Source organism: Euleptes europaea, chromosome 4, assembly GCF_029931775.1.
Source record: "Euleptes europaea isolate rEulEur1 chromosome 4, rEulEur1.hap1, whole genome shotgun sequence".
Classification (NCBI taxonomy): Eukaryota; Metazoa; Chordata; class Lepidosauria; order Squamata; family Sphaerodactylidae; genus Euleptes; species Euleptes europaea.
The window spans coordinates 3915547-3984404 of NC_079315.1; the positions used below are offsets into that span (position 1 = coordinate 3915547).

General features: G+C 49.2%; 1 protein-coding gene across 1 annotated transcript; it reads left to right on the forward strand.

The window, feature by feature from the left end:
- Positions 1-31911: 31911 nt before the first annotated feature.
- RIMKLB (ribosomal modification protein rimK like family member B) lies at positions 31912-60635 on the forward strand. The gene is made up of 5 exons (XM_056847886.1): positions 31912-32113; positions 56626-56856; positions 57269-57355; positions 58875-59078; positions 60110-60635. Exons 1-5 carry the CDS (start codon positions 31939-31941, stop codon positions 60571-60573), a joined length of 1161 nt encoding a protein of 386 aa, XP_056703864.1. The 5' UTR covers positions 31912-31938; the 3' UTR covers positions 60574-60635.
- The last annotated feature ends 8223 nt before the right edge of the window (positions 60636-68858 follow it).

Below are 68858 nucleotides of genomic sequence, written 5' to 3' on the forward strand. Positions count from 1 at the left end.
ATGAAGGGCCAGACCAAATGAGTTTGCGGGCCTTAAACGGCCCCCAGGCCTGACGTTCCCCACCCCTGCTGTAGAGCTTGAGGAGAGTTTAGCACAGGCAACATCCTGAATTAAGCCAAGCACAGTTGGGGCCAGATGCTTGTAAGGCATTTTTTGCCTTATCAGCATTGATAAATCAATTCTACAAGTCAGGGGAATGCTGCTCCCGCTATGATACTCCAGCCAATGTAGCAGACAAGATTTTGGGGGAGATGCCACCTACCTACTGTGGACAACAATAATCTTGCCATGGCATTGTAATATGTCTGAAATCACCCGTCTGCTTCAAGGCACTACCACTGCCCTCTGGAATGCCCCGAATCTCTTTGGAGATGGGCCACGGATAGGGTTGCCAACCTCCCAGTGGTACCTGCTGTTATAACTGATCTCCAGATGACCAAGATCAGTTCCATGAACACATGAAGCTGCCTTATACTGAATCAGATCCTCGGGCCATCAAAGTCAGTATTGTCTACTCAGACCAGCAGCAGTTCTCCAGGGTCTCAGGCAGGGGTCTTTCACATCACCTACTTGCCTGGTCCTAACTGGAGATGACAGGATTTGAACCTGGGACTTTCTGCCTGCCAAACAGATGCTCTGTTCTTTGGCTTTTTAAACATTTTAGACAAGGGCTGCAACTTTCTTTGATGCTTTGATGCATATTCTTAAGAACATAAGAACACAAGAAAAATCATGCTGGATCAGACCAAGGCCCATCCAGTCCAGCAGTCTGTTCACACAGTGGCCAACCAGGTGCCTCTAGGAAGCCCACAAACAAGACAGCTGCAGCAGCATCGACCTGCCTGTGTTCCTCAGCACCCAATACAATAGGCATGCTCCTCTGATACTACTGGAGAGAACAGGTATGCATCATGACTTGTATCCATTTTTACTAGTAGCCATGGATAGCCCTCTCTTCCATGAACATGTCCACGCCCCTCTTAAAGCCTTCCAAGTTGGCAGTCATCATAAGAACATAAGAAAGGCCCTGCAGGATCAGACCCAGGCCCATCAAGCTGAGCAGTCTGTTCACAACCAGGTGCCTCTAGGAAGCCCACAAACAAGACGACTGCAGCAGCACCAGCCTGCCTGTCTTCCACAGCACCTGATAGAATAGGCATGCTCCTCTGATCCTGAAGAGAATAGGTGTGTATCATAAGAACATAACAAAGGCCATGCTGGATCAAACCAAGGTCCATAATGTCCAGCAGTCTGTTCACACGGTGGCCAACCAGGGGCCTCTAGGAAGCCCACAAGCAAGACGATTGCAGCAGCAGCATCCTGCCTGTGTACAGCACCTCATAGAATAGAAGGAGAAGAGTTGGTTTTTATATGCTGACTTTCTCTACCACTTAAGGCAGAGTCAAACCGGCTTACAATTGCCTTCCCTTCCCCTCCCCACAACTGACACCCTGTGACATAGGTGAGGCTGAGAGAGCTGTGACTAGCCCAAGGTCACTCAGCTGGATTCGTGTGTAGGAGTGGGGGAAACAAATCCAGTTCACCAGATTAGCCTCTGTCACTCATGTGGAGGAGTGGGGAATCAAACCCCGTTCTCCAGATCAGACTCCACCGCTCCAAACCACTGCTCTTAACCACTACACCACGCTGGCTGGTGTAGGCATGCTCCTCTGGTACTGGAGAGAATAGGTGGGCATCATAAGAACATCAGAAAAGCCCTGCTGGATCAGGCCAAGGTCCATCTAGTCCAGCAGTCTGTTCACACGGCGGCCAACCAGGTGCCTCTAGGAAGCCCACAAGCAAGATGACTACAGCAGCATTTTCCTGACTGTGTTCCACAGCACCTAATACAATAGGCATGCTCCTCTGATCCTGGAGAGAATAGGTATGCATCATGACTAGTATCCATTTTGACTAGTAGCCATGGATAGCCCTCTCTTCCATGAACATGTCCACTCCCCTCTTCAAGCCTTCCAATGATTTGCCAACTTGGCCAGGTTCCCCCCGCCCCCAATTCTCCGTCTGCTTCTGCTCTCCAGTTTTGTCTTTCTTGACTCCCTGCCAGCTCCCCCCCCCCGGCCCCCGTTACTTTCAGCCGCTGGCCCCGGTGCATCTTTCTCACAGTTTCCATCTGTGTCCCTCCATGGCCCCCTTCCCTGTCTCCTTGGTTTCCTTTCAGCCACCTTCGCTGGAATGCAGGCAGCGGCAGCCCCCACCCCACCCACCCCCTGACACAAAGACACTAAATAAATCCAGGATCCAGCAAAGCCCCCTTGCGGCTGGCGGGCCCGTTCTGACCCCCGGAGGCTGGGCTATGCCCGGGAAGCCTTTCTTCTCCTCCCCACCCAGCCCACCCCGCCAGGCCTTCGGAGTGATGAATGGCACTGCAGAGGAAGCGCACAGCAGTGCCGAGAGAAGCCGGGAGGAGGGGAGGGACCGCTGACAGCATCCTTCTGTCCTGGGCGGTGCAGATGGCCAAGGGGGGGTGGGCCGAGGGAGGGCTGCTCTGGGGCTCTGGAAGGGGGGGGGAAAGGAGCCACATCACAGAGAAGGCGGAGAAGAAGGAGGAGGAGGAGGACTTGGTTTTTATGTAAGGTTGCCAGGTCCCTCTTCGCCACCGGCGGGAGGTTTTTGGGGTGGAGCCTGAGAAGAGCGGGGTTTGGGGAGGGGAGGGATTTCAACGCCATAGAGTCCAATGGCGGAAGCGGCCATTTTCTCCAGGTGAACTGATCTCTATCCGCTGGAGATCAGTTGTAATAGCAGGAGATCTCCAGCTACTACCTGGAGGGTAGCAACCCTACTACTTTTATATGCCGACTTCCTCTACCATTTAAGAGATAATCAAACCGGCTGACAATCACTTTCCCTTCCCCACAAGCGACACCTTGTGAGGTAGGTGGGGCTGAGAGAGCTGTGACTAGCCCAAGGTCACTCAGCTGGCTTCGTGCGTAGGAGCGGGGAAACAAATCCAGTTCACCCGATTAGCCTCCGCCGCTCATGTGGAGGAGCGGGGAATCAAACCCGGTTCTCCAGATCAGACTCCACCCCTCCAAGCCACCGCTCTTAACCACTACGCCACGCTGGCTCATGAGACTGCGCATGCCAGGATAGGGGTGTGTGCGTGCATGCAAAAAAAGCGTGCATGCAAAATCACAAAGGGAGCGCATTTTTCATGCATTCCGAGCCAGTGGCTCGGAATGCAAGAAAAATGCGCTCCCTTTGTGATAGGATCCCCACACACACACACAGCCGTGCGTTGCTCATGCGCCAGTCCTCCAAAGATGGAGCCAGGGCCGCCTCTAACCGTCCCGAGGCAGGGGGTGGGGTGGGGTGGGGGGTTCCTGTGCCTTGAGACTGCAGTCGCCAGCAGGTGCATGCAAGCCCCCCCCCCCGCTCCAAGGATCTGCCAGGACGACGCATCCGATTGGCTGGCCGGCTTCCACACCGGGATGTACTAAAACGAATGACAAGTCAGCCCATTGGAAGCAATGGGAGAGGCTGCCCAGCCCATTGAAGGCAACGGGAGCCGGGAACGTCGGTTGACTTGCATTGACTCCATTGAAACGCATCGCAGCCCGAAAAGAGTTGCCAAGAAAATGTGGCATGGATTTCCCAGTAAGGTCTCTAAACCGTTCTGAGGTGGGGATGACAGCCCCCCCCCAAGGGGATTGAAAGCCCCTGGGCCCCCCAGAAGTGTCCTGGATCTTCAACGGGCTGGGCATCCTCTCCCATTGCTTCCGATGGGCTGACTTGTCATTCGTTTGAGTACGTCCCTTCCACGCCTGCAAGGGTGGCTGTGAGCATGGCTGAGGTGTGTGTGTGCGCGTGTGTGTCCAGGCAACACATGCCCAGCCTTGCTGGTGACGTCGCCCCAACAATAGGGCGACAGCTGGCACCCTGCTGAAGGCTGGCCCAGCTCCCCTGCAAGCTGCATCCCCCCCTCCCTGGCAGCCCTCCCCTCGCCTCTTCTTCTCTCCCCCCCTCTCCTTTCCTTTGCCTCCCCCCCTCCGCTGCATTTTTTCCTGGTTTCCAATTCCATGCTCGTCTTCCTCCGTCTCTCTCCCCGCTCCTGCCCTACATCCATCCCTCTTCTACCCAGGCGGATCCTCCAGTGTGCCATGTTCCAGGGTTGCGCTCCTCATGCTCCATTTTAACCCGGGCAGCCGCAGCGTTGCCTCCTCTCGCTGTTGAGGCATGCAGCAGACGGAGGGGGGAAGGGGCCACCTTCAGAAAGGACCCCCCCCCAGCGGCTCCCATGCTATCCCTGCTCCCCTACACCGTGGCTTCCACAACAACCCCCCAGCCCTTCCCTCCAGGGCAGTCTTAACAGCCTTATAGGCCCCTGGGCAAAGCAGTGCCCTATACAACCACACACAGGAGGAATGAAAACGGCAGTGGTCGATCAAATCAAAGATTTATTTATTGGTGCTTCCAACGAAACCAGCGTTTAAACATTAAAAAAAACCATGCTGTACAGCAAAGACTAATCAACACAAACCTTTGAACAATATAACATGATCTTTATAGTTTGCAGTATTTATAGTTTAGAAGGAGGAGGAGGAAGAAGAAGAGTTGGTTTTCATATGCCTTCCTCTACCACTTAAGGGAGAATCAAACCGGCTTACAATCTCCTTCCCTTCCCCTCCCCACAACAGACACCCTGTGAGCTAGATGGAGCTGAGAGATTGTGACTAGCCCAAGGTCACCCAGCTGGCTTCCTGTGTAGGAGTGGGGAAGCCAACCCGGTTCTCCAGATCAGCCTCCGCCGATCACATGGAGGAGCGGGGGATCAAACCCAGTTCTCTAGATTAGAGTCCACCGCTCTTAACCACTGCACCACACTTAGTGTAGTACTTATTTATTCACTGACAGCGACATATGTTGATTGGCAAGGCGCCCCTATGCTTGTGGGGCCCCTGGGCAACTGCCTAGCGTGCCCATGCATTAAGACGGCCCTGCTCCCCCCCCCATGCTTCCCCCTCCCCCTCCATTGGCGGCAGCTGCCATGCACAGCGCACTGACCTATTTCTGCAGCTTCTCCTGTGCTGCTTCCGAGATCTCTTCACTGTGGAGGAGGGGCCGTGGCTCAGTGGCAGAGCATCTGCTTGGCATGCAGAAGATCCCAGGTTCCATCCCCAGCATCTCCAGTGAAAGGGACCAGGCAGGAAAGACCCCCCTGCCTGAGACCTTGGAGAGCGGCTGCTGTTCTGAGTAGACAATACTGACTTTGATGGACCCAGGGTCTGATTCAGTATAAGGCAGCTTCATGTGTTATAGGGGAAGGGCCGTGGCTCAGTGGTAGAGCCTCTGCTTGGCATGCAGAAGGTCCCAGGTTCCATCCCCGGCATTTCCAGTTAAAGGGACCAGGCAGGAAAGTCCCCCCCTGCCTGAGACCTTGGAGAGCAGCTGCCGGTGCACGTGAATCACTCTCCCCGGGGTTGCTCTTGAGGAGTCCCTCTTCCTCCACCCACCCCACGAAAACATTCGGGTGCTGGCAAGCTCTCGCCAGACACACAGCTGGCTAGAAAGGCAGGCCGGGCATCTCCCTTGCCAGAAGCAATGTGGCAGGGGAGGCAGGGAGACAGTCACCGGAGGAGGGGCCGTGGCTCAGTGGCAGAGCCTCTGCTTGGCATGCAGAAAGCCCAGGTTCAATCCCTGGCATCTCCAGTTAAAGGGAGGAGACAGGTAGGTGATGGGAAAGACCTCTGCCTGAGACCCTGGAGAGCCACTGCCGGTCTGAGTAGACCAGTGATGGCGAATCTTTTAGAGACCGAGTGCCCAAACTGCAACCAAAAACCCACTTATTTATCGCCGAGTGCCAGTGCGGCAATTTAACCTGAATACCACCCCCAGAGGGGGCCCAGAGGGAGAGGCTAGGGTTGCCAAGTTCCTCTTCGCCATGAGTGGGAGGTTTTTGGGGTGGCGCCTGAGAAGGGCGGGGTTTGGGGAAGGACTTCAGTGCCATAGAATCCAATTGCCAAAGTGGCAATTTTTTCCAGGGGAACTGATCTCTATTGGTTGGAGATCACCTGTAATAGCAGATCTCCAGCTAGTACCTGGAGATTGGCAACTGGTTCCTTAGTGTTTTCTCTCTACATATCAAGACAAATGGAAAGGTGTTTGGAGGATAGCTTGTGGGCACTTCAAAGGTGGAATAGGACTGCACGCCCCTCCGCCCGCACAGACCCAGAGGGTGCTGGAGAAGCCGCTGGAGGGAAAGAAGGAAGGAAAGAAGGGAAGGGAGGGGGAAAGGGAAGGAAGGGAGGGAGAGAAAGAAAGAAAAAGAGAGAGAAAGGGAGAAAGAAATGAAGCAAGGGAGAGAAAGAAAAGGACAGAGGGAGACAGAAAAAGAAAGAGGCCATTTATGCATGGGAGGTTTTGCCTTGGATTTGCCACTCGGTGGGGCGCGGCGGCAGGCTTGTGAGAGGCGAGCAGGGTGGGGCAGAGGGTGCCTCCTTCGCACCCACCGACCAGCCATGCCCCTCCGCCCGCACAGGCCCAGAGGGCGCTGGAGAAGCCGCCGGCCATGCCGAGTGTGAGCGCTCGGCTTCTGTTCCCCGCTCTCCCACCCGCCTGGCTGGCCACGCACGCTCCAGCGGCGGCAATGGCGGCAGCTTCTGTGGGAGAGTCCGGGGGCCAGCGCTAATGATGTCGGAGGTTCCCCACCCCTGGGCTACAGCCTCCCCCATCCGGGGTGGGGCAGAGCCGGAAAGGCCAGCGGCTTGGAGGAACCGTGCGTGCCGGCAGAAAGGGCTACGCGTGCCGGAAGTGGCACCCGTGCCATAGGTTCGCCAACACGGGAGTAGACAATACTGATTTTGATGGACTGAGGATCTGATTCAGTATAAGGCAGCTTCATGTGTTCGTGCGTCCATTCTTTGGGCTGTAGCTTAAAGCATCTGCTTGGCATGCAGAAGGTCCCAGGTTCAATCCCCGGCATCTCCAGTTAAAGGGACCAGGCGAGTAGGTGATATTTGGAAGAATTTTCTAACAGAGCAGTTCCTCAGTGGAACAGGCTTCCTTAGAAGGTGGTGAGTTCTCCTTCCCTGGAGGTTTTTAAGCAGAGGCTGGATGGCCATCTGTCAGCAATGCTGATTCTGTGAATTTAGGAAGATCATGAGAGGGAGGACATCTTGGCCATCTTCTGGGCATGGAGTAGGGGTCACTGGGGGTATAGAGGGGTAGGTAGTTGTGAATTTCCTGCATTGTGCAGGGTGCTGGACTAGACATTAGGAAGAATTTTCTAACAGAGCAATTCCTCAGTGGAACAGGCTTCCTCGGGAAGGTAGTAAGCTCTCCTTCCCTGGAGGTTTTTAAGCAGAGGCTAGATGGCCACCTGTCAGCAATGCTGATTCTGTGACCTGAGGCAGATCATGAGGGCACCTTGGCCATCTTCTGGGCATGGAGTAGGGGGTCACTGGGGGGGGGGAGGTACACATGAACTCATGAAGCTGCCTTCTACTGAATCAGACCCTGGGTCCATCAAAGTCAGTACTGTCTGCTCACTGGTAGCGGCTCTCCAGGGTCTCAGGTAGAGGTCTTTCACATCACCTGCTTGCCCAGCCCCTCCAACTAGAGATGCCGGGGATCGAACCTGGGACCTTCTGCATGCCAGGCAGAGCCTCTGCCTCTGACCCACCGCCCCACCCCTCCGCAGCCCGCCCGCCTCGGCGCCTCCCCTTCCTGCTCTTCCCCGACCAGAGAGGAGCCGAGGCGGCCCGAGCTGGGGAGGGGAGGGTCTCTCCGCCTCCACCCGGCCCCTCCGCGTAGCAGCCGGTCCGGACCGGCTGGCGCCTCCGGGGGCCGAAGGGCTGCGCCGATCTGCAGCGCCGCCGATCTGCAGCGCCGGGTTCGATTCCCCACTCCTCCACATGAGCGGCGGACTCCGATCTGGAGAACCGTGGGCTGTTTATGCGTGGGAGGTTTTCCCTTGGATTTGCTGCTCTGCTAATGCACACTTTCCCCATCTGAATTCTCAGAACTCAAAAATAAACCCTCGTGCAGAGGTTGAAGAATTTAGATGGGGAAAATGTGCGACTAGAAAGTGGCAAATCCAAGGCAAAACCTCCAGGGCGTAAATGGCCATAGAGTTGGAAGGGACCACCAGGGTCATGTAGTCCAACCCCCTGCACAATGCAGGAAATTCACAACTACCTCCCCACCACACACACCCAGTGACCCCTGCTCCATGCCCACATTCAGGGGACTGTGCTCTTCGAGATGGTGCATGCTGGATCCTGGTCCAAAGTCTGCTTCTTGTGCCAGAGGCTCCCAAGTGGGGTGACCCAGGACAGATGCACATACAGACACTGCACCCCAAAATAATCTTTGGACCACCCCAAATGACACATCCCCACACTCCAGGCACTGTCCCCTCCAAGAAGACATACAGCAGTGCCCAGTCCAAACACCGGTTCTGGCACCAGTGGCTTCTTTGTGGGTCCCCCCCCCCAGAAACGTGTATTGCAAAGACGTTTTGAATAAGGAACTGGAGCCCTGCACCCCAAAATATGGATTGGACCACCACATATCATACACCCCCACATTCGGAGGACTGTGCTCTTCGAGAGGGAGCATTCTGGGTCCTGGTCCAAAGTCCGGTTCTTGTGCCAGCGGCTCCCAAGTGGGGTGACCCAGGACAGATGCACATACAGACACTGCACCCCAAAATAATCCTTGGACCACCCCAAATGACGCATCCCCACACTCCAGAGACTGTCCCCTCCAAGAAGACATACAGCGGTGCCCGGTCCAAACACTGGTTCTGGCATCCAAGAGGGCATCTGCTGTGTCCTGGTCCAAAGCCATGGAAAATTTGAATAAGAAACTAGCTTTTCTTGGGAGCTAACTTTGAAAGCCCCAGGGAGGCTACACCCTTATGTTTAAGGAACAAGAAAATATATTTACATGCCCTTGGCCACTGGTGGCCATGATGCCCAGGAAGTTGACAATACAGATAACTGTGAGCCTAGTGTATATGGACCATGAAATAATAAATCATACAAAATTGGAACTGCATACTTGTTTCAGATACTTTTTATTGACTGTCCCTGGAAATGTGAGTCTGTTCTCCAGGTGAGGCAAGGAACATTAGGTGCATGACTGACGTACAGCAACAATGTGGTTGGGAAATGGATGTTGTTTGAGAATATTGCTGAAGACAGCTTCTGTAGCCTCTATGTTGCCATGTCCTGAGCTCGGTAGTTCCTTTGGTCCATCATATAGATGCCAGTGGCCCTTCATTCCAAATTTATGGAAGCAAACAAAATGTTGCCCTGTGTTATAAGTTATGCCAACAGCTTTGTATCTGGAGAGGAGAAGACATAATTGTTTATTATATGTAGTTGTTCATGTGTTGCACTGTTGGGGTGGGGAGAATCAGCAATATCTTGTGGTATATAGCCTTTACTGAGGGAACTACATTTTAGGGTAGGAAAGCTGAGAGACAGAGCTTTGCACACTAGACATTGCAACTGTTCTAACACAACCTTCACTGGCAACGAAACATTGCCAGGGACAATGAACTGATTGCTTTTATATTACCTTTGAACATTTAGTTAGAAAGGACAGGTGATAGAAACAGGGGGGCACAATACCCAGATTATTCGGAAAAAGTACTGTTAAGTATTAGCTACACATTTCCAGATGAGTGAAATGGTTTTTGGGAGAGTTTTCCCAGAAAGAAGGAATGATTCCAAGATCCCTGAATAGAATAGTAATTACTTAGGTAACAGCTGTCAGTTACTAAGTGACCTGCAAGTAGACCTTTAACACATATGCTAAGGGAGCTGATAACTTCTCATTTGTCCTGGAGCCACCACACTTAGGAGCAGCTGGCAGAAGAATTGGACTTTGAACCAGGACCCAGCACGTACCCCCTTGAAGTGCACAGTACCCTGAATGTATGATATGTGGTGTATGATATGTGGTGCTCAAAACTTAATTTTGGGGTGCAGAAGGCTCACAAATGTCCCAAACATTTCTTCACAATACAGGATTTTCAGGGGCCACCACAAATAGATACAGGGAATACCAGAACCAGTGTGTGGACCGAGCACCACTGTATGTCCTCTTGCAGGGGACAGTAGTTCCCTATTCAAAACTTCTTTGCAATACAGGTTTCTGGGGGGGGGGGACGACCCAAAAAGAAGGCAGTGGTGCCAGAACCGGTGTTTGCACCAGGCACCGCTGTATGTCTTCTTGGAGGGGACAGTCTCTGGAGTGTGGGGATGTGTCATTTGGGGTGGTCCAAGGATTATTTTGGGGTGCAGTGTATGTGCATCTGTCCTGGGTCATCCCACTTGGGAGCCGCTGGCACAAGAACCGGACTTTGGACCAGGACCCAGAATGCGCCCTCTCGAAGAGCACAGTCCCCTGAATGTGGGGGTGTATGATATGTGGTGGTCCAATCCATATTTTGGGGTGCAGAGCTCCAGTTCCTTATTCAAAATGTCTTTGTGATACAGGTTTCGGGGGGGGGGACCCACAAAGAAGCCACTGGTGCCAGAACCGGTGTTTGGACCGGGCACCGCTGTATGTCTTCTTGGAGGGGACAGTGTCTGGAGTGTGGGGATGTGTCATTTGGGGTGGTCCAAAGATTATTTTGGGGTTCAGTGTCTGTATGTGCATCTGTCCTGGGTCACCCCACTTGGGAGCCACTGGCACAAGAAGCGGACTTTGGACCAGGACCCAGCATGCACCATCTCGAAGAGCACAGTCCCCTGAATGTGGGGGTATATGATATGGGGTGGTCCAATCCATATTTTGGAGTGCAGAGCTTGTGAATTGTCCTGAAAATCATTCAGGAACTAGGAAATGTGAATAAGGAACTGGGAATAAGGAACCAACTTCAGCCTCCTGCCTAAAAACCTCCAGGGAAGGAGAGCTTACCACCTCCCAAGGAAGCCTGTTCCACTGAGGAACCAACTGTTAGAAAATTCTTCCTGATGTCTAGTCCACATGAGCGGTGGACTCTAATCTGGAGAACCGGGTTCGATTCCCCACTCCTCCACAGGAGCGGTGGAGGCTAAGCTGGTGAACCGGGTTGGTTTCCTCCTCCACATGAAGCCAGCTGGGTGACCTTGGGCTAGTCACAGCTCTCAGACCCACCTACCTCGCAGGGTGTCTGTTGTGGGGAGGGGAAGGGAAGGTGATTGTAAGCTGGTTTGAGTCTCCCTTAAGTGGTAGAGAAAGCCAGCATATAAAAACCAACTCTTCTTCTTCCTCCTCCTCCTCCTCTTCTTCGAAACTGCATAAAAAAAGGCAAAACTTTCCTTCTAATTGCATCCCCGGGGGCCTGCTCTGAGTCAGAAGTTGGAAAAAATGTCCTTCACTCTATCCCAGTTGGAAGGCTGCCTGCAGAAAGCCAAGCAGGGCAGGGGCAGCGATCGCAAAGGAGATCGGTCTTTCAGCCCGTGGGCTCCATAGTCACAAGGAGCACGTGAAGGATCACGGCAGCAAAAATGCTCGCCCTGGCAGCCAAGCCTCGTCTCCTGCCCGCCCCCCAGAAGCATGTGATGGAGAAAACAAGAAATCGCGGACAAGACCGTGCCAGGGGTTTGCAGCGGGACTCTCGACTGCAGCATGATTGTTCTGCTCCATGCGGTCAGGCTCTGACACTGCAGGCGGGGAGTAGCAATGACCGAAGAACACATGAACACATGAAGCTGCCTTCTACTGAACCAGACCCTGGGTCCATCAAAGTCAGTATGGTCAGCTCAGACTGGCTGGGGCTCTGCAGGGTGTCAGGCAGAGAGGTCTTTCACACTTAAGGAAGACTCAAGCCGGCTTACAGTCACCTTCCCCTCCCCACCATAGACACCCAGTGTGGTAGGTGGGGCTGGGAGAGCTCTGAGAGAACTGTGACTGGCCCAAGGTCACCCAGCTGGCTTCATGTGTGGAGGAGCGGGGAAACAAATCCAGTTCACCAGATTCGCCTCCGCCGCTCATGTGGAGGAGTGGGGAATCGAACCCGGTTCTTCAGATCAGAGTCCACTGCTCCAAATCGCCGCTCTTAACCACTGCACCACGCTGGCTGTCCAGGGCATCTTGCTCTAACGGCACAGTTGCCTACTTTTGGGATTCCATTTATTTCGCTTAATTCATGGTATATCACGTCTGGTGCTTTTTTGCATTGCTTTCTGACGTCGTCATCCTCCTACTCCTGCTGCAGGGTGTATCGGATACCTCATGCTCTCCGATTGCATCATCTTAGATTGTGCAACCTGCCTGAAGCCTCTGCTAGAAAGGCAAGCCATACATCAAAGTAAATAAATGCGCGAAATAAATAAATAAAGGTGTATCCCAAAGTCGAGATGCACAGCTTCTGGGGCCCCTCTCCGTGGAACGGTTTGCCCGTGGCACCATTCAGTCGGCCTGGCACAGACAGTTCGCGCCAGAGTCTCTCCTCCCCAAGAAGCAGGCTCAGCAGAAAGTGCTGGGGAAGCAGTTCCCACACCGTACTGACAACTGCTGTTCAGGAGCTCAGTTTTCAGCCAGGGGATCTTTTTAATTCCTTTCCTTTCAGAATCGGCCCTATTATTCGCGTTTCTTATGTAATTATAGACAGGGGATGTGAAGATGCAGGAGCGAAGAAGAAGAAGAATGGGTTTTTATACCCCGCTTTTGTCTACCTTTAAGGAGTCTCAGAGCGGCTTACAATCACCTTCCTCTCCCCACAAATCTCCAGGAATTTCACAACTGGGAGCTGGGAAGCCTAATGCCTCGCTGAGTAATCTCAGCCAGTTGTGTACTTTCACCCAAACTCATTTTGCGGGGGTGGGGGTGGGGTGATTGTGAGGATAAAGTGGGGGGGGATGTTGTAAGCTTAGGGTTGCCAGCCTCTAGGTGGTGGCTGGAGATCTCCCACTGTTGCAACTGATCTCCAGGTGACAAGAGATCAGTTCCCCTGGAGAAAATGGCTGCTTTGGCAATTGGACTCTATGGCAGTGTACCCCACTGAAGTCCCTCCCCTCCCCAAACCACGCCCTCCTCAGGTTCCACCCCTCCCCCCCAAAAAAATCTCCAGGTATTTCCCAACCTGGAGCTGGCAACCCTATGTAAGCTGCTTTGGGTACCCCCACCCACTGGAGCCAAAAGTGGGATATAGGTGTCTTTAAAAAAAATAGAACAAAGAGGGAGAGAGAATAAAATGGCGGTAAAGCAAATACGGGAGAGCCAGCCTGCTAAAACGCTGTTGCTGCCGCTGGAAATCTCTCCGGGGTGATTTTCCCTGGCAGTCTTTGTGCGAGGCCCAATTCTTGGCCTATCCTCCTGTTATGTATGCCTGGGCGTGTGTGTGATTGAATCAAGGGAATGAAGCTCCTTGTAATTGTATCAGGGGAAACCCTGGGCAGCTTGGAGTTCCCCAAGGCTCCTGAACTGTATGTTCCCATAGGCTAGTGGGGTTTCCCCCCCCATCGCGCGGTTGTGGGGGGAGTGGCTGCAGGCGGCCAAGAGGGCATATTAACAGGGGTCTGGTCACTGTAGTTAGTTCTGTTCTTGTTCGCACAATAAAGCGGTTGCTGTTGGAACTCCGTCTCCGACCTCGCGTGTTCCTCCAGGCGGACTTAACAGTGGCAACGAAGGCTGGTAGGCAGTCTGGCTGTCCTGCTGAAATCACTGCTGAATCCTGCTGAAATTACGGTGGCCGGTAGGCAGCCCGGCTTGCCTTGCTGAATCTCTGCGACACGCGAGGAGACACAACACGCCGCACAATGGCCACCAAGGGCTCCATGGAGGTGTTTGATCCGGCTCACCCCAGCGACTGGGAGAGCTACGCTGCCCGTCACGACGTCTTTTTGGACGAGAACAACATCTCCGATGCCAGCAAGAAACGCTCGGTCTTCTTCAGCGTTTGCGGGCCACGGACCTTCCAGCTGGCACAATCCCTGTTGGCCCCCGCGAAGTTGAACGAGACTTCGTTCGCTGCCATCATGGAGGCGCTGGGGAACCACTTTGCCCCCCAGCCCATGCTGCTCTCCCAGCGTTTGGATTTCCACTGAGGGACCAGGAGCCCGGAGAGGCCGTGTTTGATTACGTTGCGGCGCTCGAGCAGGCTGCGAGGTTCTGCAATTTCCCAGACCTTGACGGCACCCTTTGGGACCGGCTCGTTTTTGGCCTCCGGAATAAGAAGGTGCGCCGCCACCTCGTAGCGAAGAAGGTCTCGCTTGCAGAGGCTGTTGAGGAGGCCACGGCAGTGGAATCTTTGGCCAAAGTGGACCGCATCGGGGACAGGGGGCACGCACCTGAGGGGCCAAGCAGGGGCTAAGCAGTGGGGTACCCGAGGGGCCAAGCAGTGGGGTACGGCGACCAGACCGTGCGCAAGCTGTGGAGACTTGCACGACCGGCGCACATGCCAGTTCCGTGATGCTGAGTGCAGGGCTTGCGGCCGGGTCGGCCACATCGCCAGGGCCTGCCGCACCGCAAAGAAAGGGGGCTCCCAGTCGGTTCCTGGAAAGGATGGCGCCACCCAGTTGGGAAATACCTGGAGATTTTAGGGGTGGAGCCTAAGGAGGGCAGGGTTTGGGGAGGGACTTCAATGGGGTATAATGTCGTAGAATCTGCTCTCCAAACCAGCCATTTTCTCCAGGGGAACCAATCTCTGTCGCCTGGAGATCAGTTGTAGCAGAAGGACATCTCCAGCCACCACCTGGAGGGTGGCAACTCTACTAGGAAGGGTGGCCACCGAGGAAAACTCTGCAGAGGAAGGCTGTATATTCAGTTCATAAATCTGTATACTGCCGTCTGTAATATCAGCTTTATTAGTTACTATTGCATCGCAAAATCTGGAATTGTGGCTGTAACTTGTATATACAGAACCCTCCATTTGGGGATTCTTTTGTTTGTTCTCATACAGATTCTGTTTGTTTAGAAATTGACATGCAATTGGCATATAAACACAGTTTTGCTTAGAAGCGCGATAGAGTTGGTCTATGATATAGTTCCTTAAGTGGATTTTTTTTAGCCACAGTGCTACGGTTTGTTTACTGCCTGGAGGGTGGCCACTGAGGAAGACTCTGCAGAGGAAAGCAACGGCCAACCACCTCTGCTTCTCGCTTGCCTTGAAAGCTCCTGGCTGGGGTTGCTGTAACTTGACAGCACTTCACACACATCCACACACGTGAAGAAAGTACTATATAAATATTAACTCCAATTGTACCTTCCAAGTTATGCCAGTCAGATAAAGACAGGATTAGGACTAAATCCCATACAAAGTCCTACATCAAAGTCAGAGGAAGTGGGCAGGTTATAAACAATGATGCTTAATGGTTTGATTTAAACATGACTCACACATTTCTGCTGAAGTAACCAGGAAGAAACAGCGGGGGAGGGCACATGAGAGGAAGAGCGCGCCCTTTGTCCTGATCCAGTCAGCCAAATCTCACCCTCCATCAGAGGAAAGATAAGATAGTCGGCTGAAGTCAATGGAGCAACAAGGACGGCCTGGTTCCCTCTGGCAGTGCGACTCCGAGGAAGCACCGGATCCCAGCTCGTTCTGCAGCCAGCCAGCCAGAGCACGCCAGCAGCAGGAGATGACCCCGAGGCAAGATCCCTTGAGCCAAGAGAAAAGGTTGGGGAGAAATGTCTTAATGACGACAAATAACTCAGGGAGGGGCTGTGGCTCAGTGTTAGAGCCTCTGCTTGGCATGCAGAAGGTCCCAGGTTCAGTCCCCGCCATCTCCACTTAAAGGGACCAGGCAAGTAGGTGATGTGAAAGACTTCTCTGCCCGAGACCCTGGAGAGTTGCTGCCGGTCTGAGTAGATAATACGGACTTTGATGGACGGAGGGTCTGATTCAGTATAAGGCAGCTTCACGGGGAGGTGCCGGGGCTCAGACCCTATGCTTGGCACGCAGAAGGTCCCGGGTTCAATCCCCAGCAGCATCTCCAGTTAAAAAGGACCTGACAGTAGGTGCTGTGAAAGACCCCTGCCTGAGACCCTGGAGAGCCGCTGCCAGTCTGAGTAGACAATACTGACTTTAATGGACCAAGGGTCTGATTCAGTATAAGGCAGCTTCATGTGTTCATATACGGCATGTAGAAGGTCCCAAGTCTTCCCCATGAACGTGTCCACTCCCCTCTTCAAGCCTTCCAAGTTGGCAGCCGTCACCACATCCTAGGGCAGGGAGTTCCACAGTTCAACAATGTGTTGTGTAAAGAAATACTTCCTTTTCTGTTTTGAATCTTTCGCACATACTGAATAATGCCCTTTCACAATCGCTTGCAAGTAGACCTTGCCATTTCACACAGTAAAATCCAGCTGCAAAGGGCGCCATTGAGCATGTGGGACCCCCACTGCCGCTTGTCTGGCAAAGGGAGGTAGGGTTGCCAGCTCCAGGTTGGGAAATTCCTGGAGATTTGGGGGTGTAGCCTGGGGAAGGGTAGGGACCTCAATGTCACAGAGCCCGCACCCGAAAGCATCCATTTTCTCCATTTCTGTTGCCTGGAGACCAGTTGTAATAGCGGGAGATCTTCAGGCATCACCTGGAGGCTGGCAACCCTAGACAAGAACCAGGAGGAGGAAGCAGGGCTAGGGTTGCCAGCTCCAGGCTGGGAAATTCCTGGAGATTTGGGGGTGGAGCCTGGGGAGGGCCCTCAATGGGGTGCAGTGCCATAGAGCTATGGTTGCCAGGTCCCGCCATCGGCAGAAGGTTTTTGGGGTGGGACTTCAATGCCACAGAGTCCAATGGCCACAGCGGGCGATTTTCTATCGCCTGAAGATCCGTTGTAATAGCAGATCTCCTGCAACCACCTGGAGGCTGGCAACCCTAGGGCGGGAGGTTTTTGGGGGTGGAGCCTGGAGAGGGCGGGGTTTGGGGAGGGGCTTCAATGCCATAGAGTCCAATTGCCAAGGCGGCCATTTTCTCCAGGGGAACTGATCTCTATCGGCTGGAGAATCAGTTGTAACAGCAGGAGATCTCCAGTTAGTACCTGGAGGTTAAGAATAATAAACAGCCCCACAGCTCAACCTTCATTCAAATAATATTTTAGTATTAATCATCAAAGTAAATATATCTCATGGACTTTGCATAACTGTTGCAGTAATGACAAAAACACAAACAAAATACATATCTGACCGACATACATACCGGTACCTTTGGACTTTTTTCTTTGAAGCTTCTAGTCCGGACTTTATTATTCTGGAATGTCAGATATGTATTTTGTTTGCGTTTTTGTCATTAGCGCCACGGTTTTGCAAAGTCCATGAGATCTATTTACTTTGATGATTAGTACTAAAATATTCTTTGAATGAAGGTTGAGCTGTGGTGCTGTTTATTATTCTTAACTAACGTGATCCAGCACAAGTACCTGGAGGTTGGCAACCTTACATAGAGGCCGCCCTCCAAAGCCGCCTTTTCTTCCCGGGGAACGGATCTCTTATCAGCTGTAATAGCGGGAGATCTCCAGCCGCCGCCTGGAGGTTGGCAACGCTGCCCGCGGGGGCCAGCGCGCGTCAGGCCATGGCGGCATCGGCGCCCTCCCCCCCCTCCTTCCTGCCGGGGCGCAGAAGGGCGGGCCATAGGGGTGGGCGGCGCAGGGACCCTCTCCGCGCCTGCGCAGCCCGCCATTGGGGAGGGGGGCGTGTCATTGGGAGGGGGGAGGGGGAGAGAGAGAGAGAGAGAAGGCGGCGGTTGGGCGGGCGTCGCCCCCTCCCCCACCCACCCAGCCTGCCTCAGCGCCAGGCGCCTCAGAGGCTGCGGGGGCGCGCACGCGCACTCTGAGGGTGGTGGTGGGGGGGGGGAGAAAGAAGAGCGGCGCGCGCCCTTCCCGCTCTTTCCCGGGGATTGGCCTGAGGGAGAGAAAGAGTGTGTGAGGGGAGAAGCCCCGGCGTGCGCGTGCGCGTGTTCCCCCGCCCCCAGCCACGCCCCCTCATCCCACGCCGTGCGCGCGCTCCCCCTCGGCGTCGGGCGCCTCCATTCTTCCCCCCCCTCCTCCTCCTCCTCCTCCATCCTCGCCGCCCCGTCTTTTTCCCCTCAGCGGCGGCGGCCGCCGGAGCTCTCTGAGGAGGAGGGGGTCGGAGGCGCCCCCCCCGGTTTCCCGCCTCATAACCGCCGGAGCCCCCCCCTCCCAGCCGCCCTCACTGAGGGGGGACCCCGCCAGTCCGCCCTCCCCCCCACCCGTGAGGCGGGCGCGGGGCGCATGCGCGGAGAGGGGGGGTTCGGCTCGCCCCGCTGAAAGCGAACTCGGGCCGGCGGCGTCGGGGAGCGGAGGAGGAGGGGGGTCCTGGTCGCCGGTCGGGGGTCCCCCTCCGCCCCCACCCCCGGTGGCTGGTCGCCGCGGCCCCCTCCCTCGACCCCCACCCCAGCCACCCCCCGCGGAGAGAGGACGGACGGACCCGGCTGGGGCCGCCGCCGCAGGAGAAGGAGGAGGAAACCCGGGATCAGCCCGCCAGGTGAGTGGGTTTGCGGGCGAGCCGAACCCCCCCCCCAACCCCGGTGCGCGCGGCGGCGGCGGCGGCTTTGTCTCGGCGCTTCCGCACTGGCGGGGACATGATGGGTACTTGATGGATAGGGGAGGTTTCGCCTTGGATTTGCCGCTCTCTAGATGCGCATTTCCCCCCATCCGTATTCCCAAAACTCAACAATAAGCCCCCCACCCCCATGCAGAGTTTTGAGAATCTGGACAGGAAAAATGTGCATCTAGAGAGTGGCAAACCCATGGCAAAACCTTCCATGCATAAATGGCCAAAAATAAGCGCCCCCCCCCCATATCGGCCCTTTATGCACAGGGTTTTTTACCTTGGATTCGCTGCTCTTGAGATGCACATTTTCCCTATCCGAATTCTCAAAACTCAAAACTCTGCATGGGGGGGGGGTGTTATTGTTGAGTTCTGAGAATTTGGATGGGGAAAATGCGCATCTAAAGAGGGGCAAACCCAAGGCGAAACCTCCCGTGCATAGGTGGCCCTGGGGCGGGGGAGGATGTGAAGGGCCGCCAGTCCTTTCATGCGTCCCTAAAGCCAAGACATTATGTGGGGGGGGGGCTTTCGTTTACATTAAAAAAACCTGGCGTCTGCTGGTGGAAAGCCCACCTACCCCCCACTCTTTGGCAACGTGCTCTGCAGCCCCACACTGTTGTAGTAGTTGCCACTGTGGCCATTTATGCGTGGGAGGTTTTGCTTTGGGTTTGCCGCTGTCTGGAAGCACTTCCCCCCCCCCATCTGAAGTCTCAAAACTCTGCATGGGGGGCTTATTGTTGAGTTTTGAGAATTCAGATGGGGGAAATGTAGGCAGTAAAGGGTTTGACCCCGCTTGTGGTGGGGAGGTCTAATTTGCATCATGACTGAACCCATCTAAAGAAGTAGGGCTTATTTCTACAATATGGGGGTGTTTAAAAAAATTGATTCATTAAACATTAGTGTCAGTTGGTCTCCCACCCCAAGGCCATGTATGCATGGGAGGTTTTGCCTTGGGTTTGCCGCTCTCTTAAGTGCACATTTTCCCCATCCGAATTCTCAGAACTCTGCATGGGGGCTTATTGTTGAGTTCTGAGAATTTAGATGGGGAAAACACGCTTCTTGAGAGCGGCAAATCCAAGGCAAAACCTCCCATGCATAGATAGCCTGTGTAAATTTTGAAGGGGGGGTTCAAAATGGGAGCAACGCTTGGCCTTTTCCGTGCCTTGGGTAGACTCAACTTTTTGCCCTCCCTGTTAAAGGGAATTGCCATGAAATTTTGGGATTTGGCTTCCTTCAGGGTGGTTGGCGGATTTCGCCTTTGGTTTTTGTCTTAGGATGGCTCGTGCAATACGCAAAGTTAGTTTCACTAAAGCGGGGGAACTCTCCCATAGTATTTAATGTTTCATGTGCAGTCATTGGTTGCCGGCCCAGTTTCTTTTCCTAGCAAGTCACGAGAAAGAAATTGGTGGCTCTGGAAAGGCTTCACCCGGCATCACTCTGGTATCTCCTAGCTGTGGATTAAATGCTGGGTCTCTTTTCTTTTCCTGGGCACTGGCGCTGCCAGATGCAGCCTTTTCGGGCCCAGAAAAAACATACAAGGAGCCATCTGTAGTTCGAACTCTTTGCCTGTAGTAGACTTCGAGATTTTTCTGAATTTTTTAATCACCACTCTCTTGTGGCAGGAGCAGGAATACTAACTCCCTGCCCCCCCCCAATTGGTTTAGTTTCCAGGGCAGCAGCTAGGCATCACGCATCGGGGTACCCGGAGAATGCAGTTCACATGACTCCTAGCCTCGTCTGGGCGGCTCCGGGACCAAGCCCCTCTCCGGGAGCCAAAGGGCACTGAGAACTCGGTTGTTTCCCGGGAGGGGTGCCGAAGAAGGGGAGGGGAGGTCGCCGGAGGCCCTTGAAAGACCTCTCCTCATGAAGAGGAATTGAAGCAACAGCCCCTGGTACTGCCGCCTCCGCTACTGCCAAGTGTCTGGTAAGTCACGGCAACCATTGTTCATTTATCCAGGTCCCTCGGTTTGCTTTCCTTCCCCCAACCTCATGATCTGGGGGGAGAGGCTTGCTGAGGAGGTTGTGAATGGGGTGGGGGCAAGGGGCTGCTGACTGTCTGGCAAGCATTAGAGGAGGTGGCTGCGTGGCGTGCCTCTCTGGTGCATTGACCGTTGAGGATTACAGGTTTGTGCTGCAAATCTGGAGCCAGCTGGCACACGCAAAAGAGGAGTACACAATAGAAACACTGGGTGGAGAGTAACTTCCTCATCTCCTAAGGAGACGTGGACTGATAGGCTCCTCCGGCTTGCCATTGCTGGAAGGAGCTCGAACCCTTTGAGGGGGAGTGGGTTGCATAAGTTGCTATGGCGGAGGTTGGGGGGGAACGGTGGGAATCAGTTGGGTGTTTTCCCTGATGGAGGAAGGCGCACAATGGGGAAGGAGGGAGGAGTATTTTGTGTTTCTGCAGTTGCTGGAATAGTTGTTTCTTCCTCCCCAGACTGGCGTCATCCACGAGTCTAAAATGGAGCTAAAGCTTGCCTATTGACTGACAATATTGCTGTCTTCAAAGAAGTGGGCAGTCGATCGCCTAGTCATGAGGGTTATTTCTATCATGGGGTGTGTGTAGGGAGTAAAGACAGCTTACGCAGCTGCTGCTCAGAATCCCTCGGTTGTACGTATGTCCTTTTGATTAAAAACTCTTGTATCTTCTGAGAACACAATCAAACAATCTTAAGAAGATAACATAATCTAGCATCGTCTGGTTGGGGTTGGGCTGGTTTACAGCATCGGAGGTGTGGTTTGGAATTTAGATAAAGCATGAGCTTCATTGCATGACAATTTCCAATCAGTTTTATTCTAATTCTATACAGATGCTTTCATGGCTGAAGTGGCCTTTTTGTTAAATTACTTCTTTTGCATTTAAATCTGCCTTTTTTGGCTGTCTGGATGTCACCCTAGGGCAATTACTCTTTTTTGTGATTGATAACTTTATGAAGTTAGGTGCTCTATGAGAGTTGGCATTGTTTAGTTACTAGAGTATCATACTAGGGTCTCGGAGACCCAGGTTCGAATCCCCACTGTGCCATGTAAATTTGCTAGGTGACCTTGGGCTAGTGATACACTCTCAGCGTATCTTCCTCACAGGGTTGTTGTGAGGATAAAATGGAGGAGAGAACCATGTAAGCTGCTTTGCATCCCCACTGGAAAGAAAGGGGTATACATTAAGGAAATAAATGAGACAAGCGGGAAAATCTTATTGAAACCCTTAGTTTCAGTGGTTTCAAGTTCTGCCCCCAGACAAGAACTACTGAGAAAAAGAAGAGTTGGTTTTTATATGCCGACTTTCTCTACCACTTAAGGAAGAATCAAACTGGCTTACAATCACCTTCCCTTTCCCTCCCCACAACAAGACACCCTGTGAGGTAGGTGGGGCTGAGAGTTCTGAGAGATCTGTGACTAGCCCAAGGTCACCCAGCCGGCGTCATGTGTAAGAGTGGGGAAACAACTCCAGTTCACCAGATTAGCCTCCGCCGCTCATGTGGAGGAGTGGGAGAATCAAACCCAGTTCTCCAGAGTAGAGTCCACCGCTCCAACCCGCTGCTCTTAATCACTACACCACACTGTCTCCCATCGTGAACACATGAAGCTGCCTTCTATTGAATCAGACCCTTGGTCCATCAAAGTCAGTATTGTCTACTCAGACCGGCAGCAGCTCTTCAGGGTCTCAGGCAGTGGTCTTTCACATCACCTATTTGCCTGGTCCCTTTAACTGGAGATGCCGGGGATTGAACCTGGGACCTTCTACATGCCAAGCAGATGATCTACCACTGAGCCACAGCCCCTCCCCACAATTGTACTCCATTGTGAAGTATGAAGAAAGCTAGGCCAGACAGCACAGGCTATCTTCAAAATATAAAGATATATATAAAAAGCTAGTTCTCTGGGTTTCGTTCACACTCTGCTTTCACATCAAGAAACAGAATCCAGTGTGTGAGGAAGAGAGAGGCAGCGTGGTGTAGTGGTTGAGAGTGTCAGACAAGGATCTGGAACACCCAGGTTCGAATCCCCACTCATGCCATGGGGGGGCGGTCACTCGCTGGGTGACCTTGAACTAGTCACCCTCTCAGCCCAGCCTACCTCATAGGGTTGTGGTGAGGATAAAATGGAGGGAAATGATGCTGCGAGCCACTTCAGTTCCCCTTTGGGGAGAAAGGTGGGGGTATAAATGAATTAAATAAATAAAACCAGTAAATCTGGATGAAGAGGTGAAGTCTTGGGAGGCCTGTTGAATAAAGTATAAACAGGGAGAAGGGCCAAAACCTGGTCATTACCCCAGAAGCTTCAGTCACCGAGGGGGTGGGGTGAAGGTTTATTCCCCAATCTATTTCTGTGGTGTCCCTGAGTGTGTTTCTTTACATTGTCCGATTGAAGTGGCTGCCGTTCATTTACATGGGGGGGGGGGGACGACACAAATTGCAGCTCTCGAGGGTGGGGGTACGCCAGGAGTACAACTTGCCTGCCGAGCCTAACAATTAGCCCAGCCTTCAAAATGGGGACTGTTATATACAGCCCCCCCACCCCGGAATATGCACAATCCTGTTAAAATGATAGACGTTTCAAACGTTTCTTACGGTAGTCTGTATCAGTTTATTTAGGATCCCCTGTGAGTGGTACACACTTCGAATAGCTGTTTTGGCGCATTAGTGGTCTAGTTTGGACAGCAATTATGAATCTGAGGTGAGAGACTGGCCCATTTGTTAGAGCAGCTTTATTTCTTTGCCTTTCTTCTCCATTCTTTTGTATTCCAGATATTTCCATAGACAGTGAAGAGCATCCCATAAGTAGAGTGTATGCTGTAGATATTGTGTGTGTGTGTGCTGTCAAGTCACAGCTGACTTATGGCGACCCTGTAGGGTTTTCAAGGCAAGAGACGTTGGGAGGTGATTTGCCATTGCCTGCCTCTGTGGCATGACCCTGGTAGCCCTAGGAGGTCACCAATCCAAATACTAGCCAGGGCTGACCCTGCTTAGCTTCTGAGATCTGACAATATCAGACTAGCCTGGGGCTATCCAGGTCAGGGCGGAGATATCATAATGAGTGGTATAAGGTTTTCTAAACTGCATACAGCCTTGGGGGTGGGGAGAGTATTTTTCGTTTTTATTTTATGGCCAGCAAATTCCATCCTGGCCATAATTAGACGAGGAATTGAGAATAAAACTGCTGAATGTTGCGTTTATAATACTGAAAGCAGTAAAAAATTCAATGGTGCATTATCATACACACACCATATGATGGACGAAATTAGCCACATTGAAACAATAAAGATGTGCTTGAAAGTGTATTTTATGTGTCTACAAGTATACACAGGAATTACCATTATCTAATTTAGTGGACCGTCTTATATAAAACCTTCATACATGTACATTCTGAATGGGTAAAACCTAGTCATTAAAATGCTTCATTCCATTCCATAAGTGAATATAGCTAATTGGTGTCTTTTCTTTTGCTCTCCCAAGAGTGTTCAGGGAAGGGATGAAGGTTCCCCCCCCCCTGGATTTTTCCAGGTTTCCCCCCCTAGGGATCTTCAGCTCTCTGCTCTTTAGGCTGCTGGTTCAATCACGGGGTATATGCAATGCTCAGGTAATGAGGGCTAGGGCGTAAGCGGCCGTCATAGGTTTGTCTTCAAGGCACAAAGATAAAATTCCAGAGACATCGTCCTCTTCCTGCCAGTACTTTTCCTCAGCAAAGAGTGCAGGGAATGCCAAATAGCTCTGCATGGCGTAGTGGTTAAGAGCGGTGGTTTGGAGCGGTGGACCGGGATGTGGAGAACCGGGTTCGATTCCCCACTCCTCCACATGAGCGGCGGAGGCTAATCTGGTGAACTGGATTTGTTTCCCCACTCCTACACACGAAGTCAGCTGGGTGACCTTGGGCTAGTCACACTCTCTCAGCCCCACCTACCTCACAGGGTGTCTGTTGAGGGGAAGGAAAGGTGATTGTCAGCCAGTTTGATTCTCCCTTAAATGGTAGAGAAAGTCGGCATATAAAAACCAACTCTTCTTCACAGCAGCATTGTTTTTTTTCCTCCTTTCTCTTGGCCTCCTCCTCTCCCATCTTCTCACATTTTGAGTTCTTTATTTTCTTTTTTTAAAGCCCTTTTTACAAACTCCAGCATTTGGGCCTCAGTCACAGCGATGGTGTAGTTTGAAGAAGAAGTTGTTGACTCCTCAGCAGAGGAGTTTCAAGATCTTTTGTTGGGATCCAGATGCAGGGGTTCTTTGGGTGCTCAAACAGTTGGCATCAGAAGGGGTGACGTTCCAGGTTGGGACCTTCGCTTGCCTCTCGCTCGAGGCCGAGGAGCCCCTTCAAGGCGCATCGGCAGCTGTTTTTTGTGCCAACACAAAAAGTTGGAGTGGGACCAGTAGTGGGCTCGCTCTAGTGCAGGGCGGTCGCCAGTGATGCTGACAAGTGGAATGTTGCCCCCTAATTAAAACCTTCCCTCGTAAATACCCTCTGGCTGGACAGGGAAAATGTCACTTTCAGTTCCCCTAAGGGTGAGGGAATGGCTATAGTATTTCACAGTCCTTTAGAGAAAATTTATTTAAGATGACACCTATGGCATGTTTCCCCAAGCAGAGTTCAAAAAATGTGTTAACTTGGATAAAGATGCTAGTAAACGTTGGTATTGTGATCCAGCTGGCGCAGATTTTCTACACATGTGGTGGAGCTGCAGTAGGGCCCAAACATATTGGATGAAAGTGATTGAAATAATATCCAGCGGCCTTGAAATTGTTATTCCGGTAAGGCCGGAAACAATTTTATTAAATTATTTTCCAGATAAACCAAAGGATATTCAAGTAACGTTTCTCCAAATACGAACGGTTGCTAGAACAAATCTTGCGAGATAATTGGAAAAGCAATAAATTCCTGGATTGAAATAATTGGCTTAATAAGGTTAAAGAAACCTATGCTTTAATTAAGTTGAGATATTATAACTATGACAGAAATACAGAAGAACTGGACCCTTGCTGGAATTTAACAATTTCAAGGTTGGAAAAAACACTACAAGGTGTAAATCGCAGAGAGGGAGTGGTGTAATAATAATGCGGATTTTAGATACATAGAGTATTGCTTGGTTCACTGTTTTGGGAATTTTAGTTATATTAGCACGGTTTTAGTTTCTTTTCAAGAATTTGTATTATGAGTATTTTAGTAATGTTATGTTTCCATCTTCTTTTATTGTTATATTCTCATTTTCTCTTAATAAATTCTCTTTAAAAAAGGTATTTCACAGTCCTTAGCTTTTAGAGCCCCAGGGGAACAGGCATCACATTTCAGGAGAAGCAAAGGCCTCGGACAGGGCCCCTCTTCGCAGCCTCCTACAAGAAGCCCCCTATACCAGGGACGTCGAACGCAATTGTCACGAGGACCAGATATGGCATTAATGTCACTTGGTTGGGCCGGGCCATACCTCGCCAGCCCGGAGCAGGACTGGAGGGGGTGACTGGCTGGCTCGCGGGCTGTATAACAGTTTTCAAGGGGCCGGATCCTACCAACCCACCAGTTTTCTTTTCCCAGAAGGGCTTGTGAAGGTAGTGGCTGTTATCCGTGGGACAGACACCACAGGGCAGCCACGGTTGTTTTCAGCACACACATCTGTGCTTGTGCCGCTCGCTTCTGTGGCCGGTACCGGGCTTCCTTCCCCCGTGTCATCTCAACTAGTCAGGCATCCATGGGCACTCTGTACTGTCAACCCTCCTCTTCTGCACAAGCAGTAGACTTTGCACTGTTGCAGGAAAATTTGTCAGGAGCGTATTCAACATTCTTCGCAGTCCCAGACTGGGGGCTGGTGAGCAATCCTGGATCTTAAAATGTAAATAGATACTTATCATAGAATTTGAATGAGGGGCGGGGGTGTGCTGAAATCTTGTGGACGGGGAATTCATGGGTCGGAGGATCTGTCAAAAGCTTATTTTCACATTCCGGTTGCACCCTCTCATTGGAATTTCCTCAGATTCTCCCACCATCAAAGACCCTTCCAGTTCAGGGCACTGTCGTTTGGCTTGCCTTTGCACCCAGCTGATGGCCACAGGGGTAGCTTCAGGGTATGTCAGTTCTTGGATGGTTCCCTTCTGCTATCACCATCCAGGAACAATTCAGTCAAGAGAGGCTGCAACCCTTCCGCCGTATTTTATTCATTTTTAAAATTGTGCCCCGCCCCTATCCCAGCCAAGGCAGGGCTCAGAGCGGCTCGCATCAAGATATCAATTACAATATAATCTATATTACATTAAAATGTGTGTGTATTGAGTGCTGTCAAGTCGCTTCCAGCTCATGGCGACGACCCTATGAATCAGCATCCTCCAAAATGACCTATCTTTAACAGCCTTGTTCAGGTCTTGAAAACTGAGGGCTGTGGCTTCCTTTATAGAATCCATCCATCTCTTGTTGGGTCTTCCTCTTTTCCTGCTGCCCTCAGCTTTTCCTAGTATGATTGTCTTTTCCAGTAACCCTTGTCTTCTCATAATGCAACCAAAGCATGACAGCCTCAGTTTAGTCATTTTAGCTTCTAGGGTCAGTTCAGGCTTGATTTGATCTAGAACCCACTGATTTGTTTTTGTTTTTGGCAGTCCACAGCATCCGTTACACTCTCTTCTGACACCACTTTTCAAAGGAGTCTACTTTCTTCCTATCAGCTTTCTTCATTGTCTAGCTTTCGCACCCACACACAGTAATAAGGAATACAATGGCATGAATTAACTTACATTAAAATACCAAAATATAATTCTGCGATTATAACCATAAATCCATCAAAACGTAACACTGGTTCATGCTGAACCAGGAAAGATCTATTACGTCGCCTCAGTGAATTCAACACCTCTGAATCATAATAGAGTCTCACAGCGTGGCATTGTTCTGGGCTGAATTGGACACGTGAACAGTATCCTTATAGTAACTAAGAATTTTGCAGGGAGAGTCTGTTCCTGTCGCAAGATCAGGAAAGGAACCGGCGTTCTCCAGAATTGCTGACGTGGCATACCTCGCCCGCTTGCGAGGAACACTGATCTGCGTAGATAGTTAATAGTGCTGTGGGCCAGGGCCCATGCACGAAGCACAAAGCGGTGGCCACTACTGTTCCGGTATGATGCCATAGCCAAATGTCATCTGAAGATATGAGGGCCACCCTGCCTTCCGGCACAGAAAGGAGTGATGGTGCAAGAAGCCTGCCCACTCAAAGGCAAGTCAGCTGCCAGCTTGAGGTGTTCTTCCAGGGACTTAATTCCCGAGGACTCAGGAGTCCAGAGATGGGCAAACACAGTGCTGGCCTGTTAGAGCTCTTGGCAATCCCATTAGCTTTCCTAGCATTCCAGCCTACTATACAGATTTTGCACCGACAACCTGGTAACACATGGCCCGCATGAACTGACTAGAGGGAATGTTATGCTTTACAACAGAAAATTCATTGTTTATAACTTAATGTATACTGTTGTACCAACTGGCATATTTATGGAATTTAAAAGTATAAATGCTTTGGTTTTCTGCAAGCAAGACTGTAAAAACAGTGCGGAAGAGAAACCGCTGTACCCCGTGTTGAGAGACTAGGCCTTTTTCGTATTCTGATTTCATAATTCAAACAATGATTTAGGCCAGTGGTTGGCAAACTGATTAGTCAACAGAGCCAAATATCAACAGTACAACGATTGAGATTTCTTTTGAGAGCCAAATTTCTTAAACTTAAACTTTGCCGCTCCGTAGATGCACATCTTCCCCCATGCTCGTCCTCCAAACTCAAAATTAAGCCCCCCTGCAGAGTTTTGAGAATTTGGATGGGGGAAAATGTGCATCTGTGTGTGTGTTAAGTGCCGTCAAGTCGTTCCGACTCATGGCGACTCTATGAATCAATGTCCTCCAAAGTGTCCGATCCTTAACAGCCTTGCTCAGATCTTGCAAACTGAGGGCTGTGGCTTCCTTTATAGAGCCCATCCATCTCTTGTTGGGTCTTCCTCTTTTCCTGCTACCTTCAGCTTTTCCTAGCATGACTGTCTTTTCCAGTGACTCTTGTCCCCCAGGGGGAAGCAGAGGCGAGGCGACAGCCGCCCGCCCACTCGCCGCCCGCTCACCGCCTCCACCTGCAGGGAGGAGCCGCAGCACGTCGCTGCCACCTCCTCCTCGAGAGCCGCACTCAAGTTGCCAAAGAGCAGGTTGGCATAAAGAAACACTCTTCAGTTTAGTTTCTGCCCTTTGCCTGGATTACAGCTAGCTTTGGGACGCCTTTTGACCTAAGTGGGCCAGGTTGGCCGTAAACTTGGTTGACTTGGATTTTGAAACTCTATAGGACTCAGCCTTGTAAAGGTAACATCTGGATTTGGAAACACTGCTTGTAAAACAAAAGGCTATCCCCTAACTCTGGCCTAACGTCTCTCCGTTTTCTCATCACAGCTTTAAGAAGCTCCACTTAATTGAATATTGTAGCCAGTATAGGTAGCAGCTGGTTAAGAAATATATTCATCCACTAGTATTTTGGCGGTGCTTCAAGTATCCTCACCCCAGACCATTTGGGCTTTAAAATAGTTTGAATTGTTCTTGGAAACATATGGGCAGCCGGAGCAAATCTTTCAGCACTGGGGTGATATGATCCCTGTATCCTGCCTCTAACTGTAGCCTGGCATTTTGGTCAAGCTGAAGTTTCAGGATCATGTTCAAGGGTAGCCCCATGTACAGCACACTACAGTAATCTAACCTGAATGTAATCTGAGCATGGGTCACTGGTTTGAAGGAATGGCTGTAGCCGGTCTTATCAGCCGGAGCTGATATGGGGCACTTTGTACCACAGAGGCAACATGGGCCTCCAGCTGTAGGCCCAGAGCCTGGCAGGACCCCCAAGCTACAAACCTGCTCCTTCACAGGAAGTGCAACCCCCTCCAGAACAGCCTGACTCCCTGATCCACAAGCAGCTTTATCATCAATCGACCGTACCTCAGCCATGTCTGGATCGAGCTTCTGTTTATTGGCAGGAAAACAGCAGCAGTGGGGTCAGCAGCGAGGGTCCCAACCGACTTGCAGCGGCCACAGCAGCAGGAAGGGAGGTGGGGAAGCCAGCACCCCCCAGCAGGGGCCCTGGGGAACAAGAGCCTGCATCTAGGCTGAGCCCAGCTGACCTGGGAGGAAGGCTTCCCATCCTGAACAGCTGGAAGAAAAGTAGGGGGCTGGAAGATGGGCAGCCAAGGGAGCAGATAACAATTTAACATTTAACAATCCCAGAAGGAGGTGGAACCAGGGCCAGATTGGCTCCAGGGAAGAAGAAGAGTTGGTTTTTATACGCCGACTTTCTCTACCTCTTAAGAAAGAATCATACCGGCTTACAATTACCTTCCCTTCCCCTCCCCACAATAGACACCTTGTCAGGTCAATGGGGCTGAGAGAGCTCTAAGAGAGTGTGACTAGCCCAAGGTCACCCAGCTGGCTTTACGTGTAGGAGTGGGGAAACCAACCCGGTTCACCCGATTAGCCTCTGCTGCTCAGGTGGAGGAGTGGGGAATCAAACCTGTTTCTCCAGATCAAAGTCCACCACTCCACGGGGACGGAGGCCAGGGTCGAGTAAAGCGGAGGCTTCCAGACCAGGCTGGGGAGGAAGCCACCTGAGCACACGTAACACAGGAGAAAGGGCAAGTGAGTCAGTCAAGGGAAGGAAGAGGGCCAGGGTGTTGTAACCCCCCCTTCCCATTCTGAGGCCCGCTCAGAAGTCCACCTGACCTGAGCCAAGGTGGAGGAGTGCAGGTGCACCAGGGCTTAGCAGTGCAGCGCATGCCTCCCCACGTTCCATTACAAGCTTGCCAAATACCATGACGTCCAACGTTGTTGGTAATTTTATGGAGCATTGTATCTTTAGAAATGGGAAATGTTTTGCAAAAAAACAAAAACCCTGCTGGAAATTTTTCTGCCCCGTATCTCTGGATGTAGGCATGGAGGAGGTAACCGTCATTTGCATCTTGAAGAGAAGGAAGAAATTTTACTTCAAATACGAAGGAAGAATTAGTAATATGGACCTGATCTTTAATGTTTAGCTTGGAGTGAAGGCTTTGGGATTAAAACATTAAGCTCCATGTTCCTGGCATATTATGAAATCTTTGTCAGTTCGCTTCACCTTACATTTACATCAAAAATGGGGTTTCCCTGAATCTTCTTACAGAACGCATTTGTCAGCTATAATGTATATAGTAAAGGTAGTTTTCAGGCAGTCACGCTCAAGCGTGACCAAGAAATGGGACTTGAACTGAGGGCCACACAAGTATGAGTTACCTCCTTTACAATGAATTATGTGGGGAGCTAAACTACAATCTGGGACCCATGCATGTGTTTGAGATGGGGAGGGGGGTTCCTAGCTTGGGAGAGAAAGTACCTGCATTGCTATCATTATAGAGATCAAGAAGAAATGGTATTAGGCAATAATACTTTTCAGGTATTTCCCATCTAATTTCAAGCATGTCTGTCAGTTTACAGAAATGATGACATGCTCATCGGGGTAGGATTTCCCCTTCCTATTTTTGTTTGATCTGTTCAGATGATCAGCAAAGAGAAATTTCCCAGTACTTCTACTAACTTTTAAAATATATTTTTAAATATATACAGAATGTAGACCTTTTTGAGTAATGATGTTTTTATGGGTATCAGCATATTAAGACCTAACCATTCTGATTTAGTTCAATTAACTTTGTATCCTGAATTCTTACTAAACATAGAGATTACATCCTTCATTTTGGTAACAGATTCTCTTGGCCTTGTTAATGTTACTGTTATGTTTTCTGCATATAAACATAATTTATACCCCCAAAGGAGACTCCATGTATTTTTTGATTATTTCTAATTATTCTTAACAGAGGCTCTTGTTAGGACCAAAGAGAATTGGTGGGAGTGGGCATTCTTGTTGCGTTCCTCTGTAAAGAGAAATTTATCTGATATTTCTCCATTAACAACTAACAATGACTAACAACTACTCTAGCACGTGAATGCTTGTATATAAGTGAGGGCCATCTTTTGGAATTATCCCTAAGGTTAAAAGCTTTCAAGATCTCTCAAACAGATAACATTGTTTTATCCTATCAAAAGCTTTCTCAGCATCAAGAAATATCCACATTATTTCTTCCGAATATTGTCTGCCTTATATATGGCATTAGGAACTGTTTTGATATTAGATGGCGTACACCTTGCATAGATGAAACCTTTTTGGTCAGGATGAATATATTTGCTAATAATCAAGCTCCCTTGCTATTATAGAAGACTAATTTCTGAAACTACATTGGACAATAAGAATCTAGTCTTTCTCTGGTTTAAGAATAATTAATCTTAGCTTCCTTTCAAGATGCAGGCTTCTATGTCAGAACTTTTTGCTTCAGGGAAACATGTAAACGTGCATTGCCAGTACTATACAAAATAATAGGAGAGGGGGAAGGCCAATCTTTTTGCATGCTAAGTTTTCTGCTTTTACGTTCTAGACAGTGGTTTGCGAAGGAAGACTGAAGTCTGTGGGAGTAGTTCAAGATGTGTAGCTCCATAGCACCCAGGCTGTGGTTTTTGACTGATCGCCGTATCCGGGAAGACTACCCCCAGCAGGAAATTCTGAGGGCGCTCAAAGCCAAATGTTGCGAAGAGGACCTGGACTTTCGGGCCTTGGTGATGGATGAAGTGGTCCTGACCATCGAGCAAGGAAACCTGGGTAAGAATAAGGGCGGCGTGGGAGGGTGTGCGGATACCCTTGCTTTATCTGAATAACTGCAAATAGGTTTTAGGTGAACAGAATCTAGTTAAAACTAGCAGATGTATGCTACTTTATGGAGCTATACCTGTTGGTTATCCTTCATCTGGATTTGCAGTGGGGAACGCCCTTTGATATAAGTCTAGGTTTCTTTCTCCTTCTTCATGGGTGATGCGAGGACAAAATCTTCAGCTCCTGAGAGAGTGGCAGGTGTTCTGGGACCACCAGGCCATAAGTTCGTGTCGTATGAATTCTTCCTTGTAAATAACTGCATCATAAAAAAAATTCTAGTAGTCCTTTTACTCATGTGTGCTTAAATTTGTGGCATCTGGTTCTTGCTATCTACAGATAATCCGACAAATGGCTTAAAATAGGTCTGAAGAATCCATGCTCCTCTAACTGTAGCTAAGAACATCAGAAAAGTCCTGCTGGATCAGACCCAGGTCCATCAAGCCCAGCAGTCTGTTCACACAATGGCCAACCAGGTGCCTCTATAACGCCCACAAACAAGGCGACTGCCGCAGCATTGAACTGCCAAAGCTATATCTTGATAGATGTGTTTAAATTAAAAATGCTAACAATTCAATTTGGGATCTCTTAAGCTGGAACGTGTCCAGAGGAGGGCAACAAAGATGGTGAGGGGTCTGGAGACCAAGTCCTATAAGGAAAGGTTGAAGGAGCTGAATATGTTCAGCCTGAAAAGGAGAAGACTGAGAGGGGATATGATAACCATCTTCAAGTACTTGATGGGCTGTCATAGAGAGGAGGGTGCCGAGTTGTTTTCTGTTGCCCCAGAAGGTCAGACCAGAACCAACGGGTTGAAATAAAATCAGAAGAGTTTCCATCTAGACATTAGGAAGAATTTTCTAACAGTTAGAGCTTTTCCTCAGTGGAACAGGCTTCCTTGGGAACGGTGAGTTCTCCTTCCCTGGAGGTTTTGAAGCAGAGGCTAGATGGCCATCTGTCAGCATTGCTGATTCTATGGACTTAGGCAGTTCATGAGAGGGAGGGCATCTTGGCCATCTTCTGGGCACTGGGGGTGTGGGGGGAGGTCGTTGTGAATTTCCTGCCTTGTGCAGGGGGTTGGACTAGATGACCCTGGTGGTCCCTTCCAACTCTAAAAGTTTCTTTTTAAAATACGCAGTTACACTCCCTTACAAATAAGTCCACAAAAGTCAATAGCCCACTGCCCATGAAGTCTGGTAAAAGTTCTTTGTGGGACATCCATAGCTTGGAGAGAAACCATTCCTCTATTTATGAGAAGCTTTCCTATTTGTGGAGTTTCCGATATTTATTCACCACAGGGAAATGTATGAGTATTTTCAAGTGTGAATTATGTGTAATGGCTCTTCTTACAAGGGCAGTGAAAATGAATACTACACCAGTGTTTAAAGGTTGCTGTTTAATAGATTCGGAATTATACAGTTAGGTCTTTGCAGGGTTAAAGGCCCTTATACTTTACTTGGAAGAGTAACCAGACTCATTAGCTTCATGTCTCTTATTCTGTTTCTGTCTCTTAATCTTGATTATCTAAGGCATTTGCCAAGTTGATTCAGGCTAAGCCCCGAGGATCCGTGTTGGCTGATTATATAGTTACGGAATCTAAATAGTGAGCTCTATACTGGCCTGTGCAAATGTGACAGGTGAAGTACTATTTTCTGGGGGCCAGGTGTACCTTTAAACAGGCCGACCAATTTATTATTGTATCAAGGCTCAACATGTTGTGATCTGCTGAAGAGGGAACTAAGGCAGGCAGCCCAATCCTAATGGGGGGGTACTTACGATGGGCTTGGGGACGGTGTAGCTTCACCGCCCCCTAAGCAGCTTGCAGCAGCGCAGAAGCTAAAATACAATAACACCCCTGAGCCCCGTGAAACTCCTTCCCCTGCTCTGGTATCTCCTACATGCAGCAAGGAAGGTGGATGCTGACAGGGTTCAAGTATAGATAATGTCCCTCTGTTTTGGGGAACTCCCCTCAAGTTTACCTGTTTTTTTGCCAAACAGGGTAGGGGGCAGATATTTTATAGAAATACGTTTCGTGTCTCTTCATGGCCTTGATCTCTGGATTTAAATATTCACAGATGGGACCATGTTGAGAATTAGATTGATGAAGTGTACCCATTTAGTTGCTACAGTGAGATGTGGCATTGTGCTAGTCTGCAGTCTGGCTGTATGACATCCCTTATGCAGTGCTGTAGGGAATACTTGACACTGTTCTCAGACTATTGCTGACCTTCTGTGATCAGGTCTAGCCGGAACGTATCCTTTTGGATTCATGGTGGACTGCTGCTACTGTACTTGCTTTGAAAGCTGTATCTGATCTTGGGAATCTAGCATGCTGACCTTTTGGCTTAATGTGCTGTTTGCACTCCTCTTCAACCCATGGTGGACTCCTGCCAGGAAATGGTCCATTGAATGCAGTAACATACTAGTAAATACTCAAAATGGTTTCCTGGATGCAGTGGTCTACAACTGATCACCTGTGCACCAAGCCTTCGTCAGATAAGAGCTCCTGATCTAATCTCTTTTGTCCTTGAAAAGGCCTCTGATGCTACCTGGAAACAGAGAAATTGAAGACCCTTCAGTTCGGTCTGAGAGGCAGCATACCATTTTCATAAAAATTGTCTGAAGGACTATATATTTCGGGTTCAACTCTTGACCTTTTCTAGACTTTCCGGGCAAATTTGGGCAAGAGGGGCTTGTCCTTCAAGGCAGGGTTATCAGTGGTGTTCTCTTCTGTGTGAAAAGTAGCAATGTGGCCACATCTGCAGCCCACAGCTGTGCATCTGGATGATTTCCAGACAGTGTGGATGGCACCGGGGAGCCTCCTCTCCTTGGCCATTCCTGGTTTGGAGCGGTGGGTTCTGTTCTGGAGAACTGGGTTCGATTCCCCACTCCTCCACATGAGCGGCGGAGGCTAATCTGGTGAACCGGGTCGGTTTCCCCACTCCTCCACGTGAAGCCAGCTGGGTGACCTTGGGCTAGTCACAGTTCTGTTCTCTCAGCCCCACCTATCTCACAGGGTGTCTGTTGTGGGGTGGGGAAGAGAAGGTGATTGTGAGCTGGTTTGATTCTTCCTTAAGTGGGAGAGACAGTCGGCATATAGAAACCAACTCTTCTTCCTCTGGCCCTGAAACTTCCATCTTTCCCACCTTGCTCTTTAAGATCTTTCTGAGAGCAGAGAGAGATAATCTGCCAATCAGGAACCATTGGGAATAAAGCCTTACTGCATGATGTAGTGGTTAATTAATTTATTTATTCAACTAACTATCCTGCTCTCCCTGGCTCAACGCCGGGCTCAGAGCAGCTTACAAAGGAATACAAACAACCTATTACATAGATAAAAACCCTTAAAACAGCTATTAAAATGGCCCTATAAAACAATGTCCTAATTTATCTAAAGGCGCCTCTAGGGTGTTAACATAAAACCACATCCAGGTGAGCAGATGGATAAAGGCCCAGTTGAATATGGGAAAGAATAGCTGCCGTGGCAGTTAGCGAGGCCAGAATTTATATATAAGGGGGCCGTAGCTGGCCTCAACCATAGGCCTGGCAGAATAGCTCCGTTTTACCGGCCCTGCAGAACTCTTTAAGGTCCGCAGGGCCCTGGTCTCACTAGAGAGGCTATTCCTCCTGGCAGTGGCCAGGGCAGAGAAAGCCCTGGCCCTGGTCGAGGCCAGCCGAGTAAGAGTTGAGTGAGACTTGTGTGTGTGTGTGAGTTTTGGACTAGGGTCTGGGAGACCCAGGTTCAAATCTCCATGCTGCCATGGAAGTAGCTTTGTGGACCATCATGCTCTGCCTAATCTACCTCACAGGGCTGTCGTGAAGATAAAATGGAGGAGAGAATAATGATATAGGCCGTTCTGTGTCTCCATTGGAAAGAAACGTGGGTGTAAATAAATAAATAAAAATCCGTACTTTCCATCTTATTCTAGGTAGTGCCCAGTGTACTAAGCTGGTGGCTGGAGGGCAGATAAAGAAAGCAAGCAGACCCAGTTTAATCAAGGCAAAGTAGAGTTGTTCTGGGTTGGGTGCAAAGGTGCTGTGGGAGCTGGATGACAACCTGTTCTGGGTAGTGTTGTACTTCCCCTGAAGTGGCAGAATTGCTGTTCCAGGGTCCTCCTCCATTCTTTTCTATCCCTAGATAAGTGGCAACCATGAATGAGCTAGAAAAGATTCTGAAGTTTAAGGATGTGTCACTGGCCAGCAAGATCAAGTTAATTCGTGCCATCATATTCCCTATTACTATGTGTGGGTGTGAAAGCTGGGCAATGAAGAAAGCTGGTAGGAAGAAAGTAGATTCCTTTGAAGTGTGGTGTTGAAGGAGAGTGTGACGGATACCCTGGACCGCCCAAAAAACAAATCAGTGGGTTATAGATCAAATAAAGCCTGAACTGACCCTAGAAGCTAAAATGACTAAACTGAGGTTGTTGTATTTTGGTCACACGATGAGAAGACAAGAGTCACTGGAAAAGACAGTCATGCTAGGAAAAGAGGAGGACCCAACAAGAGATGGATGGACTCTATAAAGGAAGCCAGGGCCCTCAGTTTCCAAGACCAGAGCAAGGCTGTTAAAGATAGGATGTTTTGGAGGACATTGATTCATAGGGTCGCCATGAGTCAGAAGCGACTTGACGGCACTTAACACACAACACACAGATACATGGGTGGTAGAGGTTTTGTTTAAGAAACAATATTTCCTAGGAGTCTTTCCCCTCCCCAGTAATCCCCCAGGCTCGCCAAATTTTCCATTGGGAATTACTTTTTAAAAGTCTGTGTGTGTGTGTGTGTGTGTGTTACCCCCCTCAACCCCCCACCCAAGCCTTCAGATCTCCAATTAGGACATATTTATTATCTGCTGTATTATCAAACTGCCAGAGCTGATGTGAGAGATTTGATCAGCATTGAACTGTGCGATACTCTTACAGCTAATAATCAAATTGGGATTCGTCTTAATGCTGAATTACAGCTAAACAATTGTGCTCTGTGAGAAGGTGACACAGACATTCTCGAGATAGGTGTTTTGAATTCTTAAGCGTGCAGATTACAGAAGGACCTTCGGGAAGTCCTTGACTGCATATATCAGTGGGCAATATGAAAATAGTTACTTGCATTTCCAAAAGGGACTGTGCACTTTTGTCCAGCATCCCGATCCAGTTGGTCATCACAGTAGTTGCTTAGATTAATTTAGTGAGACTTGTGTTGGACAAGAAACTTGTGTGCTTCCCACGCACAAACGGCTAACGATGCAATTTGCAGAGGCATTAGCTGTTCACATGATTACGTCCTTTTACCGAGGGTGGACCATGAGCCTATCCTTCACATTGTGCAGGACCTTAGTCCTCTCCAAGCTAGATGATAATGCTGAAGTGTACAAGAACAACTTAATGGGGACAAAGTGTGCTGCAGAAGACGCAATGTTTTGGGCCTTCGTTGGGGGGGGGGGAATGAGGAAATTGTCCTGTTCTGCCCCTGAACAATTTATAGAAACCTGGTGTTGGAGATTTGGATGGGATGTCCAGATAGTCCTCCTTCCACAGTTTCTAGCTTGCCCCCTCTTAAAATTTCATGGTCAAATACCTGTCATAAAAACAACGACAGGAGCTTCTGTGTACTCAGGGGAAATGCCTAGATAGGCAGGAAGACATTGGGTTTAACCCCTACCCCCGATGATCTGATGTGGACTGAGCAATCTCGGAGCAGTTATCTGTTAAAACGCAGATAAAGAGAGTTAAGGATTAAGATTGGTTTGCATAAACCCTCAACAGAATCCCGGGGAAGGGGCTTCCCATCGTTCTGCCACCCCACCCCCAATTCCTTGAGGCCCACAGCTTGTCTGAATGAGAGAACCTTAATTTCTCCCCTTCTTCTTACTGGTGGCGGATGTTGGGAAGCGCCGTCAAGTTGCGGCAGACTCATGGTGACCCTGTAGGTCTTTCAGGGCAAGAAAGGAACAGAGGTGGTTTGCCATTGCCTACTCTGGACTTCCTCGGTGGTCTCCCATCCAAGTACTAACCAGGGCCTATCCTACTGAGTTTATGAGATCTGATGATCACACAGTGGCCATCCAGGTGCCTCTAGGAAGCCCACAAGCAAGACGACAGCAGCAGCATTTATCCTGCCTGGGTCCCACAGCACCTAATAGGCATGCTCTGTTACTGGAGAGAATAGGTATGCGTCATGACTGGTATCCATTTTGACTAGTAGCCATATATATGTGAGGGTTCCCCACCTCTCTGTGCAAATCCCATAAAGCCACTTGCTCAGACAGTCGTGCAGAAACAAGGATCTTTATTGAGAGCTTCAGAAGGTGTAAGCCAAACACTGGTAAAGTTGCAAGTGACTACGATTTCACAAAGACAGAATTATAACCCCTACAGGGCAACAGATGTCAAACGTATATTATGGGAAGCATAACTGTGCATGGTACAAACATCAAAGAGCCAGGGAGCTTGTTAGTACTATCTATTGCCTCCAAGGTCAGAGCCGGAGGAAGGGAGTCAGTAAGAGTTTGGGAGGGACGTGGGAAGGAGGGAGACACATTCCAACCTGGGCCTTGTCAGACGCCCCGCCTGAACTAAGGAAAGGCCAGAGGCCTGGACTGCTTTTACGAGTCCAGGGAGAGGGGGGGGGGGAAACCAGACAAATGCAAAGGCCTCACTCAAGGCAAAGACACACAGACCCTCACATTCTGCCCCCCTTAAGGCCCCCCTCCCCCAAGTCCGGGTGGATGAGGCCTGTCAGGATAGGCAGAGTGAAACTCTCGAACCAGGCGGGGAGCCGCCACATGGGGAGCAGCTACCCACTCATCCTGGGCGGCGCCCAGCAGATCAAATAGAACAGTTCCCCCCTTTTCAGCTTAGAGTCCAACACTTTAGAAACCTCAAGATGCGATTCACCTCCCACAACAGTAGGAACTTCAGACTTAGGGAGGGGGTGGAACTGAGGGGCAGCGACGTACGGCTTAAGTAGACTGATATGGAACACCGGATGCACCCCCCGAAGAGATTTGGGAAGTTCCAACTCCACCGTGATGTCATTGATCACCCGGGTGATGGGGAAGGGACCTACATACCTGTCACTAAGCTTTTTGCAAGGCCGAAGTGACCGTAGGTTCTTGGTGGAGAGGTAAACCTGCTCTCCCACCCTGAGTTCCCACCCTGGGGACCGATGCTTATCGGCCTGGTCTTTGTATTTGCGCTTGGCCCTTTCCAGGTTTTTCTGCAGCCAGGGCCAAGTGGTCTGCACTACTTGTACCCAATCTTGGACCTCCTGCACCCCCTCGAGTTCAGGAGTGATGTTGGGGGAACCAAAGGGCCCAAAGTCCTTTCCATAAACCACTCGAAACGGACTGAAACCTGTGGAGGAATGGGGGGCATTATTATAGGCATATTCAGCAAAAGGCAACAGGTCTACCCAATCATCCTGGTGATAATTGACATAACACCTGAGATAACATTCTACTACAGCATTGACACGTTCGGTCTGGCCATCAGTCTGGGGGTGATAGGCTGAAGAAAGTCCTTGCTCTTCCACCCCCATGACTTTCAGGAAGGCTCTCCAGAATTTGGCAACGAACTGGGCCCCTCTGTCGGAGAGAACCTTTCTCGGGACCGAATGATGCTTCACCACGTGACTAATAAACAGTTTAGCCAACTTTTGGGCCGATGGTAGTCCCGCACAAGGAACAAAGTGAACCTGTTTAGAAAGTAAGTCTGTTATCACCCACAGTACCGTTTTCCCCCGACTTGGGGGTAAATCAGTGATAAAATCCATGGCGATCACTTCCCAGGGCATGGTTGGGGTCTCTAGAGGCTTTAATAGTCCGGGGGGTTTTCCCATCCGTTTTTTGGCCGTGGCGCAGATGGGGCAGCTGCGCACATACAATTCCACATCGGCCCTCATGCCTGGCCACCAAAATTGGCGTCGCAAGAGATGCAAAGTCTTGACAAACCCAAAATGCCCCGCAAGCTTGGCCCCGTGAACCAGTCCCAACACCTCTTTTCGGAGCGCCTCGGGGACGTAAGGCTTACCCCCCTGCAGCCACAAGGAGCCCTGTCGGTCGAGATTTGTGGGGAGGACCTGCAAATCCGCCTCCCTCTGAGAAGCGTCCCGGAGCCGCTGTTGAAAAGCCTCCGGGATTCCCTTAAGGGGGGGAACCTCCTGACGGTGGGATTGGGACCGGGTGGTTACTGCAAGTCCCGAAACCTCCCCCCTCTGTTCAGGGGTAAACAAGGAATCCACCGGACGGTCAAAGTCATTGCGGTACTTGGGAAGCCTAGAAAGAGCATCCGCTAACGCATTGTCCTTCCCTGGCACATGTTTCAGGACAAAGCGGAACTTGGCAAAAAACTGTGCCCAAGGAATTTGTTTTGCGTTGAGCTTTCGGGCCCCTTTCAGGGCCTCTAGGTTCTTGTGATCGCTCCAAACCTCAAAAGGGATCTCTGCCCCTTCCAGGAAATGCCTCTAAATGGTAAGGGCATGTTTAACCGCGGCGGCTTCCTTCTCCCAAATGGCCCAGTTGATTTCGGATTGGGAGAATTTTTTAGAAAAATAGGCACAAGGTCTCAGCAGACCGTTCTCGTCCCGTTGCAAGAGGGCCCCTCCCATAGCAACGTCGGAAGCATCGACCTGAACCACGAAAGGCTTTTCACAATCCGGGTGCGCAAGAATGGGTTCGGACGAGAAAAGCAGCTTGAGCGTATCGAAAGCCTGCTGGCAGTCCGAACTCCACTGCAACCGAGCCGAGGGCAAGGCGGCTCCCGCCCCTTTCCCTTTCGTGCGCAGAAGCGAAGTGAGGGGGAGCGCTACTTGGGCAAAATTGGGAATGAAGTTTCGGTAAAAGTTAGCAAAACCCCAAAATTGCTGTAAATGTCTGCGCGTGGTGGGGGGGGTCCCATTCCATTACTGCTCGAACCTTTTCGGGATCCATTTCTAAGCCTTGATGGGAGATCACGTACCCCAAGAAGGTAATGGATGGTTGATGAAAATCACATTTAGAGACCTTAGCAAACAGCTTGTGCTCGCGCAGCCGTTGCAGCACTTCGCGTACCAATTGTACATGGTTTTCGTATAAATGAGAATGTCGTCCAGGAAAACCACCACCCCACGGAACAATAAATCATGAAGCACTTCATTAATTAATTGCATAAACACACTCGGAGCCCCCGAAAGTCCGAACGGCATCACTAAATATTCAAACATTCCAAAACAACTGGAGAAGGCAGTCTTTGGCTCGTCCCCTTCTCGTATGCGAACTCGGTGGTAGGCCTCCACCAAATCCAATTTGGTGAAGATGCGGCCCTCTTTCAACTGTGCGAGAAGGTCTGGAATGAGAGGGAGGGGGTATGCATTAGACTGAGTGACTGCATTCAGTCTACGAAAATCAATACACAGTCTCAAGTCCCCCGTTTTTTTCTTGACAAAGAAGGCAGGGGCCGAGTATGGAGCTTTGGACGGGCGAATGAAACCCCGCGCCAAATTGGTGTCCAAATACTCCCGCAACACTGCCTTTTCATTAGGACTCATGGGGTAAACCTTTCCTTTGGACAATTTGCCATCTCCCACTATCTCAATGGCACAGTCCGTCTCCCGGTGGGGGGGTAACTCGTCGCATTCTCGCACATCAAACACATCGGCAAACTGGGAATACTCGTTGGGGAGCTGGGGCAGCGGAGTCCCGACGGAAGGGGCCCCTACGAGGGCGGCTGCGGGGGTGTGCAGTACTCGGTCTCTATCATGAAGTTCACATGAGTTGCGGGGAAAGGTGAGCGTCCGCTCAACCCAGTCTATGGTGGGATTGTGCCCCAGCAACCAATTCATCCCTAACACAATAGGTGCGACGATGGGGGCAATGGTAAAATAAAGGCGCTCCCAATGCTCCCCTATAGCCATGATGACTGCTGCGGTGCGGTGGGTTACGGGTCCCTTCTTAAAGTCACTGCCATCCATCTGGGAAAAGCGGATGGGTTCGGGTAACCGCTTCCGCTTAACGCGCAACAGTTGGGCAGCCTCTTCGCTCATCATGGTGCGGGCACAACCCGAATCCACTAGGGCCGTGAATTCTAACGTGGGCCCCCCTTTTGGTAGTGAGAGTTTGACCTTTACATACACATTGTCTTCTTGAGCGCTTACCATTAGTGGAGCTCCTTGCACAACGTTCGGAGCGGTCTGCTGAGGAGCCCCCCTTACAGCAGACCGACGGCGTTTTTTGCCGGCAGGTCCCAGTCCTCCTCCTCGCTGGAGGAAGCAGTTGCGGTATTTGTAATCCGTGACTCCGATGAGTCAAAGGCTTCATTTGTAATCCGTGACCCCGACGGGCCGGTAGAATCCGGAGCTGCGACCTCGGAGCGTGCTTGCAAGGCTGAGGGTGCGCTTCGTCGGCTCGGTGCGCCACTCCGGCGGCGAGGTTGCCCCTCGGGAGGGGGTTTCTCAGGCTCGGTCGTTGCCGGACGAGGCGGTCCCAGACGTCCGGGTCGTGAAGGGCATTGAGAAGCAAAGTGTCCTTTTCCTCCGCAAACGAGACAGACCCCGCTCTCAAAGCGTTTGCGGCGTTCGGTCATGGAGGGTCCTCCCCCCGAAGGGGGACGAGAGTCCTTCGGACCGCCGGGTCTGTCTCCACGGAGCTTGGTCTCCCGTCCGGTGCGCTGTCGGGACAGGAGCAGCAGTTGCTTTCGGTTTTTGATGTCAGCGGCGTGGTGAACCCAGCCCTCAACATCAGGAGGGTTGCCCTGCATGAAGGCCCAGTGTTGCAAATCCGGGTTCAAACCTTCGCGGAAACACTGCACCCGGGTAGCTTCACTCCTGTCCAAAATGCGGCTCAAGAGCGACTGGAACTCGCTTGCATACTGCGTGACAGATTTAGTCCCTTGGCGCAGTTGTTGCAAGGCAGTCTTTGCTCGCTCACCCAAATGCGGGTCCTCGAAGCGGTGTCGAAGGGCGACCATGAAGTCATTGAGGCTTCGCAGGACCGGGGAGCGGAGCTCATACTGCTGTATCATCCAGGCGGCCGCCTCACCTTGTAAGAGAGAAGCCACGTATTGGACTCGGGAGTCTTCCGAGGTAAAAGTCCGGGCCTGTTCACGCATAAAAATGTCCACTTGCACCATAAAAAACGTTAGCTGGTCACTCGACCCGTCATACGTGATTTTCAAATCTCTGCGAGCCGGTGGAGCGGGACAGATGGGAGGTGCGGGGGCCACGGGTGGCTGTCGTCCTCTGTCCGGCGGGTCCACGGGTGGAGTTTGAACTTTCAGTTCATCCATGGCTCGGGCCATCTCCAGCATCACTGCTTGCATGGTATCCATCCGGTCCAGTAAATCCTGGCGCTCTGTCTGCCAGCGCAGCCGCTCCTCATCCATCTGATGAAGTAGCAGGGCTTCCTTTCGGGCGGGATCGTCCTCGAACCCCAACCCGTGAACCACAGTCCGTCTTGACTGCGCGTCGCTCTTCGGGAGCGACCAATGGCTGGGAGTTTCCAGCCAGCTCTCCAAGCGAGTTTGCTTGGCCTTTGTTCACAAACCTGATCCAGAGTCCACTGGTTCCACTGGTCGTCTTCCCAGTCGACTTCCCTTCCGAAGGGGGTAGGTCAGGTCTTTTGGGTACAGCGTTGTCCTTCTGGTCGCCCGCCATAGCTGTCCAGGAACGGTACAGGAACAGGTCAACGCGGCAGGGACTTGCAACTTAATGTGAGGGTTCCCCACCTCTCTGTGCAAATCCCATAAAGCCACTTGCTCAGACAGTCGTGCAGAAACAAGGATCTTTATTGAGAGCTTCAGAAGGTGTAAGCCAAACACTGGTAAAGTTGCAAGTGACTACGATTTCACAAAGACAGAATTATAACCCCTACAGGGCAACAGATGTCAAACATATATTATGGGAAGCATAACTGTGCATGGTACAAACATCAAAGAGCCAGGGAGCTTGTTAGTACTATCTATTGCCTCCAAGGTCAGAGCCGGAGGAAGGGAGTCAGTAAGAGTTTGGGAGGGACGTGGGAAGGAGGGAGACACATTCCAACCTGGGCCTTGTCAGACGCCCCGCCTGAACCAAGGAAAGGCCAGAGGCCTGGACTGCTTTTACGAGTCCAGGGAGGGGGGGGGGGAAACCAGACAAATGCAAAGGCCTCACTCAAGGCAAAGACACACAGACCCTCACAATATATCCCTCTCCTCCATGAACGCGTCCACTCTCTTCTTAAAGCCTTCCAAGTTGGCAGCCATCACCACATCCTGGGGCAGGGAGTTCCACAGTTTAACTATGCATTAAACGTAAGGGTCATCCAAGTCAGGGCCTGCTTTTTACAGACTTTCCCTAGTTGATCGGTTCTTGTAGGTTATCCGGGCTGTGTGACCGTGGTCTTGGTATTTTCTTTCCTGACGTTTTGCCAGCAGCTGTGGCAGGCATCTTCAGAGGAGTAACACTGAAGGACAGTGTCTCTCTAGTAGCCTTTCCCTAGTTGCCTTTCACTGCTGATGTAAACCTAGAGGCTCCTTCTGGTCCAGAGGCTGAGAATCTCACATTTTCTCATAGGGCCATTCTGCCTTCAGGCACGTGTGGCTAAGCAGCCTTTATTTTCTTTAGTTCCTGCACCAGTGCTATTTGCCTGCATTTCTCAAACTGGGGTCTTCAGGGGTATTTCTTCTAGGGGTCTGTGACTTCTTTGTGAGGATTGAAGGCAAGGAGGGTTGGTTCTTTGCATTGCTGGAGTTAGTACCTTTCCTTTATCCCTTAGAAGCTCCTTGATCCATTGATCTTGAGCAGCATAGTTTTGAATCTAATGTTTGGGGGATATAAGGACTGCGATAAATTTTGCCACTGCCAATGTAGCCTTGGGATCCCTATCACTTAATTAAAAGGGCATTGTATCAGCCACAGAGGCATTGAATTTATGTATTAAAAGAGGAGAGCTATATCTTGCTTTAAGGTCCTCATAGAAACGGCATTCCCAAGAGCACACGAGCTAATGAGTCAATGGAGCCAGAAGAGCACGGACAACTTCTTTCTGAGTATGGTCAAATCAAAATTCTGCCTTGGTAACCATTGAAGGGTTAGTGTTTAATCTAGCTAGCAAAAAGGCTCTAAGGCGAGGATTTGTCAAAAAGTAGGTATAGGCAGGCATATCACGTGGTGGTGGTAGGAGTTAGTACCAGAACCGATACAGGTTTCATTGTGCTCATGGTGTTCTCTGTCAGTGGCCAAAGTTCCAGTTGTTTGAATACCTTGGGCAGAACAATTCTTGTGACTTTTTTGTCCCTCCTTAGCAGTCAGCCTCTGCATAGTGTGCCTATAAATTGGACGCCAGAGAACGTTCCAGTCACCCAGTTAAGAGCACCCGTTCCAGAAGGAGCATCCTGCTGCCTGACTGTCTGTGTGGCACTTTTCTCTGAACTGTGACTGGAATTGAGAGCGGGAATCGGTATGACGCAGCTCAAGCCAAGATGGCCTTGATAATATCCTGAGCCCGGCCGGCGGTAGCAAATTCAGTCGCAAAATTAAAGCAATATCACCCCCCCTCCCCCTGGCAGAACCCAGAGCAACTGTGCTCCCAGATAACTTCACTTGTAGTAGCGTTGCGTCGGAACCTGTCAATATGTTACCTCTACCAACCGAGGTGCCCATTCCCCAGTCACATCACATCAAAAGGATGAGAAGGTAGCACTATCAGCTACATTGCGGGATACATCCCAGTTCGCTAGTAAAGCCAGTCTTTCTTGTTCTCCCCTCTGTTGTCAAAGGAAGGAAAAGGAAGAACATTAGTGCGGTGTTATATTTGCTTGGAAAGCTGAAGTCAGAATGGTATGCTTATTCAGGAAGGGATTTTCCATTTCAACATCCTAATGCCTGCACCTGTCAAATAGGAAAGAGAAGGAGGGTGCAAAATACAGTTGTACAGTATTTGAAATGAAATTTGAAGTATTGGAAATACGCTACTAAATATCTTACCAAGTAACAGTCCAAAAATACATAGCGAATTATGCAAGTACATGGTTGGTGACGGAGGCAAGAGTAACATATGCAGCAAAATGGAAGGTAGAGAAATACCCAGATTTGGATGAATGGGTGAGTTAAGTTAACTGGTTATGTGATTATGGCAAAAATTTCAAGAAAAATGGGAATTTTTTTAAATTATATAATTGGAAATTAAGAATATAGTGAAATCAAAACGGAAGAAGAAAGATTTAGGTAATAGGAGGGGCCGTGGCTCAGTGGTAGAGCCTCTGCTTGGCATGCAGAAGGTCCCAGGTTCAATCCCGGGCATCTCCAGTTAAAGGGACTAGGCAAGTAGGTGATGGGAAAGACCTCTGCTTGAGATCCTGGAGAGCCACTGCTGGTCTGAGTAGACAATACTGACTTTGATAGACCAATGGTCTGATTCAGTATAAGGCAGCTTCATGTTATTGTATAGGAAGGTGTACTGAAAAGATAGCGTAATGTAATTAAAAAAATAGAAATTTAAATAGTAAGCTCCATACAAGTTGTATTAAAATGAATTTTTATGTTTTATGTTTGTCTTGTGTATTGAAATGAAACTGTTAAAACATTTTTAAAAGTATTTGAAACGAGCCCCCCAATGTTCAGGGTGTCTACAGTGTCCTTCCAGCTGATCCCGGGGAGACTGTAGACACCCTGAACTGGTGCCTGGAGGCAGTTTCGGAGTGGATGTGGGCAAATAAATGGAGCCTTAATCCCAACAAGGCGGATGCGTCACTGGCAAGAGGAAGATCTGACCCAGGATTTAAGGTGTTGCCCATTCTGGATGGGGCTGCCCTCCCCTTGAAGGAACAGGTCCGTAGTCTGGGAGTGCTCTTGGACCCAGGCCTACTTCTTGGGTAAGCAGCTGGCAGCGGCAGCCAGGAGTGCCTTTTACCAGCATCAACTGGTTAGCCAGCAGTGTGCTCTATGTAGGGATGCCCTTGAAAAGTGTTCTGTTTCTGCCGAATGCTGACTGGAAAGGGTCACAGGGACCAGATCACTCCAGTCTTGTGCCATCTAAGCTGGCTCCCAGTTTGTTTCCTGGCACAATTCAAGGTGTTGACATCTAAAGCCTTATATGGTTTGGGACCAACATACCTGCTCCATTAGGAACCTGGCTGACCACTTCAGTCATCTTCGGAGGCCTTGCATCTGATGAGATTAGGTGGGTGGCAGTCAGGGACAGGGCCTTCTCAGCAGTGGCCCTAGAACTCCCCAGGGAGATTTGACAGCCCCTTCTGTTGCTGGCATTCCCTCAGTGATCCCTCCTTCCTTCCCTGTGTTCTAGCTTTTGGTGTTATCTTTTGTACTTATTTTAAGCTTTGGTTTGAACTTCTTTTGAAAACTCTTCATTTTGAATTTAGTTTATAACGACAACAACAACAAAAATGAAAATACAACAGCAGTATGTTAAACATCCTTGTACAGTCAAGATATGTTTCAATACTTGGTTCCAAAATATGTTCCAATGTTATACTTTGTTCCAATATTATACATCATTGCTTTTTACAGAAATCATACCATTTGGTGGCCCCATGAGGACAGAAAGGCAGGGTAAAGATTTTGTTAATAGTGATGATAATAATGATAATAATTTGAGAGGGTGCCTGGCCTGGGTAGGACACGAATAAGCGGGAGACTGTTGTGTGCTGGCATGTAAATAGGTTCCTGTATTGCCAGCGTGGATCTCACTATCTCCCCATTTGCAGCTGCCACAGATGAACAGCAAAGTCACCAGTCAGGGACATACATGAAGTGGGTCATGGATGAAGAAAGTGCTCAGGGCAAGGTTGCCTAGACAGGAGAAGGCAAATGCAGCAAAGAGAAAGAGAGACCAGCCAGGCTTCTTTAGGGGAGCTTGGATAACAAATTGAATGTGGCGTGCTGGCACTCAGGAGAGCGGCAGTTGCTAGGACATTCCCTGCCATAATAGTTGATTTCACGTGCAAATAGCATCCTCTTTTGTTGCCCTGACATCAGTGCTGATCTGCGTCGCCTGGAGATCAGTTGTAATCCCAGGAGGTCTCCTGCCACCTCCTGGAAGTTGGCAACCCCTAGGTGCAAATGAATTAAATAAATCATGCAGTGGGTGTAGGTGGAAGTCTTAAGAGAGGATGCGCACGGCCCCGATTGGCAGCTCTCATAACACCTTACCCACTGCTTTGCCAGAGTGACCAGCTTGTGAAGAAGGCCGCGTTCTTTCCAATGTATAAAATGTCCCATTTGGGTTTGTGATAGTAGCTGAGAATTTACTCTGAAATCCTCTCTTCCTCTGTGTGTGTGTGTTTATGTGTCTCTCTCTGTCTTTTATCTCTGTAATAATGCTTGCTCGCAAGCATGAGTCCACTGCAGTGCGGCAGCGCTTACAGTGAAATGACGTGCGCTGCAGCAGTGGCCGCCTTCTAATGCTCTTCCTGCAAAATTATGAGAAGTTAGGATTGGGGGAAGAGCCAGCGTATTATTAACCCGGCTAGGTTTCCTGTGTCCTTTAAGGGGGGGAGGTGGGAAGGCGTCTTAAACAAATAGGGCTTCCCGGGAGCTTGGGTTGGAGCTCAGCGGGAGACGAAAAGATGTTTATTCTCTGTCCTTCCCTTTGTTCCAAGGTCCTTCTGGAGGAGAATGCCTCCGGGAAAGAGCAGAACGCTCCGCGTGGCACCACTGCGCTTCTCCTTTCCCCTCCCCTCCCTCTTTTAAGCCACATCACTGCTAGCACCATTGTGGTTCCTCCGCCTTTCCCCACCTCCCCGTGCCCAAGCAGACACACTAAAGGGCTAGTTTCTCCCTCCCCAGATGAGCCGGGAACACTTTTGCCTTGGATGTGAGACACATGTTAGAATCTGGTCCCAGAACCAGAAATGTCCATGTACAAAGGGTGTCCTTTTCCCTCCCTCCGGGTGGTTTAGGCTTTAATCCTGTGCATCCTTACTGAAGAGTAAGTCTCACTGAATTAGTAGATTTGCATCTGAATGCTTTGCCCAGTGAATGAGTTGATTTACTCTCCCTGCCCCCTATTCTGTTCAGGAATCTGAGAAAGAGTACAGAATTGCTGGTGGCCTTTGTTAAATTTGTGTGTGTGTGTGAGAGAGAGAGAGAGAGAGACAGAGGGAGACTAAATGTGCGAGAGCATGTACATGTATAGAATTATGGAAGGCTGCTGCCAACTTGGAAGGCATTAAGAGGGGAGTGGCCATGTTCATGGAGGAGTAGTTCATGGCTACTAGTCAAAATGGATGCTAGTAATGATGCATACCTATCCTCTCCGGTATCAGAGGAACATGCCTATTATATCAGGTGCTGTGGGACACAGGCCGGATAATACTGCTGCAGTCGTCTTGCTTGTGGGTTTCTTAGAGGCACCTGGTTGGCCACTGTGCGAACAGACTGCTGGACTTGATGGACCTTGCTCTGATCCAACATGGCCTTTTTTATGTTCTTATGGGACCACCACGGTCATGTAGTCCAGCCCACTGCACAATGCAGGAAATTCCCAACTACCTCCCCCACCACACCCCCAGTGACCCCCTACTCCACATCCAGAAGATGGGAACTCCTAGGCTATAGGGAACTCCTAGACCAGTGATGGCGAACCTTTTAGAGACCGAGTGCCCAAACTGCAACCAAAAACCCACTTATTTATCGCCGAGTGCCAATGCAGCAATTTAACCTGAATACCACCCCCAGAGGGGGCCCAGAGGGAGAGGCTAGGGTTGCCAAGTTCCTCTTCGCCATGAGTGGGAGGTTTTTGGGGTGGCGCCTGAGGAGGGCGGGGTTTGGGGAAGGACTTCAGTGCCATAGAGTCCAATTGCCAAAGTGGCAATTTTTTCCAGGGTAACTGATCTCTATTGGTTGGAGATCACTTGTAATAGCAGGGGATCTCCAGCTAGTACCTGGAGATTGGCAACTAGTTCCTTAGTGTTTTCTCTCTGCATATCAAGACAAATGGAAAGGTGTTTGGAGGATGGCTTGTGGACACTTCAAAGGTGGAATAGGACTGCACGTCCCTCCGCCCTCACAGACCCAGAGGGCGCCGGAGAAGCTCCTGGAGGGAAAGAAGGAAGGAAAGAAGGGAAGGGAGGGGGAAAGCGAAGGGAGGGAGAGAAAGAAAGAAAAAGAGAAAGGGAGAAAGAAACGGAGCAAGGGAGAGAAAGAAAAGTAGGGAAAGAAAAGGACAGAGGGAGACAGAAAAAGAAAGAGGCTATTTATGCATGGGAGGTTTTGCCTTGGATTTCCCACTCGGTGGGGCACGGCGGCGGCAGGCTTGTGAGAGGCGAGCAGGGTGGGACAGAGGGCGCCTCCTTCGCACCCACCGGCCAGCCACGCCCCTCCGCCCGCACAGGTCCAGAGGGCGCTGGAGAAGCCGCTGGCCATGCCAAGTGTGGGCGCTTGGCTTCTGTTCCCCGCTCTCCCACCCGCCTGGCCTGCCGCGCACGCTCCAGCGGCAGCAATGGCGGCAGCTTCTGTGGGAGAGTCCGGGGGCCACCGCCAATGATGTCGGAGGTTCCCCACTCCTGGGCTATAGCCTCCCCCATCCGGGGCGGGGCAGAGCCGGAAAGGCCAGCAGCTTGGAGGAACCGTTCGTGCCGGCAGAGAGGGCTACGCGTGCCAGAAGTGGCACGCGTGCCATAGGTTCGCCAACACGGTCCTAGACTGTAGATCCTTGAAGGAGGAGCAGGCAGGGTCTTCCGCCCCCCTTTCCCCCCCCTTTTTCTTTTCTTTTAGAAGCTTAAGATTCAGCTGTCTGGGCCACGCAGAAGTGGTGGCTGAATGGGTAGACCAGAACAGTAAATGGGGCCTCAGGTAGAGCCCGATACATCGTTCACTCTCCAGGGTAGTCGACATATGCAAGTACAAATCTGTAGAACCTTGCTACAGGCTTTCCCAAAATATCCAGCAGAGCTTCTCGAGTTGCCCCAAACCAATAGGCGGGGAACACTGAGGCGCAGTGATGTAACTCTCCCGCCATTTAATCTATAGGAGATGGAATTTAAAAAATATTAAAAGGTAAAGGTCCCCTGTGCCAGCACCGGGTCATTCCTGACCCATGGGGTGACGTCACATCCTGACATTTCCTAAGCAGACTGTTTACGGGGTGGTTTGCCAGTGCCTTCCCCAGTCATCTTCCCTTTACCCCCAGCAAGCTGGGTACTCATTTTACCGACCTCGGAAGGATGGAAGGCTGAGTCAGCCCTGAGCCGGCTACCTGAAACCAACTTCCGTAGGGATTGAACTCTGGTCGTGAGCAGAGCTTTTGACTGCAGTACTGCAGCTTACCACTCTGTGCCACGGGGCTCCTAAAAATATTACTGGGTCCTTATAACTGGAGATGCCTGGGATTGATCCTGGGATCTTTTGTATGCAAAACAGATGCTCAACCACTGAGCCACAGCTCTTTCCTGAGATCGCCCAGTGACCTTCATGGTTGACTGGGGTTTGAACCAGAGGCTGACAGATTGTAGTTCAACACTAGCCGCTACACACCACACACACACACAGGTCCTGCATTCCACAGATGAGAATATTTTTTTTATTTCAATTTTTTATTTAAAGAAGAAAGCACAAAATAACAACATCGATACAACAACCATCCGACAGCAAACAATACAAAACACAGAAAACATGAAACATACCGTAACTACAGTTGAATCATTATTGATCGAGGGCTTAATATTTGATACATATTCTTGTATCATTACAATTACCGATATGAGAGGGATGCATTAATGGCATAGGTGATTCGAAAGAGAGGGGGGAATTAAAATGAAAAACATGGGTGGGGGAGATCATTATATTTTTAATTTTAATTCCTCTTCCATAATCTATGGAATGGTTTGGATATCTTTCTCATTTGTATATGAAATAAAACCATGCCATGTTTCTTAAAACTCTTAATATATTGGCTTTACCTTTTATTACTCTTAAGCTGGTGTGTCAGTTTTTCCGCTGTAGCTATTTGCCACAATTCGGAGTACCAACAGTGTGTAATGTTGAGGATTCTGCCATTTTCCAGCACTTTGCTATTACCCTAGGGGCAGCCATTAGCATAAACACTATCAATCCTTTAGATGTTACTGTTTGATGAGAATAATGATATTTCTGGGATGGAATTTATAGGATGGATACTATGGGTTACTCTGACCTCCAGCACATGAGACAGGTGATTTGCTAGTGTGTTTTATTGTACTGAGCAATTTTGGATGAAAGACCTGGAGATAAAGCTTTGCCTTGGTCAGATCACTGTTTTGTTTTGTTTTTAGCACAGCTGTGGTAGTTTCACCGCTCCTTTATAGGGCAAAGATAGAACTAGGGTGGTCCACCTGAGGAGGTTTATGAATCCAACTGGTTTTCAGAATATCCTTTTAAGATTTTGAGAACCTGAATAGCAACCCCGCGGAAACCCTTAAGGGCATGGAACCATCGAGAATGGTTCCCCTGCATTCTCTTCCTCCCTCTAATAGAACTTCTGTACCCTGGTTTACTACAGGGTGATCGCAGCAAAGAAAGGATTTTTTTCTCCTCTGCTACCATTGCATCTGAATTTTGATCAGCTAAATTGTCTGACTTCTAAGGCAGGGCCAATAAAATTTATGGATTTGGAGATAAAACAGATGCTTTTGCAAGATAAAATCTGGTTTGGAGCAGTGGAGTCTGATCTGGAGAACTGGGTTTGATTCCCCACTCCTCCACATGAGCGGCGGAGGCGAATCTGGTGAACTGGATTTGTTTTTCCACTCCTCCACACAAAGCCAGCTGGGTGACCTTGGGCAAGTCACAGCTCTCTCAGCCTCACCTACCTCACAGGGGGTCTGTTGTGGGGAGTGGAAGGGAAGGTGATTGTAAGCCGGTTTGATTCTGCCTTAAGTGGTAGAGAAAGTCGGCATATAAAAACCAACTCTTCTTCTCATCAGGTTACTGTGGATAGATTCAAATTGACCCTTCCAGCAGGTATGAAGCCCTCACCTGTAAATTGGATTTCTGACTTATAAAATCTTATTGGGGGCGGGAGTTGTAGACCTGTTTGTCAGGTCAGTGGAGTTGGCCCCTGTGTGAGTGGAATTTTGCTGGGTTGCTAATGGAGGCTGTTAGAAAATTTCTGAAGAAGCCAATCCTGCCCGAAGGAGATTCTAGTAATTCTAGTCCAGTGCCTAATTTACCGTTTGAGGGTGGGGGGATGGTTGAGTGGTGGTGATGGTGGCAGAGTAACCCCATGTGTTTTGGGGTGTGTGTGTGGGAGGGGGGTGATACATCTGCCCTGGATCCATTTATCTGGCTTCAGGCCTAGGCCTGGGATCGGAGATGACATTAATTGCTTTAGAGGACGGTCTTTGCTTGCAGATGGGTAAAGGTAACGTTTCTCTGTCGATTCTCTGGGATTTAACAGCCTGGTATGCAAATGGAGCCAGCGTGGTGTAGTGGTTAAGAGTGGTGGTTTGGAGAGGTGGACTCTGATCTGGAGAACCAGGTTTGATTCCCCACTCCTCCACATGAGCGGCGGAGGATAATCTGGTGTACTGGATTTGTTTCCCCACTCCTACACACGAAGCCAGCTGGGTAACCTTGGGCTAGTCACACTCTCTCAGCCCCACCTACCTCCCAGGGTGTCTTGTTGTGGGGAAGGGAAGGGAAGGTGATTGTAAGCCGGTTTGATTCTTCCTTAAGTGGTAGAGAAAGCCGGCATGTAAAAACCAACTCTTCTTCTAATTCTAGACATGGCTAACCCTGCCATGATGGTCCATGCTGTAGAAATCTTCACGTTAGATCCGTGTTGGCGAACCTATGGCACGTGTGCCGACTCCAGCACACGGTGCCCTCTCTGTGGGCACGCGCGGGTAAGTGGCTCACTGCGGTGGCAGCAGTATCCACCCCCTCCCGAGCCTCCCGTCCTGGACTTCCAGGGCTCCAAAAGGCCTTCCGGGTCTACGTCTGGCCCCTCTCTCAGCTGAGCCATGGCTGAGCTGTTGCTCGCCTCTCCAGCTCTGCCCGCCCCTCTCCAGCTCGGATGGGGGAGGCTGTGGTCTAGCTGTTCCTGGCTTCCTCCTCTCCCTTTCACTCCGCCCCTCTCCTCTTAATGTCAGCTGGCCAGCTTCCGGCTCTCCCTTCCTGTCGCCCACAGGCAGTGTGGGCCGCACCGCACAGAGGTTGCACACCCGGGCCCACCCCCCACCTGGCCGCCCCGGCGGCACCTGGCCTCCCCACTAGGAATGGCCGCTGCCTGCGTGGCCGGCAGTCGCGGCCCTGTCTCGTTCCCGCTCGCTGCCTCCTTGAAGCAGCGGCGGCCACCCGGTGCGAGCTCCAGCGTCGCCACGCTGCTCCGCCACTGCACCCCGCATTCCACCTCCCCGCCTGGTTGCCGATGTGGCGGGCGGTGCCGGGACGCCTTGCTCGCCGGCGACCGCCCCTCCGTGGTCGCCCGCCGGAATGTCTGCCCCGCACCGCCCACGTGGGCATGAGGCACCAGCCCGGTCCTGGGTCCTGCAGGGCCCCGTCGCGCCGTGCCGTCGTTCCCGCCAGCCGGGAGGTGAGTGGGGCGACGGGAGCCTCATCGTGGGGTTCCCGGCGGAGTCCTGGGTCGGGGCTTGAGGGCATCCCAGGACACCTTCCTTCCAAAAGTTCACAGTGAGGTGAACTCTCTCTATACTAGAACGCGGGGCCATCTGCTGAAGCTGGAGGGTGAGAGATTCCAAACAGATAAAAGGAAGTATTTCTTCACACAACGCATAGTTACGTTGTGGAACTCTCTGCCCCAGGATGTGGTGATGGCTGCCAGCTTGGAGGGCTTTAAGAGGGGAATGGATATATTCATGGAGAAGAGGGGTATTCATGGCTATTAGTTAGAATGGATACTAGTCATGCTGCATACCTATTCTCTCTAGTATCAGAGGAGCATGCTTATTATTTTGGGTGTGGTAGACTCCAAGTCTTGAACACCCAAAAATGAATACAGCAAAAAAAGCTCTGTTATTGTGTTTTTCTTTTAAGGCAAAAGATGTGAATGTATGAGTTGTTTTTTCTAAACTAAAACTTCAGTATTCAGGTTAAATTGCCGTGTTGGCACTTAGCAATAAATAAGTAGGTTTTGGGTTGCAGTTTGGGCACTCAGTCTCTAAAAGGTTCGCCATCACTGGGCTAGATTGTTGAAATGTGCTTTACATGCTGCTGCCCTTAAAGATAATCAGCGAAACATCAATTCATTCGAAGTGCTGCAGCTCAGCATGTAACATCATGGTCATTGTCTTATATCAGCCTTGGAACATCTTGATTGGTTGCCGCTGTGTCTGTGGGCTGTTTAAGGGTCTGGTTTTAAACCTTGAAGCGCTTCCCAGCCTGGAACCTGAAGGACCGTCGCTCCCTGTGTGACCAAACCTGGGAGTCGGCTGTGCTCATCGCCTCTGATCGTGTTGTTAGAATGACTGATGCACTGGAGTGTGTCTGTCAGTTGAGGTACCAGCCGCTGCCTCTCAGTTTGCTTTGTGTGAGTTGTATAAAACAATTTTATTCAGTTGGGCAGTCTGTTGAGATTTTTGCTGCTAGTCAGGACTGCCACATTTGGGGATTGTATTTCTGTCTGGGAAAGAACCTTGCAGACATCCGGGGGAAGGTTGTCTCCAGAGGATGGATGTCATATCCTAAAAAGCCCAGCTCCTTTGTTAGGTAAAATCTTGCAGTTGACAGCATTAAAAACTCCCCAGTCTGTTGAAAGCGAGTAAATAGTATATATACGTGGGTGACTGTCTAGATCAGTGGTTCCCAAAGTGGGCAGTACCACCCCCGGGGGGGGGGCGGTGGGATTACCTGGGGGGGCACTAAGAGGCAAGGGGGCAACAGGGGGGCACTAGAGGTGGGCCCCTTCAGCTGTGTAGTTCACTAATTTATAATAGATCAAGCCATGGCACCATGCTTCCAAATGTGGTGGAAACTATTAGAATTTTTTTCCAGACTTTGAAGAGCTGGTACCACTGGATCAAGTTAATCAGTTCTGTTGAATAGATTTCAACTAAAAAATACATCTAGTATGCGAATTGATTCTTATTCTAGACATGGCTAACCCGGCCATGATGGTCCGTGCTGTAGTAATCTTAAGGCTAGATTGTTGAAATGTGCTTTACATGCTGCTGCCCTTAAAGGTAATCAGAGAAATGTCAATTAATTCGAAGTGCTGCGGTTCAGCATGTACCAAGGATACATCATGGTCATTGTCTTATATCATTACATTGTTTTAATTTGATTTTGAATAGATGTGCAATTCATTGTTACTGTTTTGAAATTTTGTTATTATCTTCTTTAGTGAGGCGTGCAAGCCCCTATTTTGAATAATGCTTCTTATAGGGTAGGGTAGGGGGCGCTGGGGTTGTTTGTGGAACCGAGGAGGCGGTGGCCCGAAAAATTTGGGAACCACTGGTCTAGGGAACGATTGTTTCCCAAGAAAGCTTGGCCTTTTCTGCTTTTTGTTCCTCAGCCCGTGGATTCTGACCAGACTTCCCATCTGTTTCTTTTTTCTATAGGTCTTCGAGTCAATGGGGAACTCATCACTGCGTACCCACAGGTAGTTGTGGTTCGTGTGCCAACACCATGGGTCCAGAGTGACAGTGACATAACGGTTCTTCGCCACCTAGAGAAGATGGGCTGCCGGCTGATGAACCGTCCCCAGGCCATACTCAATTGTGTCAACAAGTTCTGGACTTTTCAAGAACTGGCTGGCCACGGCGTGCCTCTTCCTGATACTTTCTCCTATGGTAAGCACTCTGTGTTGAGTGACTCAAGTACCATCTTCAGGTACTTTAAGGACTGTCATGTAGAGGATGGTGCCGAGTTGTTTTCTGTTGCCCCAGAAGGTTGGACCAGAACCAATGGGTTGAAATTCAATCAAAAGAGTTTCCATCTAGACATTAGGAAGAATTTTCTACAGAGCGGTTCCTCAGTGGAACAGGCTTCCTCAGGAGGTGGTGGGCTCTCCTTCCCTGGAGGTTTTTAAGTCCGGTACTGTTGATCTGTTTTGTAAGCTGGTTTGATTCTACCTTAAGTGGCAGAGAAAGTCAGCCTATAAAAACCAACTTTTATTCTTCTTCCTCAGGTATAGCCCTTTGGAACCTGCTGGGAATATCCTTGGGCATCTTTATTAACATGTAATTATTTTTTCCCTGTCAGGTGGTCATGAACATTTTGCCAAAATGATTGATGAAGCAGAAGTTTTGGAGTTCCCTATGGTTGTGAAGAACACGCGTGGTCATAGAGGTATGTTAAGAGCATGTGTACAAATTACTCTGGGGTTTTAAGTAAGGATTATGCTTTGTCTGAAGTATCCTGACTAACACTAAGGGAACCTTTTAAATTCAGTCTTACCAAGGAAGAAATGTGCAAGAGAATCAACCCTTCCTCACATAATAAACCAATAAACATTCATCAACATGAGAATAATTATGTGATATTAATAGTAAACTAATAAGAAAATCACATAATTGAATCATTTTCACAATAGGAGAAATTAAATTTCTTATTCTGCTGTCAAATTGGGTATTGGCATCGTATTACATTAAGTTTATTCAAGAATGCATCTGTATTAATATAACCCTTTTCATTTCCTGTATGTTCAAATAGAATACACTCAATTCAACTTTCTAGTGAGTCATTCTAGACCTCTGTATACTTAAAGCCATGGCATAGCCCAATCTCCTCAGATCTCAAAAGCTAAACAGGGCCAGTACTTGGATGGGGAACCACCAAGGAAGACCTGCAGAGGAAGGCACAAGCAAACCCCCCTCTGCTTCTCACTTGCCGTATAGGTCAAGAAAGCAGCTTCTATGTTTTATTTCATTTTGTCGTTATCTGACTTGTGTTCTAGTTACTACATTGTAAAAATACAGAAACCTGCAGTCTTACCTACTGATTCTACGTGTTATACAAACACAAGGCTTAATCCCAGTTTAATCTTCATTTGCTCTTCAGAGATGCATTCCCCAGCCTACAGAAAGAAGGCAACAAAATCAGCCTTTATGTCAAGGCCAGCCAGTTACATGGGTGATCACCTTTGAGTTAGTTTATTTTAACCATGGTTTCATATAATGTCTGAATTGGTCCTGCGTGCTCGTTGAGGAGCCGAATACATGTGCTCGTGCTCTAGTCTTTGCGCTTTGGTTGGTGAAGCTCTGTTCTCTGTGCCTAGAGAACCCCAAACCTGTTTTGTTCAGACCTCTTGTAACCTGGTCCTACTAGAACAGCACGAAAATGGCACGGTCCGAGATTGAAAGATACTGCTAACCTTGAGAAATGGAATAAAATGAAATTGTGAGTTTGCTTTACGGCAGTTTTTTTTTTTTTTTTTAAGAAAATGCTACTTCTATTGCAGAGAGCCAGTGTGGTGTAGTAGTTGAGAGTGGCGGACTCTAATCTGGAGAACCGGGTTCGATTCCCCACTCCTCCACATGAAGCCTGCTGGGGGACCTTGGGCCAGTTTCAGTTCTCTCCAAACCTCTCTCAGCCCATGTGGAGGCAGGCGACGGCAAACTACCTCCGAACGTCTCTTGCCTTGAAAACCCTACGGGGTCGCCATAAGTCAGCTGTGACTTGACGGCACTCGCCACCACACTTCTGTTGGCACTTGTCATGCCCACAGTGCTTTACGGCCCCATTACTGCCTTTGTTCATACACAGAGAGTATATTCCACTCATTTCCCTTTTTTGTTTTCGTAGAAACGGCATAATGTCGAGAGATATCCGTGACCCCTTTCCCCACTCTCCGTATGCTCTTCCGCAGGCAAAGCTGTGTTTCTCGCGAGAGACAAGCACCACTTGGCAGACCTGAGCCATCTCATCCGCCACGAGGCCCCTTACCTGTTCCAGAAGTACATCCAGGAGTCCCACGGCAAAGATGTCCGTGTCATCGTAGTGGGAGGCCGTGTAGTGGGCACTATGCTGCGCTGCTCAACGGACGGCAGAATGCAAAGCAATTGCTCGCTCGGTAAGAATGCACGCCTGGTCGTTGTTGGTCTCCCCAAGGGAGAGCCTCAACCCTAATCCAAGGGAATTATTTTGTGCAGAAGGCTGCTTTAAATCCAGTGTTAGAGGGAAGATTAGGCCGACTTTTTAATTGGTACTAGGAGGGGCTGTGGAAGAAATGGAAAGGAAGGTGTGTTTAGGATACGATCCAGGGAACTAACCGCCCTATAACTTATGTTTATCTGGTTATATTTAGTCCTAATTACCGGTGATGTAGGGCGGAATTTTTTTCTGAAGATTTTCTGATGCTGTATGTTTCTGTGGAATTTTTTTTTTGTCCCACCTATGTAAATATAATCTGTTTATCTAAAGTAGTCAGGGCTGTATTACTGCAAATCAGTCATTTCGGATGGGCTAAATGTGGAATGTGAAGCGTGGACTGACCACAGCCCTCGTACACGGTGGTATTTTGTCTTCTTTCGGTAACGTTATTTAAATTTTGCTAGCATTGTTTACATTTTTAAAAATTATTTATTTTAATTTGAATCAGAAAAATTTCCAGAAAATGTTCTGATCTTTATTTCCCCCCAAAATGCACATCACTGCTAATCACAGAACACAGATTGCAGGTCAGTGTTATTAGTTCTACATCTGTTTTTACTGCAAACTTAGTTGGCCATTAGTTTTGGCTAATTGATGAGAAGTAGCTTCAGCATAATTTATTGTACCTATGGTACAGCTTCTTAAAAATCATCCATGTTGTTTTGCCCAGTCAGTTCAGAATTAGTTGAAGACAAATAGTATTTTGCTTTTGTTGCTTTTCTGCTTATGATGCATACCTATTATCTCCAGGATCAGAAGAGCATGCCCATTATGTTAGGTGCTGTGGAACACAGGTAGGATAATGCTGCTGCAGTCGTTTTGCTTGTGGGCTTCCTAGAGGTACCTGGTTGGCCGCTGTGTGAACGGACTGCTGGACTCAATGGGCCTCGGTCTGACCCATCAGGGCCTTTCTTATGTTCTTACGATCTTTCTCTCCCTCCCCCTCGTCAGGTGGCATCGGAATGATGTGCTCGTTGAGCGAACAAGGCAAGCAGCTGGCCGTCCAGGTGTCTAACATCCTGGGGATGGATGTGTGCGGCATCGACCTCCTCATGAAGGACGACGGCTCGTTTTACGTCTGCGAGGCCAACGCAAATGTAGGTTTCATTGCCTTTGACAAGGCTTGTAATCTAGACGTAGCTGGTATCATAGCGGACTACGCCGCTTCCCTCCTTCCCCCCGGCCGCTTGACGCGGCGCATGTCCTTGCTCTCCGTGGTGTCCACGGCGAGCGAGACTAGCGAGCCGGAGCTGGGCCCTCCAGCTAGCGCCGCTGTCGATAACATGAGCGCCAGCTCCAGCTCGGTCGACAGCGACCCTGAAACCACGGAGAGGGAGCTGATGCCGAAGCTCCCGGAGGGTCTGTTCAACATGAACCAGCTAATAGCCAATGAGATTAAGCTCCTGGTGGAGTGATGCCACAGGTGTGTGCGTGTGTGTATATATATATATGACCAACTTTCTTGTACATTTCTTTTTTTTAAAACAACCAACTTGTAGTGCTGTTTATCAGACGCGACTCATGGAGATTAGGGGAGGGGGTTTAGCCTGGGGGTAAAAGTCAAAATGCGCATGTGCTAGGAATGCTGCTTTTTGCCACTTATTAAACTTGCAGGGCATAACTTTTAGTTTATATGTTTTTGGCAGCCAACTGCGATACCCAGTTTTAAAAGCCTGTATTTCTGGGTTCTTAAAAAAACAAAAACACACCAATATTTTTCATCAGGGATGCCACTGTGATCTTAACCCCCCACCAGCAGAGCACGTGTGTTACTGGGGTACAGTTTCAGCTTAATCATGCGCTGTCGGAGTTTACCGGTTGCGTTGAGTTCTCCAAAGACGTCTGTGAACTGACGTGTCTGCAAGCCATTCATTCCCCCACCTTGCCGGAGCTCAGTCCTAATAGGTTACTGTATGTCCCTTCCTGTATGTTCCATAGGAGTCGGGGTGGGTGGGTTTGGGGGCAGCCTGTTTTCCTCCAAAGGCACGAAAGATTAGCATTTCCTATCCTTAGTCGAGCTGGATCTGTAGGCTCATATCCCTGCCAAGCAGCCCCCCGCCAGCCTTGGGTGGGGGGTCCAGCTGTTCAGGCGCTTTAGTAGGGTGCAGCATTTCGTTAGGTCAACCTGAGGTCTTGAAGCAAACCTGCCGCTTCTGCCATTTTGGTATTAACAAAACGGGCTTGTTCCATACTGGTTTATATTTAAAAAAAATACAAAAAAACCCCAAAAGCCTTCCTTAAATGGGAAAGGATTTTAGTATATGGGCGCGGGAGGGTTTAAAATCATTTTAATTCCGGGGTGGGGTGGGTCTGGGGAAAGAGGAAAGATGTGTAAAAAAATTTCATTTTGTGCTTCTTGAATGGCAGAAGCGGCACGTTTTCCTCTCGCACGGGAGGCCGAGATAAACAGCACCGTCCATGTTTGGTGTACAAAATAATGTTTAATCCAATGTGAAAAAGAATTACATTAGTTTAAAACAAATGTGCATTGACTTGTATTTGTTAGTGTTTTAGTCCTTTTTGCAAGATATATGCTATGTTACTGTTACATTTCTAATACATACTCATCCGACACACCCCCTTCTCCATGCCTGCATCTTTTAACAGTGGCCAAACATAACTGCACTATTTAATGATAACAATAAAAATCTAGACATCTGTACATCCATTTTATTTTTTTAATCGTTGCCCAGGAAACACTTGGGAGGGGTGTGGAGGAGGGTTCGAGTGATTGCAGATTTCACAACTGCTTTGGAGTAACCTTAGCACCGTTACTGCTGTTTGCATTAGCTCACCTTGAAAGAAAACGTTCAAATCTTAAAGTAGCCTGACTTCTGAAGAGCGAGAGAGAGGCTCAGTTTCATTTTAGGAAACAATGCAGTACACTTTTCTTCCGTTAAGGCCCAGCCAGAATGGGAATCTGATCTAAGGCCATAAAAGAATACGTGGATCTCAGGCTTTTGTGTATGTGTCTTATCTTTTGCTTTGTTTTGTCATTGGTTTTGTTTTTGTTTTTTGTCCGTCTGGTTTGTCACTCTTTTCCAGAATGCCTGGCGATCTCCTCTCCCATCTCTGATACTTCTGGCTGTGCGTTTTCTTATTAAATTTTGGGGGAAATAACCAAAACAGCAGCCCATGGGGGTCTTGTTTTAATGGCCACGCTTTCCTCCTCCTCCTCACCCACTTCTCATTTATGCGGTTTTGTTTGAGGTACAGATAGAATTGGAACAACTAGAAAAAATATATATATGTGTATATACCAAAACCTCTCGTTTAAAACGCACACATGCTCAGACAGTAAAACGTTTGCATATGGAACGACGGTTTTTGGAGGGTGGGGCAGCGTCTGGGGTGCGGCACTGCTTTTATTTGGATGCTTCAAGGGGTCAGTTTCCCCTTTGCCCTCCGAGCTTCCACCCCTCTGGCTCTTCCTCTTCACTTGGCTGCTCACCGGCATTCGGACCTTAGATACACACCACTTGCGGACACGGCGCAGAGAAGCGACAGGAGGCAATAAACAGAACAAGTGTTCACCCTGCTTTCACGGAGGTTGTATCATGCCTGTCTGTACAGTTTTTTCCCCTTTTTGTTTAAAAGAATGTAATGACTTTTTTTGTAGAATTAAATATTATTATTAAAATCATGTGGAAGGTTGACTGTTGGCATTAGATGGTGAAGCAAAAAAAGCAGCCATTTAGGGTGCCCCTGTTGGAATGAAAGATACTCAGGTCTACCATGAAATTAAAAAAAAAAATCAGTCATGCAAACACAGGCTGTAACCAAAAATAGCAACTAGGCCGAGAGAGTTGTTCGTTCTTGGAGGGTTTTCAACGTTCAATGAATGTGTGTCTCCTAAAATACAGGTTCCTCTGGAAATGTAGTTGGGTCATATTTTCTTCTTCTTGTGTTAAAACTCTTAGAGAGCAACCCTAAGCAGGTCTAAGAATCCTACTTATGTCTGTTCAGTGGAGCTTACTCCTGGGAAAGTGTTCTTAGGATTGCACTGTCAGTGTCTTTCAGGAATATGAGAAAGGAATTAACCCTCTGTTAGCCGACAAAATCTAGAGAGAGATGCTCCACTCTGCAGGAAGCAAGTGGAGTGAGCCCAGGAGGGAGTTGGTAACTCCTGGACGGTTCTGCCACAGGCTACACTGAGTTCCTACATTGGTTGGCAAAACAGGTTATAGCGACTGTGATTTTTGCAGCTGTCACATTCCTCAGTTTCTTAGACCCATTTTACAGCACCGTAACTGAAATGGAATGAATCACAGGCTCTCAAAATGCGTAGCGATAAAACTTGAAGGGCTTTTGGACTTGGGCTTGTCTGGTTGTCATGGGTAGCTTGTTGCTTTACACTGTAAGGTAGTCCGAAGCTGACATTGCTCACTAAAACTCACTGCTAGTTTTCTGTCTCAAGAAACGAGGCTTATAAGAAAACCTCTTCTGCCTTGCCCGCCCGTGGTAGCTGCATCAGGAAAACGCCTAGAATGGAGAAGAAGAGTTTAAAAAATAAAAAAAAAATCTAATTGCCTGCCATATAGGTAAAGAACAGCTCTTGAACTTTTATGCTGACCAGGGTATAGTTGCAGACAGGCTAGTGCGACTTGTTACACTTCCCTCTCGAATACTGCCTTCATTTTGGTAACATTAAGAGCACCCACATTTGACAGATGATGGTTGAAACGAGGAATTAGTGAAACAGAATCAGAGGCAGCGACTGCGCACACTCTTTAACACAAAAGCGAGGCGGCAGGAGGCGGGAGGAGAAGCCCTCCGTGACGTGTCCCTTAATAGACACATTCTGAAAATAAAATTGTCATTTTTTTTGTATTGTATAGACTGTTTATGGCTTTGTGTATATTCCTTTTTTTTAATTAGTTCAGTGTTTTGTTACCTTTTATAAAATGTTTTGTGATATTCTGGAGCGCTCTGATCAGTAACGCGCGATGGAAGGACGGCTCGCTTCTGGACTGCTTTTCCGGCCGCTTGGCCACGCTTGCCTTTTGGAGCCCGTGCGCTCGTATCTCAATGACTTTGCCCGGCAATGCATTCCTGTTGAAGACCTGCTAAGAAAAATGTTCCGGACCTAAAGCACTTATCAAAGTTGACTTGGCTAGAAGGGGCTGCGTTGGACTCTTCTTAGATTCAATGTGGAATGAATTGCTTTTAATTTTCCTAGTTTAAACCAAAAAAGCCCACATTGGGTAAAATATGTAAGGGCTTAAATCAGTATGTACAATTCTTTCTCATGGCTCACTCTTTTTGAGAAGGTTTATGAGCTATTTGGCTGGTGTGAGAATCACGACCCACACTCCTGTTCTGTCTATGGAATTGTAGGTGCTCAGACAGGTAACCTCTGCCGCTACTGTCTCTTTTTATTTTTAATTTTTCACTGTTCTAGGAATTTCTAAATTATTGTAGGACTTATAACCTAATGTTGCCCTTTTCCTTTGTTTTCTCATTTTTTAAAAATTTGATTCTCTTAACCTTTTAGGGTGATTTCTGGAACATTGTGACGGTGGCCGAAGCCACGGTTGGAAAGTTCCGTTACCCCTCTATATTCTAGCTTTCAGTTGAATGTCTTTTATTTGGTTAATGCAGTGTTGATACATGTTTTGGGATGGGAATTTGTAATTCTTAACAGTGTTCTGCTATGTAATATATACATTCTTTTTTTAAAAAAATGTTTTCTAACAGTTCACACTTTCTTACTGTTCTTTGCAAAACTTTTCAGGAGCCAAAATAAAGTCAAACAATCCAGAGAAAAACTTCCCTTCTCCCCTTTCTGATGGCGAGAGAGAGAGAGAGCTTGTGAAAATCCATTGAGAATGTTCCTCCCTAAACTTTTCCCCCCTGTGGTAAAACAGTAAATGCAGCCGTTTGGTGACATCCCGTTCCGACCTGTTGGCAGGTAACTTTCAGCTCTTTTGATCATCCCATGTTTTCTGACTTTGCTTTTCCTTCTTCCTCTGTCCTTCCTAAGAACTCTCCTGAAAGGATGAAGCTGAGAATGCTTCGTCCTTAGAAGGGGAATTCCTCCGCTGTTTGCTCTGCTTTTGGCTTGAGGCAAATTGGAGTACATCTCTTTGAGAATTCCTGTGCCCGGGTGTGGCAAGGAAGTGTTCAAACCACAGTCCCGACTGGAAAGCAATGCGGGGGGGAGTTCACTTCCGTAACATCTCCCTCTCCTCTTTCCCGCTCCCTTTTTATATGTGTGCTTTCGGCTTAGCTTTTCACAGGGTTTTGGTGCTTTCCGGGGGGGGGGGGGAAACAGTCAGTTCAAAACTAGTCTGCATCAGTTAATAACAGGTATGAAAAAAAATAGGCCGTAAATGCTTCCATATTTTTTTTAAAAACCCACTAACTTGTTATATGTGGGGTGGAGGTGACTGCATTCTTTTGATTCCTGCTTTGGAAGTAGGAATCTTTATCCAGACTTTTTTTTTAGTGTGTGCTGTTCATGACGTTTCCAGGGGCAGGAACGGCTAAGAGACTCTAATGATCTCGGCATTTTGTTAAGCGGTTTTATGAAGAGCCTGTGTAAAAAGCTTAACGGCAAAGTCGCAGCAAATACTGGAGGGAACTGGCAAATTAGAGCAGAACTGTTCACGGAAACACTTCAGTAAATACCCTCCATTGTCATTTCTAACATACATATTGCTGCAAAGGGGCTGTTTGTTTGTGTCTCGGAAAGTGATAATTTATTTAAAAGCATTTATCTCTATTTCACTCCTGGGGGGCGGGAAATGTTTCTTTGCCAGGAGATCTTTACAACCATGTATTTTGAAATAGGTACATTTTAAATAGGGCCAAATTCCATTTTTTTTGTAGCTGCAAATTAAGAAGTTTGTCTTTTAAATGGATACGAGCTTCCGCTGATCCATTGCTTCGCCTTTTTGTTCGCTTCTCCTCATCTCACCACATCTAACAAAGGCTTATTTCGTTGTCGGTGCAACTTTGTGCAGTAGCTGCTTGCGAAACGATGGGGGTAACGTTGAGGCAACGGGGCTGTGTCTTGTAGGTCGGGGGGAACAAGTTTTATAAACTTTTCATCAGATTCCCCCCCCCCACCTTTCTTGTGGTTTGCAAAGAGGCAGTGGGGGGCCAACGTGGTCACATTGTGATCCGTTCCCCTTTGCCAGCTTGCAAGCCCTTTGCCAGTTTAGCTTAACACGTGCCTCCCTTAGCAAAGAGCTTACAAGCCGTCTAGAAAAGGGCTGTTTCTGGAAATCACCTTTAAAGTGGTCACATGCTCGCCAGTGGACAGCCTAGGGGGAGTGAGCTGCAGGGTATTTCCTTCTCGTTTCTGGTCAGCTTGCACACACTTACAGGAGAATAGTGTGTGCTCCTGATGGATTGGACTCCCCAATGCGCCTGGCCCAGGCAGCATTACCCTCCAGCGTGGTGTAGTGGGTAAGAATGGTGGTTTGGAGAAGTGGACTCTGATCTGGAGAACCAGGTTTGATTCCCCACTCCTCCACATGAGCAGCGGAGGCTAATCTGGTGAACGGGATTTGTTTCCCCACTCCTACACACGAAGCCAGCTGGGTGACCTTGGGCCAGTCACAGCTCTCTTAGAGCTCTCTCAGCCCCGCCTACCTGACAGGGTGTCTGTTGTGGGGAGGGGAAGGCGATTGTCAGCCGGTTTGATTCTCCCTTAAGTGGTAGAGAAAGTCGGCATATAAAAACCAACTCTTCTTGTTCTCCCTTTAACTGGACTATATTCGCCCTTGGTGATGTGACCACTTTTGCATTACTGGTCCTGGTTGGATCTGATCTCTCCAGAAGAGAGGTTAGTAGGGGGAACAGCAGGATCGCAGTCACAGCCCAGAGAAACAACAGTGGCAAAAAAAGGAGCAACGCTTTGCCGCCCTGAAAAAAAGAACAAAGTTTGGTTTAATATTCTCAGTCAATGGAGCTCCAGTATCCCCATTTTAGGAAAACCACGCTGGCTCTCTAAACGTTTCATCTGTCGATGTCTCAGACCTACAGCTAGCTGTATACAGGAAGGAAAAACAACAACCCTAATCTGTATTTTTATGTAAATAGCTGGCAACAACCGGAGGCCATCAAAGTAGCCAGAAACCAAACGTCCTCAAACCTGCGCACCCCTTCTTGGGAAAATGTACAGTGGCATTGGTATCTTCTTTTTTTAACCTGTTTTTATTTTTTTTGTCCAAACCAGCTCCTTCTGCAGGAAAGGCCTCCAAAGCCAGTTTCTGATTTCTCACCTGTCCAGTGCTTTTGTAAAAAAAGGGGGCAGGGGGCGGATGTGGGGTGGGTGGGGAAGCATGGGGGTGAGCCTTGGTGCTTTAAAGGGGATCCCCGTTGTATTGTTTTTTTCTGCAAGCTGAACGAGAACTTCTTCTGTATACCCATGTGCTGCAACAGCGTAATAAATACTGGTAGGTGGCAGCGGAAGAAGGAGCTAATGTGGATGGCACCTGGGAGCTGAGAAGGCTGCCATGTGGGGAGAGATGGATTCCCAAACATTAGATGATGTAACGGGCAAAGAGGAGAGGCAGCACCCCGGTCCTGTCCGTCTGCATGGTGAGTGACTCTTGGTCCATTCTTCTCCACTCTGACAGATGTTTTAACCTCTGGGGATCTGTTGCAAGAGAAGGTTTCCCTCGGAGGCTGAGGGCTGGGCACAGCTGTTGACGTCCTCCAAAACTTAAGCAATATCACTAGTAGCATTGTGTGATGGGTACGTCATTTCTTCAAGAATTTGTCCCGGTCTGTGGCAGCTGTCTTCTCATGTGAAAGACACTTAATATTTTCTTCCAGAAATACTGCCTGATACATGTAGCTGTCCATTTCATTTCAAAGGCGCTTTTCCCTCCAGTCTCAATGCTTCTCACAGCCTTGGAGGTGAAGGGAAATTTCTGAATAGGTATATACCAACTTTGGTACAACATAAGGTAAAAGGTAAAGGTCCCCTGTGCAAGCACCGGGTCATTCCTGACCCATGGGGTGACGTCACATCCCGACATTTCCTAGGCAGACTTTGTTTACGGGGTGGTTTGTCAGTGCCTTCCCCAGTCATCTTCCCTTTACCCCCAGCAAGCTGGGTACTCATTTTACCGACCTCGGAAGGATGGAAGGCTGCGTCAACCTTGAGCCGGCTACCTGAAACCAGCTTCCGTTGGGATCGAACTCCGGTCGTGAGCAGAGCTTCTGACTGCAGTACTGCAGCTTACCACTCTGCGCCACGGGGCCTGTGAAATATGATATCTCTGAGGCCCGGATTCTTGACCTGGGACGAATAGCCCTAGAGAAATCAATACACTCTCCATGAATCAGGTAACATAAGTTAGAAATAATGCTCAGTGAAAGGAAGTTTGTATCAAGAAGCTATCTTGGAGCAGGAAGAGAAACCAGTTTATGGGAAATTGAAAGAGACTAAACTAAAAAATCCCTGTTGTGGGGAGGGAAAGGGAAGGCGATTGTAAGCTGGTTTGATTCTTCCTTAAGTGGAAGAGAAAGTCAGCATTTAAAAACCAACTCTTCTTCTTCCTTCCCTTGAGCCCAGATGATGGAAATGTAATCAATAAATCTTAAGTACAGGACAAGTGTTAATGGATAGGAGCTGAGGAAGCGTCGCTCTAAGTCAGCCGTGAAAATGTCCACACGTTGTGCCCCTAAATCTGTGCGTATGAATGTTATCAAGTTCAGCATAGTGTAGGTGAGGACAAATAAG

What these genes read in the sequence shown, in the direction of transcription:
- RIMKLB (XM_056847886.1), top strand. Translation starts at nt 31,939, where the DNA reads ATGTGTAGCTCCATAGCACCCAGGCTGTGGTTTTTGACTGATCGCCGT. An exon ending in CATCGAGCAAGGAAACCTGG is followed by an intron (nt 32,114 to 56,625) that starts GTAAGAATAAGG and finishes TTTTTTCTATAG; the next exon opens with GTCTTCGAGTCAATGGGGAA. An exon ending in GCAAAGCAATTGCTCGCTCG is followed by an intron (nt 59,079 to 60,109) that starts GTAAGAATGCAC and finishes CCCCCTCGTCAG; the next exon opens with GTGGCATCGGAATGATGTGC.